Here is a 72,089-nt window from a genome sequence, read left to right on the forward strand (position 1 = left end):
ACATAGATTGAGACTTAAAATATAATGGAATTACTTCCACTCCTTTACAGAACCTGAGCAGTAATATGTATTTCTTAGATTCATACTTAGCTTCAAGAAATGAAGATCTAACTGCTCAAGATTACCTGTAGTGCTTGTACTGAAGTAAAGCACATTTTGCCTGAGCCACATGCAAAAGAACTGGATTTTTTTTTGTCATAAACTTCCCAAAATAAACTGAATAAATGTTAACAAAATCAGTATGTTAGGGACACAAATATTGACTGTAATGTTATGCTATTTTGGTCAGGAGAGATTTGCTGTTCATTTTCATGATGTTTCAGAGCAGTTTTCTTTATTTTCCAATATAGCTCTTATTTAGGCTTTAGGTTTTGCTTTTTTCTTCTTAAACACATCAAAATTGTTTGACTCAATCTCTCAATACCATTTTTTCCTCCAACATATTTTTCACTGGTAGAAAAGAGTAAAGTTCTGAGGAAAGCGGAAGAGGGCACATGAGTGAGCTAGATCCAGAGGTCACCTCCTGCTGAAGACCCTCTCTGTTCTTCCTCTTCCCTGCTTCAACAGAGAGTTGTAGTCCTCAATTAAGAGGCTTAAGACAGAAGAGGCTATCTGGCAACATGGTGAGGGAGCATTATGATACACAAAGCCATGCCCCACATATGAATTTTCCTATGGTGGTGTAGAGCTTTTGTATGTGGTGGGTGCAACAAAAAACTCTTGTTCTGCTGTCAACCCTAGAGCTGTGCCTCTCACTCACAGGTGTTTTCTGTCTCACTGGAAAATACACCTCACAGCAAATGAGCTACTGAGAAGAGCACTAATGGTTCTTGGAAGAGCAGGTGGGAAAGTGTCTGGGGTAGGCAGAAAAGAAAAAAAATTCCTGTGGACTTTTATTGCTGGCAAGGAGATAAAAAATTGGAGCTAAACGCTGGGGATGGGATGCTAAAACTTGCTTATGTGTTCATATCTCGACAAAGTAAGATTTTTCCACAAATTAGTGTTGTATGTGTGTGCACTGGTATAAATAGAAATATTCTACAATAACATTATTTGACAGGCTGATAGAATTATTTTACATATTTTTTAAAAATAAAGATTGTGGGGTTTCAGTGAGTTCTCCATATGTTATCAAAACATGCCAAATTCTTTTCCCTTCATTGTCTTCCTCTTCAAATTTTACAGAAGTAAAAATGCGTAAAATGAATCCTTGGAAATGCTTAAACATATAATTTTATCTGCTTTCCATTAGAAAGAAAGTCTTCCTTTTTAAGAAGAAAATGTGAAGTGTCTAAAGGTAAATTCTTACTCAAAGCCTAGCCCAAAACTTTTCAGATAAAGGTGCTTTTGCTTTTCTGTTTAGGAGGCTAGAATCATAAGTGGCAAGACTAGTGCTCTTACCATTGGTATTTCTTATAAAATTCTTGAGGATACAACAGTGAGGATTGTAGCTGCATAGTGGTGAAAAGATCGGGAACAATAAGTTAACGTTGCTTTGCAGGAAAAGTATTGAGTATTGAATTTACACTTTCCAATAGTACTGTTTGTGTAAAGACATACTAACCCTGAGAGATGTAATTAAAACCTTAACATTCCTTAGCCTTTTTTTGTTTGGAGAAAAACAATAGTCAAACCTCTTGTGTATTTTGCCGCAATGGTTTTTATTTCTAGCCAAATTAAAATTTGATTAAGCTTTGAAGTTTTTCTTATTGCATCTATTTCTTCATATTTTGTTTGTTTCCTTGCATGCGTGGGAATGTGCACAGTACATTTCTGGTAGTCTTTTTGTGGAACAGCAGTAATCTGAACAGACTAAATAGTAGTAAAGACTCGAAAGTTCATAAAAGCACAGTGCTGCAGTACCTCTCTAGCTCTACTATTCCGTTGTTTTATAGTTGCCCAGCATTTTTAATAGTGAGGCCCTAAGATGAGGGACTTCATACCAGTTCAGTTGTATTGCAGGAATTTGTTCATGTTGTCTCAGATTCTCAAATTCATTCTCAAATACTTTTTTATACCTTTAACTGTCTCGATCAGTATTATTAGTGCTCATAAAGGTCTGGAGCTGAAGTTATCTGAATTCTCTGTAATTAATTCCTTGCGCACTTAGCTGCTTCTCTTTCTGTCTCTGCTCTGTGTACTTGTTTTCTCTCATTTCTTTTCATTTTGTTAAACCCTTTTTCTGTTGTATTCTGTTTACTAATCACTAATATTCTCATCTTTCTTTTTTTCTCTTTATTTGTATCTGTACTTGGTTGCTTACCACCTTTTCTGTCATACTGCAGAACTAAGTGACCTCAGAAGAGTTGCATCGTTGCTGTTGTTTTACCTTACTGCTGGTTTCTCCTGCTGTAACTTGGTGTGCATGGTTATCTACATCAGAACCCTGCTAATATGATAACATGCTCTGACAGCTTTTCAGACTTTCAGTTGCTTTTAATGGAAAAGAAGATATGGCTGTGGTATTGCTTTCCTATGGTACCTGCTGGTATATGGATCCAGCAGTTGTGGCTGTAAGTGTAGTTTACAAGAAACGTGGTTTTGTCAGAAAATTAGTCCAATGCCAGTAGTTTAAAACAGGTCTGCACCAGTCCCATGTCTCTGGTTACCCCAGTAATTATTAGACCCAGCAGATAGACTGTTTGTAGCTTTATGTAATTCCTTCAGTGATGAAGAGTGGTTAGACTTTCCTCAGATTAGGGATATGCATGACACAATATGCAGTGGAAGGGTAACTTCTTATGTATTGTAAAATGAGCTTCTTCCTACTCCCTAATTCAAACAGTAGTTGCTGTTTGTGTAAGGTTTGTGTCAGCCTAAAGTACTAGGTTGTTTTTTTCCTTTTACTTTTTGCCTGGTTGTTAAGTAACTCTCAGTTAAAGAGCTTGACTCTTTCTAACACAAGCAACTTGTATTGATGGAAAAGATAATATTGCATTTCTGGAGAACTGTGTGAAATGAACTATGTTCCTGATGACAAGGGACTTTTAATAAATGTAGCGTGTTAAAAATAACTTGATGGCAGAACAGAGAGTCTGTGGAATATAATCCCATGGAAGCTCTTGATTTTTCAGTTAGATGTAACTGTTGGAACTGCATCTGGCAATGTAGCATAAGTGGTCCCATTCTAAAGGTGTTAAGCAAGAAAATTGAAACAGTGAGTACCTATAGTTGTGAGGCCTATCACTTGATGGAGTATCTAGAGGAAGAGCTATATGATTTGAACAATTTTGAACAAATTATGAATAGAATTACTAGACCGATCAGGCTAATATTGATCCTAGAGTTTTCAATGTTCACAATTATCAAGTCATTTTGGTGTTTATAAGGTTTATAGCTGTTGGAAAGAATCTGCTCCCTTTTAAGCTTCATTGTTTTGGTGTATATCCTCTTATTCCATCACAGTTGAGTCAAAAGTTTATCCAAACATATGTGTTACCAGCCAGTTATGTCACTTTTTAGGCACAGCTGCTATGTTAGCAGTCATGTCAATGAGACCAATGTCTTTTCTATATTCATTTTGAGATCTTGTGACCAGAATCTAATTTTCATAAGGTACATTTGCTTGCAACAAATGTCGTATTGACCTACAAAGTATTTTATTCTATGCTTCCTCTCAGCTTTATTTTCTTAAGCTAGCTGGATAAAAGTTATCCCAGTTGTAATTACACCATTATATATCACATCCTGTAACTTACATTCCCTCATGTATGCTTGAGAGAAACCAGAAGGTTAGACAGTGCACACACTGTGCAGTCTTTAAACTTGTAAGAGCTTTTGAACACTGGGATTTTTACTTATTCCATTCTCTAATAAGATTTCAAAATCCATATTTAGAAGCTTGATTTTTTCAGACAACTGGAGGGTAAAGATCCTTGACAAAATCCCATGGATGTTATGAATGTTCGCGGGACTTGAAGACTTCTGTTTTCTGTTTTGCCTCCTCCAAGTTCATTGTTGCTATTTTGCTGTTGCATTAATAGTTTAAGTATTGTCACCTGAGCTATGATCTAGGCTAAGTGACAGATATTGACTGAGTTTGTTCTCTTTTACTGATACTAACCAGTGGCATCTGTGGGAAATGTTATCAGCTGTGCAGGATAACTATGCTGTAATGCAGGGCTTACTTTCTCTCACATGTTCTATTTAGTTCTATGAGATGCCTCTCTCATAGCAAGACTGTCTTAGAAGTTTTGTGATCACAGCTCTGCCCTTGCTGCTTCCTCTGTTATATGGTGTGCCAACACTTCCATCAAAGTGACTGGCTGAAAGGGAGCATGCGGTGCGTGGAGAGCAGGAATACACTGTGATGATTTTCCCATTATTTTCTATCATAGAACCATGTACCTGAATGCAACAAATTAACCATGGGAACATTTATTGCATGCTGCACACGGGAAAAACATCTTAGGTAACAGTAATAGAGTCTTCCTAATGTTTCTGACGTGAGAAAAACCTCTGTTTAGAAGAAATGTGCTGAACCAATTGAAGCTTTGTGGCTTTGGTTTAGTAAACCTTCTATGATGGTCAGTTTAAAATGTAGCTAATCTATTTAGTAGAGAGAAAGGCAAAATAATTTAGTGAGAATTTAAAGCTTTCTCTGAAACGAAGCATGGTGAGTTGGAAGAAAATGGCACTATGTATCAGGATGGGTATGATGATATTGGTGTATGTGATTCAGCTTATGCTATGGTATACTGACAAGGCAAGAAGTAAAATGTGACTAACACCTGAGTACCTAAATTGTTGAAATATATTTCCTGTAGACACTTAAAGGAGAAAAATGGCACCTTTTGCATTCTGATAGTTTTAGGAAATTTGGTGTTACCACTTAAGCTCTTAAATGATAGTAATACTCACTGAAAATCTCATTCAAGACAGTAAGGTCATTGTATAGAGAGCAGATAAGAAAGCATCTCAAACAGAAGGGGTTCTAACTTAGCTTTTTAAACCTTTGTACTCGTACTTAGTGTGATGTGTTAAACATGACTGGTGTCATATTGCTTCCAAAAGTAAACAGTGTAATAATTAAAAACACATATTTCTATTCCCTGCTTGTTTTAGCTTTTCCTACAATGGTTGGTGTTTGCTTTAACTGTAGAACTGAAGTGTTAAAATGGTTTTGAATCTACCACCTGTCATTCTTATTTTCCCTTCCACATTGCATACATAATTATTTTTCTTGATACGAATAATGTGAATCTTATGGATTATATTTCTCCTTGTGTAAAATAAGACTGGTAACTCTCTGAGATTGTATTTCTTCTTTTGCAAAAGAAGGAAGCACTATATCCTTCTACAGAACAACAACAAAAGCACTATATTTTGCTACTGGCACAGATTTCCACAGTGTGTGTTAAAAAACTGATTTATCAAGTCTTTTAAGGTTCTTTAAACTAAAAGGTTGTTTGGAAGTATTTAGTAATTCAGTACATGGCACTTGATAGAATTCTGTCTGTCCTTTCATCTGCATAAACAGTTTTATGACCATGAAGGTAAGAAGAATGGGAATTTAGTCGTGCATTGGAAGTTCCTTTGTTATTGCTGGCTCCCAGACAGAGCAGCACGGAGTAAACATGACTGATTTCTCTCCTCATCCCTGGCATTTGATAATAGTGGCTCCAAACTGATTTTTGCAGCTAGCATGCAATACGATGACCCATTGGAATTGCTAAACTGGTATGCAGTGACCTATGCCATTCTGAATGGAGTTGCAGTATGGATTTACTTAGACTTACTATGTTGGAGAGGGCTATTACTGGCTGCTTGTTAATTTGCTTTGACCTTATCTGAAAATTCTAAAAGGTCAACATAAAACAACAAACTCTATTACAGTGAAACAAATCTATTTCATACTGCTACCTCATACACACACCTTTTTGTTAGTGTGAAACAGAAATTATTTGTCCTACCACAAAGACTAGCTAGCTTTGTGATTTTCAGCTTTTGTGTGGTATTTATAGAGCCAAAGCATTACACAAAAATGTAAGAGAAAATGAATCTAAGAATGAGCTGTGAAACTCATGACAAGAGTTGATGCCAATGAAGTTTTTAAGATATCTGCCTAACAGTTCAGTCCTGATCTCAGGGCTGTAATCTTCCAAAGAGGCTATAAAGGTTTCCTTCACAAGTTGAGGCATAGGTGTAGATTGTGTAAGAACTGATTGTCTCTCTACATGGATGGTACTTAAAGTATCCAAAGTATGCAAGCACTGTAATAAGTACCAGAAAATATCATTGGTGATCTGTTAGGTTATTTTATCCTAGATTTTTGTGAATGTATGATATTCAGAGGTAATTTTAATGTAGATTTTATCATCCTTGGGAATATGTTCCTCTAATGTACACCCTGCATGTGTTCACGGGTTTCAAAGAGTCACACAATCAGACAGAATTTAGCAAAAGAGAATAATCCATTATATGTATTAATCTGCTCAACAAATTTTGTATTTTTCCTATCTTGTAAGTTGAGATAATTTCCTGAGCTGTTATTGTCTAATTCACTGAACCTTGGATAACCTTCTCTCTTAATTAACTTTGAGAAAGTGTAAGCCTATAGATTAATTTTTATTTCTGTGTGTACTTTACTGTCTGCCAGAAGAAACATTTAATTTCCTGGTGACAGGAAATCCCCTTTAAGGAAAGAATCCCACTCTTTCTGCTGTTGTTATGCAGCTCAATTGCTTTCTCAGTCATATACATACAATGGATCTTTGTGAATTTGATTGAAATAAATACATAAAGGAATTGCTTACCAGCTTGTATTCTTAACACAAATCTAGTAATCTAGAATGAAATGCAAATAGTGTTGCTAGAATATTTTAAATACTGTTTCAAAGAGCCTCTTAGTTTATCTATTTTGGAAGTATAGAGATAAGTATTGCATGCAAGTTGAAATGTATCATAGCTTCCAACGAGCAAATTGCTGTTTGTCAGTGTCAAATGTCTCCTGACTTCTGGCAAACACTGTAATATTGGAGGCTGGCTCTGTGTCAACTTCTGCTGATGGAATCTGCAAAAGCTTCCTATAGATAGCAGTCAGTAAAACCTCAGTAATACAAGCCGTTGCCTAATAAAAAGTAAGATTAGTTCGTGATAGCTCCAACTAATTTAGTGATTTGAGCAAGCTCTAAGCTTTGACTTTTACTCTTAAGAATGGTTTATGTATCATGCTGCTTAGCTTCATTTGTTTTGGGCTCCTAGATTTTGTCTCACTGCTTGGACCCTACTTGTCCACTTTGTTGTCACTTGCATGACAACTGCAGAATTGTTTAGGCCAGTACTTCCTATAAAATCACAAATTTTTCCCTAGGTTTTAGTTGAATGTTAAGTATATGAGGTTGCACCTTATGCATTGATGTGTCTTTATTCTAGAGACAAATTCTATTTCTATCAAAGGCAGTGAAGGACTCCCATCACTCACAGAAGAAAAGTATTATTATTTTAGTTTTGGTTTGGTTTACCTATTGTAAATAATCTATATCTGCCTTATAAAAGAAATAATGGCTTTGGTTTGTCACCCTCTTTGCAAGAAGGAGTTCTATATAGTGGTAAAAGATCATATCTGGACTTGTTGTTAGTGTAGGCAGATGTTATTTTAACTAGAAATGATTAATTAAAAAAACCCACCCAACAACCAACATAAAGCTAGCCTGTCTCACCCTCTTATTAGGGTAACTGAAGTCCTCCTTGGAAACAAATGCTAACTCAATGAGTGTGACATCTTAATTCTCAGCCCTTTTACATAGAACTTTCTCTTTCCCTTTTTATCACTTTATACCTAACATAGGTGAGTAAAGACTACTTAGTTTTTAATCTTTGGCCCTGAATGTAGAGTTTCATATATTGGGTTTTTTGAGGGAGGTAGAAAGGAAATGAAAGAGTGTCTCATTTTCATGCGCAACAGACATACTGTGTTGACTTCTACAAATACCAGTGGGAGCTTCTCCTGGACTCAAGAAAAGTGTTGCGATGCTGTGGGGAGTAGGTATTAACAGAATGCAGAGGAAAAGGCATGTGAGTGGTTGCGAACACAGTGAAGTTAATCCTTTTGATTATTGATTACTGATTGTTAATCTTTTGCTAGTAAATTACTGGTAAAATCTGGAGGATGCCTGACTTCCAGCTATGTCTTAAAATAAAGATAGAGTATCTGGAAGCTGCTTGAAAAGACAAATCAATTCAGTACCATCTTGTAGTTTTGCTCTTCTGTTATGTTATGTTGTATTCTGATTACATTTTCAGTGTTTCACTGAAAAAATCAACTTTTATTGCCTACTTCTGAACAGTAAATATAAAATTTTAGCAAGAATGTAGAAATTATGATTATCATAATAATCTAGGAACTCCATTACTACACAGTAGCGTCTGAATGTCTGCTTCTAAGATGAGCTACAAATTAAGCTTTCCATCATACATCTCCAGCAGCCAGTAAAGAAAATACAATTGAGAAAATGGGCAGTTGAAAATTAAGATACACTAGATGAGTTAGATGGCAAAGTAAAATGCCTCTTGTAGAAAAAGGTACCTCTGAAATATAAAGCATTCTTGCGCACCACATCAGTAAATTCTGTTATACATAGCTGTGCTACATATTCCCTGTTTTTTCTCTGGAGCTTTGTTATTAGAGAAATAACAGTTAAGATGTTATTCGAGAGATCTGAAGCCCAGAACATAATCCTGAAGTTCAGGGTATGTAGGATAATGTCCCACTTGAGATAATAGCCTCAGTGTCACTATAGACTAATTTAGGAAAAATAATACGTAGTGTGAATGTAGGTTAATCCATTTGTCCACTTCTATCTAGTCTCCGTGTTAAAAGTAATCTCTGCTGTCACCAGTAAGGATTAAACATCTAAGAGCTATCGCAGTCAACCCCATCTCCCTTTTGAATGCAGGTGGGCAGCCCTTCTGAAGATACTTTATATTTTAATAGACCTTCTGAAGCTTTTCCTAGATTGGGCATAACAAGATATCGAATATAAGGCACAACTGTACTCAAAAATCCCTGTATAGCTGAACACCCCAGCAACAGGTGCTATAAAGGCTGGGAAGAATGGCCTAGCATAGTGACACATGCCAGAATAAGCTCATGGCCAGCAGTATGTGAACAGGGTCCAAATATGTAAGGAAAAGCTGAAGAGGACAGAAGGTAGAAGGTAGCATATAGCATGGAAAAGATTTGCCTTCGCTACGCTAGAAGCATAATGGCTGAGCAGATCAGCAATCAATTCTAACTCTTTCTGTTAGCTTACCCAGGATATCAGTTTTCCACTTTGAAAATGGAGTTTGTATACTCTGACCTTGCTGGGATGTTGTAAAGATAAATTCAATGAATTTCAGAAAGCCACTCTGATGCTACTGTGTTGGTTGAACCTATTGTTGGATATAAAAAGCAGCACTGTTCTAGACTGACAGCTAGAAAATAGATTAGTACAGGCAATTTTCATGGGAAAAGCATGGGAATTTCATTTTGTTTATTGAATGCAATCAGCTAAAAAAATACAAAAGCAAAACAAAAATCACTAACAAAATGCTCCTGAAACTGTTTACTGTTTGTGTGATAAAATAGAAAAATACTTTGTAAAGTTTGGCATTTGATTTGAATGAGAATGAATGCAGGTTGAAAAACTGAGGGAAGATGGAGGCTTTTCTTTTCCCAAGCCAGTTTGCCTGCAACTAATGACATTCATTAAATTAACCTTGTGTTGAACCTGGATGGATTCTAGACAAACATTTCTTGTATGTATTGCATGTAGAACTTGGAATCAGAAGAAAGTAAACATTATATGTTAACCATTATTAAGATATATTTCATCTTAAGATATTGTGGTTCAGTCAAGGACAAGGCATGTAACCAATTCCCCTTTTTCAATGTTAATATCCTTTTGACTTCACACAATAAAATTTAGGCTTATAATGAAAACAGATTATTTATTTTACATGAAAGGGATGTATGATTTCAAAATAGAATACATTTTAAAATAAAATTGCTCATCACAGTGTTCAGATGTCCATCTCTAAAAATGATTACTGTACCTTTTGAAAATTGTAATGATACAAATGACCCATAAAGGGAATGGAAATTAAAGAAATTTGTTTATGTTGTAATATCCAGAAGGTTAATTACTGCTTCTAAGGCATCAGAAACAATACTGTGAATTTTAATGAAATTTAAGTGAAAAATCATATCCGAGAACTACATGCTTCAGCTGTCACTTGCTCCCTTTGCTCTGTATTGGAATAAGAAATGCCAGACAGACTCCTGGTATTACACCATTATTCCTGAGGTATCTGACTAATGTACCCCAAAGAGAAAAAAGGTGGAATACATTGAAAGGTAGTAATGCTGCTAACTCTGTGGAAAATAGCAAATGTTGTAAGGTCTCATAGAAGCACTTAGCATCAAGGGAAGTAAAAAATGAAGAGTGTGTAAAAGGAAAAAAAATTGAACACTTGCTGCCATTTTCTTCATGGTGTTTTCATATTCAAAATATTTTAGATTTTTTAAATGTCATATCAGTTTTTTTAGAGTCTATATTCTGTAAAAGTTTTGATTTTGAAGGATAGCTTGCTGTAGGAATTATCTGTGGATGAGCCATGCTGCTGAATGAATCCTTTCCATACCTCCCAACTCCCTTGTTGGAGCAAACGAGTCACCATCATGTGACATTTTGTGGAAGAATTGGAGGTGATGAACAGGGTGGCAGTTTGATTATAGTTCTTGCAGCAGCCACTGGCATTCTAATTACCTGGACATGCTGAGGTGTGATCGTTTTGCTAAGTTTCTCCTGTAACTGCCCCATTGAACAAGTAGGAGTTAAATAGTAGAAATCTATCTTAATTTCTGCTTCAAGCCTGCCTGGAGTATGTCTCCTGAGAATCTGTGCTGTTCTTCCTGTGCTATTTCATTCACATATGTTCTTCTTTAAGGTAGAATATGGCATCTACTAGCAAAGACAAAAATGTGTACAAGTAAGCCACCGTTATCATAGTATGATAAAAATGCAAACAGACTTCTGTCTTGGATGGAAATAGATGGAAAGAAAATAAATGCATGAGATATTTGCAATTTATGAAGTAGCTAGTTAGATTTCTGTTTGGTACTTGTAGTAACTTTGACCCTACAATAGTCATGTTTCTGGGAGAAAATACTAATAGGCTATAAATTAAGAGGTGATATAGTCATAAATAATTTAATTTTAAAGTGTTCTCATTTCTTGTGCCATAATAACATTATAGCAAACTCATGGAGTCATTGTGGGTGCAAAACAGCAACAATCTCTGTTTAGCTTCTTTTCCTGTATTACATTAGGGTTTTGAATGACATGAAAACAACTAAAATCTGTGTTTCATTGCCTGTTCTCTTGAATTTAAAGCAGTACTGCCAGAGGTATTCTAAAGGTTGTTACGTGTATCATCTTGCACTTTCAGAGTTAGGTAGATGTTAACAAAAGCCGCTACAATTATAACTTTAATGAACTTACTGAAGTAGCTTGAAATCCTTGAAAATGTTTCTTGTGATAAACTAATGTTGCAGTGCAGTGAATTGAGACAACGTACTGAACTCAGTGTTGCAGTTGTTAAACAGTGATTAATTTGTGTATTAAGCAGCAAATAGTCAGTTCTTTTTGTCTGCAGTTAAAACAGGTAAACCACCATATCCAGATACCCATATATCAAGGGTTAGTTTGCATAACAAGACACAGATGGAAATATTCACACCTCTTACTTAGTCATATAATTTAATCATGTAAATTAAGCTGCTAATCTGTGCAGGCTTCTAATATAGTCAATAGATAGAAAGAAAGGAATTGTAAATGTGCCACCAGAGGATCCAACTCCAAAATCTCTGGCTTACAATAACTTTACCTGTACCAATAAATCTCTGCTAGGTCTTAACTGCTATTCTATGGACAGATTTGTCTAGCTTTATTTGCAGGCAAGCCTGTTGAAATCAAGGAAACTGCAGAATCTGTGTACAATTATTTCCTCAGTTTCTATTTCTTTGCTAGGCCACATGGGAAGGCATAGGTTTTGCCTAGTCCTTTGATTTCATAACAGTGATCTGGGCTTTTAGATGTATTCTAAAATTCAGAACTGTATTTTGCTTCTGTCAAAATAGGAGCTGGCACACTTACAGAAGAACTTGTAGGGCTGGTGCAAGAGGGCCATAGCAGAATTTGTGCTTTGATGAATATTTTGACTTATTCTTGAGGTTATGTGGGATTTGTCCTTTTTTTTTTTTTTTTTTTTTTTCTGGAGACGTTATCATTGATGCAATGACTAGGTTCACTAAGATTTCAGCTTTTGTCTTTCATAGGCCTAAATGCAATATGTCTAAACATCTTTCCTCAAAATAACATGTCTTTCTGTTTGTGTGGGGTTTTTTGTTGTTATTTATTCTGTTTACAAGGAAAGCCATAGCAGTGTGTGATGGGAAGCAGACAAATGAAAATTCTATGCTTTTATTGTGGCTGAGAGCAGATCTCCCCTGTATTTAAATGCAATACTGTATTCAAGTCTGATGCAATCCATAATTATACTTTTATAAGCAAATGTTTTACTATGATAGCACTGCAGTTTGGTACTAGTAGACTATATTATCAAATCTAGTCTCTGATTATAGACCTTTCTTCTGCTATGGAAAAAGATAAGAAAAATGTTTCTGAACCATTGTATCAGAAAGAACCTTTTCTTCCTTCATGGCTTGCTTCATACCTTTCATTTCCTTCAAAGGCTTGTTGGTGCTTACAGATTAACATAGCTTTTGTTTTTGTTTTTGTACTGGTTGATGAAAGCCTAATCAGATCATAGTTGGAAATGATTGATGTGAGGAGTGGGTTCAGTCTTTAGATTACAGGAAAATAGAGCAGACTTGAAAAAATAATATAACGAATAAAGCTAGTGAGTATGGCAGTGCTGTCTATTTTTTCTATCACATCCCTGTAGCTGAAATCTTATAGAATGGCATTGGCAGCACTGACATCAATTGCAATTGTTTCTCCAGTTAATGGAGAAATGCATTTCTCTGTGCAAAAGTTTAATGGTAATTACTTTCACAGCAAAAGTGTTTCTTTTATCACCCTAGCTAATATTGCTATTGTAATTCAGGTGTATTAGAGCTCCAACAAAGATGAGTAGTTGGTAGTCTTATTCATTGTCCGCAACTGGAATGGTTGCTCTTGTGTCTGGCCAGGGAAAAAGGGCTGTTATCATTTCAGTGGGTTGTATCAGGGCTGTTGTTGTAGCAGTACGTAATAAATTAAAAGGTAGAGCACTTTTGTCTTGTCCTTTCAGCAGAGAAAGGACACTTTCTCATCTTTTCAGCTAATATTTTATAGAAGGCATATCCATGCTGTATTCTTAATTCCCTATTGCCCATCCTCTCAGACTTTATGCTATATCAGCAACCAGGAAACCATTTTATCAAGTGGGCCATTTTCTGTGAGCTGCAAAATACTGGGCAGTGTCCTGCTATAACCCATGCCGTGTTCTAGTTCCTGGGTATAGTATTTTACTATAGTATATTATAGTGAAAATTGTTTTTAAAAAAAAGATAGGTTGTTCACCTGACTTGTGATTGACTCTGTTATCCTTTACAGCATTTTAAATTGCATAGAAGAGACTTAGTAGTGTTGAAAAAGAAGAACAGGCAGCTATGAATGTGATAAACCCAAGAACTGATGTGCAGAACTGGTGTTCTGTATTACCAGTTGGCTGTAAAACTTTTAGTTAAGCTTTTATCTCCACAATCTTGAGATCCTAGAAACACAGCATTTGGAGTTACCTCTTAAGAACCACCAGACTTGGACTTAGCATCTTTTTTCTCCTTTTCATCAAATGCACAAAGACTAGAAAGGAAGTGTTTTTCCAAGAAAAAGTAATAGGAAGGAGAAAGCTGGTTTAGTGGTTTTTTTTACTTGGGAGACTTGTTCTTCAGAAAACCCCAAAGCATTGTGGGATATGGAGTATGGTTGCAAGAAATGCACTGGGTGGTTTACGGGACAGGACTTGCTTTGTGGAATGATTTTGGGGAGGGGGGAGACGAAGGCATCTCAGCTTTATTTTAGTTATTTACATACATCACTGCTTCTAACCTGTGTAAAGTTACCAGTCCACAATAACTTCATCGGTATTCCCAGAAAAAATTATCTTTGAATCACTCAGTAACTAATGTTTGCCCATCTCTGTGTGCATTTGTGGATTCACACCTATCTGAAAATTAGTAGTGTGTTGTGCTAGGCAGGAACATGTTGTGTGAACATTGTGGATTTGAATGTACATTGGGTTTGATGCTTTTTACCTGGATTTCTGGTGCAAAAAGACTGCTCATGTTTTAATTGCCATCTGTGTTGGAATTGCAGCATTTCACTTGCTTAGAAAAATACAGATTAGAAGGCTTTAAATCTGAAACTGGAGAGATTTTTAAAATATTACTTGATAAGAATACAGGTTGATGATGATTATCAGAATATACAAGCACAGTGTCCTTTGTAGGCATATTTGTAATGACATAAACACAAGAATAAAGTATGAACTTGTAAAAATGTCCTCATCGATTACAATGAAAGGGTTTATTAAACATATTTATTTCAACAGTAAGAAGAAAAGCCTATTAAAGCACGTGAAGTGTCTTGACTTTATTAGAAACATATGGATTTTAATAAACTAAAAGACACCTTAAGTAAATTTTCTCCAACTAAATTTAGAATTTGGAAGGATATTAAAGGATATTCATTCTTGGAAATCCAATATTTATTAAAAATACTCTAAACAGAATTACTGCACATAAAATCAAAGTATTTGCCTAGTGTTTGGACTGTGAACAAGATTCTCACTCATGAAGTTGTATTTCATGCTGGTTTATGAAAAGAACATTAATATTTTAATTTCTAGAATTCTCAAATCATGTCATGTGGCTTCTGTATCTTAAATCAAAACTATGCAACATAGCCTGAATTCTTAAAATAAACCTTTCCATCATCTGTAAAAAGTCATTTGTTTTCTGAGGTAACTAAGCAAGTAATTTTGATCTGTACTATAGATTTTGGCTTTGGAAAAGTATATGCTATCTATGGAACATTCCCAAATAGATAAAGGGAGTACATTAGGCATACAGCTCTGCATCTGTTTTGCTTTTATTTTGATGAGACTTCTATGGTTTATTTGGAACGCTTTTGAAAGAAGGTTTAGAGTTTTCAGATGTGGAAGTGCAAAACCACAGAGAAACAGGCCAGGTGAGAATATGCTCACCAAGGCGATTACTGAATGCTAAAAGGGGTGAATTGTCTAAAACCCTGCCTGTTCACAAATGTGTTATTTACAATAAAGTTTACATCTTCAATTAATTTAAAAATACTTTTATTTTTTGGTTGGGTGTTTTCATCACTTGGAACCCACACCAATAGCTGTAACGATTTTGGTGACAAGTTTCAAAGATGTTCAGTATTTATTGGAATACTAAATATGTTCCCTATAATGGCTTTCCTTTTGTATGGATAATTCATTTTGAATAGCATAGTACAGTCTGCTTTCTTCCTATTATTATGCCAAGTTGAAAGAGTTCACGGTACAAATAAAATTGGAACTTTTGAGATCAAATTTATCTTAAAATATGTTCTTCAATAATATTTTTCATTTTAGAAGATGATAGATAATGTGCAGAGAGGAGCACAGTCTGTTAGGCAGAAATCTAATGTTCTGTATGGAGAGCTGTAATCTGCTGAAATTCCTGAGAATCAAACATACTGTCTATAGTATTTCACTCACTGTAGGGAGCGTGGGGAAAAGGGAAAAAAAAAAAAAAGAAAAAAAAAAAGAAATGCATTTGAAAACATTTTATTACAAATCTTTGTGCTTTCAAAATTTTGTTTGTCAAGGTTCATAGAATATTTTGAATATAGTTGAAGCCAGGCTTCTATTAGTCTATGATAAGCATATATCCTCCATGTTCTCAGTTTTAAAGGTATTATAAATGTCATTCTGAGTAGATAACTTTGAATATTTAATGTTGGAAGCAAACTTTGCCTGAGAAAATTCTGTGGGATAATTTGTACATAATAATACTAGGTCAATTTATGTTTTTCCTTCATGGTTATCTTTCAGGGAGAAAATAGTCGGAAGGCAGAATCCTCATCTACTTCTCCAAGAAAATAAATCAAAACTGTGAAAAAAAATCATAATCACCCTTGCAAGTGGAAACTCAGTTTCCGTCCCCCTACCTGGATTTCTCCCAAATAGGGCAGAGTGTCTTGGAGACAGGAAAGGTAATTAACATTTCTGAGAAGAGACTGTGCTCCAGTGAAAAATGCTTTGCTTTGGTAAGGTTCTTGACTAGGCTGTATCCTTTTTTGTCCCTCACCACCCTTATTTGTTACCCCGAGGGAACATTTCCTCCTCTCTGCAAATAGTAGATTTAATGCCTTGGAAAGATTTCTGTATTCCTGACCAGACATTTAAAAGCAGAGCTTGTTAGAAGCTTTCCAGCTCGTTAAACAAATTGAATTAACTTATTTAGTCCTGAGGCCTGGGGATGGCAAAATTCAATTCCGTAGAGGTGACAGCCTGGTCAATCTTCAGCCTTCCCTTCTGTGTGCTTCCCCTTTTTTTCCTTCTTTATGCCCAGCCCTTTTGGAGGGATGCCTGGACAGCTGCATGGTCTTTCCCCCGAGCTTTTCACACAGCGTCTGCTTTTATGGTGATTTTTGCTGTCCCATTTGAGGCCTTAGCCAACTGCTGCCTTTTAAAACTGATACATAGGATCAGCCCTGTTTAGAACAAAACTATCCTGCTCAAAAAGAATTACAAAAAGATACAATGTGTGATGGGAGAATTTTTCTCAAGAAGGTGAAAACCCAGCTTCAGTGTAAATCTGTCCGATAGCGTGTGGTAACTAGTTCTATTGAGAAGGAACACGTAGTATTGTTTGGTATTGTGAATTAACTACTGGCATGGAACAAACAAAAGGAATTACTTTTTATTGCTGTATATCTGCATGCATGCACAATTTAAAAATCTGTTTTAATTAAGGTTTTAAAATAAATGTAGATAACTGTGGCCTAGACAAAAGCTGACCCAGCCAAAAGCATTCTGTAGCTTGTCACAAGATAGTGACATCATTCACAACACACAAATGCATCCCTGCCAAACTTTTTCTAAATACAACAGCTGCAAGTTTTCTTTTAGATGAGAAACTTATTGAAACAGTGTCTTAAGGAAATTTATAGCTAGGCAAGCTTCTATAACAAATGCTTTGTTAAATGTTTAAAATAGAGAATGAAAAAACCTGCTCCATTAAACTATTTGTTAGTTAAAATGTATAACAAGTAACTGAAATGGTTTTAGCTAAAGTATTATTCAAATTATTTTATTTAACTTCAGTTCCAATGGAAGTTGGATGTTGGTGGAAATTCAAATCTTATTGCTAAAGTGGGGACTGACATTTCCTTTTAGGAGCATAGTAATTAAGATGTTCAAGATTTAGTATTTTACAATAAGGAATATTATTCTATTGTTTCTCTAGATTTTCACCTGGATGACCATTCCTTTTGAATTTTGAAATGCTAATCTCCCCGGCCATTTAGATTTATTTCTTGACTCAGTATATATATTTAAGTAAAACATCCATAGATAAATGGATTTTGCAGAAATTTCATCCACGAAATCATGATTTCATCAAAGCTCTGAATAAATATGTGTATCCAAGTTATATTTGCTTCAGGTCATGGTTTTTGTTCAAAGAAGCCTTGACGTATTTCATGGCTGTTTAGCTAGTTTAATTTTCTTTGAGAAACACTGGGATTTGAAAGGTGGTTTTTAGGTGTGTTGTATTAGCAGCATAGTAAATTGATTTGAATTCACCAACTGTTTTATTGTCTGTGACAGCACGCCCTTCTTTCTTTCTCAGCATCTAGAACTGTCACTTTGGTCATCTTAGAGGGTCTATCTGCTTTGTCTCTGTTTCTGGGTTTCAAATTATGAATTTGGTGACATTTTCTCCAAACCTTGATTATGTTGTCCTCTTTCAGCCTTTCCCTTTCCCCTTGAAGAATCCCAGCCTATTTATCTGTCCTTGAAAGGCAGCTTTTCCATCTATTTCCATCCACTTGATATTTTCAGGAGCCCTTCATAGGTCTTTTCAGAGGTGTCCATCTTTGAAGTGACAAGACCTTCAATTGGCACTCAGGATGAGGATGCAGCAAGATTATATACAGTCCCAAATGAAGGACTTTGCCTTGTTTTTCATAGCCTTCCTGAATGATGTCTGATGATCTGTTGGCTTTTCTGGCTGCCACTGCCTGTTTGAGTCATTGATTTTAGAGAACAGCCAGTGACGTTTCCAGTGTCCTTTTCTTAAGCTATAACTGCCAGTCCCAATTCCAGTGTCATGTTGGCATGGTTCCTGCCTCCACACTGCCCCTCAACACTGTGTGGTGCGTTGGCTTACACTTATCTGTGTGGACGTTCTTCTGTCATGTTTTTCCCTGTTCAGGGAGTTCAGTGACTTGAGTTACTTGCTAGGGCATCTGACCACCCCAAAGAGCACGATATCATCATTGCAGACTGTGAGATTTATTCTTTCTCCCTTCTCCAGGTCATGGATCAAGATGAATGAAACTGCCTCTTAAAGCAAAAAGTTTGGCCACTGAGTAAAACAACCGACTTGATTGTCACTGTTTGCAGAGGTTGCTATCATACTGACTCTAAGGGATGTTGGCCAAACCATAGATTGCTCTGAACACAAGGATCTGTTTACTCTTGTCCTATTGCTATTTTATGCGAAGCAATATTCTACCCAATGAGGCTCAAACCCATATTTTTTCTGTTTCCTCCTACTTTCTAGCGTTTCTATGTAGGCAGCACTCAAATTTATGTTAGTTGATTTTAAAGTTATCTGATTTATCAACTTGTCACTTAAGAATCAAAATTTTAAAAATGTGAATCTGTTAGGACAAAGTAGTATTCACCAGTTTTTAAAACCATTCTGTTACTGTAAAGTAACTTTTGGTAACAGCCCTAGACTCTGTAAATACTCTTGAAAGCTGGAGAGGGGCTTTTACAGTGGCATGTAGTGATAGGACAAGGGGTCATGGCCTTTAACTGAGAGAAAGTAGATTTATGTTAGGTATTGGGAAGAAATCCTTCACTGTGAGGGTGGAGAGGCCCTAGCACAGGGTGCCCAGAGAATCTGTGGCTGCTCCAGGATCCCTGGCAGAGTTCAAGGCCAGGTTGGATGGGGCATTGGGCAAGCTGGGCTAGTGGAGGGTGTCCCTGCCCATGGCAGGGTGTAGGAACTAGAACTCCATGGCAGGGGGTTGGACTTTAAGGTCCCTTCCAACCCAAACTGTTCTGTGATTCCATGAAAAGCTTTCTTTTGTATTTACAGCTGAACACTTTTAGTACTGGGTTGCAAGATGGAAAGAATTGTTGCAAGAAAGTTGGACTTCTACTTTGACACAGCCACAAACCAAACAGGTATCAGAATTATTTTTATTTTGTGTTATTTGTGAATTTTGTCAAAATGTATTTATCTGCAGAAGGATTCCAAGTTGTTATAGTGTGTAAATGGGCACTCATTTCCAAACTGTTTATTATACACAGTAGTGACTTGAATTTTCTTGTCTGCTATTTTGACTTTGCAATTGTCTAGCTTGCTGGTGTTTCATCTTTGTCTGAGTATTTGCACATGTTCAGTATATGCTACATTGAAGGGGAGCAGCTTACAGGGACAGAAGGCTTTCGCTGTCCTTTTAATATTGCAGAACTTATACAGGGGGTTAACTTGTTGAGGCAACTTGGGTCTCGTTTTCTATCTCATGCTTTCAGATATTTCTAAGTTCTCAGGACACTTTTTGCCAAATTGCAAATAAATATAGCATGACTATTTGTTCAGATTTTCTTAAATATTTGACTGAATTACTCTGCTTGTTAATCTGGTAGCTTTCTCACTTGTTATGAATTTTCCAAGTTCAAGGACTTGTTAGATGTTAATGGCATAGCTCCAGTATAATCAGTAGTGTTATAATGATGCATACCAGCTGGGGAAGGGCTCTCATGAATTAAACTACTTGTCCTGAGACACTCAAAGTAACCTACAAAAGAACTCTTAAAGCCAATGTTTTGTTTTTAATTAATTCTGAGGGAGGGTTAAATATTTGAAGAAAAAAAATAGTCAGGAAAAATTTATTTAGAATAATAAAAACCAGAATGGTTTTGAAAAAAATGTCCAAAATAAACACATGATCTAGGTCTTGTCCTTGTTTTTTTGTGTCTGATGCTAGTTCTGAAAATTGTACTGTAAATTCCACGTTACAGCATCTGTGCTCTGTATCTAGGATGACATAACCACAAAAAGAAAAATATGCTCATGAATGTGATTTTTTTCTTTTTTTTAAATTCCTATGGAATTTTAAGCTTTGCTGTGCAGTATAATTGAGATTAAGTTGTCAGTAATTTGCCATAATTTATAATAAAATCATGTAAGAATTGTGAGTTATATACACACACAAATCTCATGTGATGTTCTAGATTCCTTTGGTTGCTGTTTAGAAAGCAGACTGATCCTAATGATGAGTATAACCTATAGGAAAATACAGGATGCAGAATTGTGTGGGGCTTTTTCCATTTTTGGTCATCCTTGTGCAATGACTAACATATAGCCAAATATGCTGCTAATAAAACACACTTAAAAGCATATTTCAGATCCCAGTGTTTCTCAAAGACCAAATGTTTAAATTATTCTCTATAGTCCAGATAAAATAACAATAGTTACATCCCTCAAACAAAACTGAGTCCTTGCTGTCACTGAAAAGGTGCTAAGAGTAGATGACTTGGGCGCAAGACTGAATCCTTTACGAGAATTGTCTCCCTATGGAAAGATATTAAAGAAAGCAGCAAGCAGCCCTTGCCATTCTGAAAATAAAACCTGAGACAGTTGAGAGGTACATTCAGTACTCTCTGCAAAAGATGTTCTGTTCTCTGGCAATTTTAGTTAGAATTTTGTGTAGAATAACCAGATGTTTTTTCTAGATATTGGCATTAAATTAAAATAAAAACAAACAAAAAAAGAAAACGGTTTTGGCTTCCAACTTCTCAATAAATCTAGCAAGGGAACAAAAGCCAAGTATTGTGTTCAATTGTTTGTTTCTGCACAAAGGCTATTCTCTTCCTTAACTTGATTTTGTTATGTACTTACTTTGAAGGGATTGAATTTTTTTGATTAACGTTGATGCTGTGTTGCTGAGTGAAATTGTAAGCTTGTCCAGATGAGCAATGTTGAGAAAGATGTGCTGTTTCTTTGTGCTAATACTGAAGAGATTTTGAATAAAAGAGTACAAGTCTGGAAGTTAGCAGAACGCTTGTTTCCTACTTGTTCTAGTCACTGTACTCTTAAAACATACAGGCTCTGTGCCTCAATCAATATATTACGAAAATTATGTGCAGATACATTGTTTATGAAAGTGTTATGTGATTTCTGAACAGTGGGTGTTAGTCCTGTTAGGATATTAAGTATGAAAAAATGGTAAATGAAAATAAATTCGAATGACAGGACCATTATTTAAGTTGGAGGGACCGATAGAAGTAAGGCTCTAAAAACTTATCTTTATGTGAAAGTCCTGCAGAAAGAACCAAAATTCAATGACTCAAATATAACTGAACTTCACTTAAAAATAAAGGTTCTCTTCCTACTGGAAGCGAGTAGTGAAGGAATAATTACTCCATGCGAGACTTCACCTTGTCATGTCTTTTCTCAAATACAGACCTCTTCAGCTGTATACTTTCTGTGTTATTTTTCCTGGTTTTACCTTACCTGATGCTGTCTCATGGTTTGGTTTGTTTTGTACACTGCCTTCATATTCCTTACAGCTTTGCCTTTGGAGGGGTTTTTTTTTTGTGTTTTCCTTAAATGCCATTTAAATGCACAAAGATTCTATAAAAGCTTTTATTTAACTGCTGTAGTAATCTCCTAGAGGGAAAGCAAAGAAAGCTGTTTAAAAAAAAAAACAAAAGAAAACACCCCCAAAACCCCCCATACTACCAAGAAACAAAATCACACACTGCTCCCCAACCCCAAGTGAACAGAAAACTAGCTTTTCAATCTTCAGGAACCACCGGAGAACAGCATACAAAGTGGTTTTAAATATATAAGAGCTTTCCTCCAAGTGGACAGCTACTATTTTTTTTTTAAGGTAATCACCTCAGTTGGACAGGTTAGCATGTGGCTAGTTGTATCTTCTTTAAGGAAAAATCCATGGGGGGATCTGCTGACTGAGCAATTGTGGCTGACTTTTTTGAGAAGACTGGTATTTGACTTGTGTTTTGGACTATGCTGACATGGAGTGTGTTCTAGTCCAAACCATTTCCTGTTTCCAGAAAAACACAGCCTGTATACAGGCAGGGCTGTGACTGGCTCTCCCATCACCTCTCCACATCAGAAATAATGAAGTTTTGTTCAAATGGATTCCATGGTAGGAAATGTGAGTGTTAATACCAGTGGTGCGATCTGTGGAGCTTGACAGCTGTCATTACTAGGAAATAGATGCAAAAGTTTTATTGAAAACTTAATCTAGGTTGAATTTCCTTTACCCTTCTCTTAGCCGGAACATGTGACATAATAGCTTATGTGAAGAAAGTACTAGGATGAAGTCCAAGTTTGGCTGAAACTAAAACAAGTCAGTGATTAGCTGTACTTAGATTCCCATATGGTTCTAGGCTTGCTTATTTGCCCTGTTTATGAGCTAATTTGATAGACAGAAATTATTGAGTCACGGACAGAAAGACAGCGTGCAAAATCACAAACTCAGATGGTACTTATAAAGATGTGAGCAGCAGACAATGAAAACACCCATTACAAGGAAATGATAAGTTCAAAGACAACAGAAACAGTGCTTGCTCTCTTGAGACTTATTTTCCCGTCCAAAAAAAAAAAAAAAAAAAGTGCAGCATTCCATGGAATTTCAGCTTTATGTTAATTGGGTACTTCTGGAAATTATTTTCTTAACCAAAATTCACAAGTCAGATCCCTTGGTAGTGATCATATTCTTTAAGTTGAAAATATTTTTACGGATGTATTTTTTTGCAGTCAGTGTTGAGGGAATTATATTGCTCAGTGGTTGACAAATACTGAAATTAGGCAACATTTTGCCCATTTATACTAGCCAAATGTTAAGTATCTATAACATACCCCACCCTCTTGCCAGCCAGTGAATAGTATTTAGTTCTACATAACAGTAAAGGAGAATTCTAGCACAAACAGCATAAGCTTGATGGTTCTTATCTGAAACTCAGTAATAAGAGCAGTGCTTGCAGTAAGCTCCAGATAGTAATGGATATTTTTTTTTTCTGTGTATTTATCACTTCTGGAATCAGTGGGTTTGGGTTTGGATTTCTTCATATTTTCTGTTTGATGATTTCATACGAGCCCTTTGTGTTTCATGCTGGAGTTTTGAAGTGTACTGCTTCATGTAGTTCAGCTGCGTGAAAAAATACAGCAGCCTGGTTAGACAATGTCAGCAAATTCTGACATTAAAAATGAAATTCCAGTATCAAGCCCTATTTGTCTTAGTTCAGGAAGCTTGCTGAAGATGATTGAGGCAACATTTGGTTTTAATTTAAATTTTTGTAGAAGATTACTGTCTCTTGTAATTGAAAATATTACATATTTCGAAAAACTAGTATAGTACAGGTAGGTTTCTCTTTCACGTTTAGTACTTCAGCATAGTAATGCTGATTGTACATTAAACTTGATTAATTTGGGGAATTTCTAAAATCATGAAGAACAAACTGGATCACTTTGGTTACTTCCACAGAGGGATGTATTTTTTCATATGTTTCTGTTGAATTAAGATGGACTAAAGGAAAAAAATGATTAAATCCTTTATCTGTCATGTTGCATATGTTGTAATTGTTTTATTCTTAGCATGTGCCATTATGAGTACAAGTTATTCAGGAAAATGTTTTCTTCGCAGTCCAGGGGCTCTAACCTGGTATGCAAAAACTCTTGAAGTTTCTGTTGTACTTTCTTCCATTCAGAAGACAAAGTGGTCTTGAAATCATAGCTGAAAGAAGTAATTATGCTACAGGATTAGATCAAAGAGCTTGTGCCATGGATGAAGTAAAATTGTCTGGATTGTAGAGAATCAAGATAAGTGACTAAAATCCATACAGATGACATTTTCTTTTTTAGTAAGTGCCTCAAGTATTATTCACATGCTAATAATTATTTTGCATTCTGTATCATTCTCATTTTTCTATATGTGGATGTAGAAAACCAAAACATTGATAATTTATGTGAAGAAGCAAATACAACTTGTTTTGCAGGAGTGTTTCCATTTTCTCAACTGTCAAATTCAGGTAAGTCCTTCTGTGGATGGTAAATCCTCTTTTCATTCAGTTAGTCTGTGGCACTTTATGTTTATTTGATGTCTATTTTGAAACTTTGCTACAGATAGAGATTATATGGAAGGCAGAAGTAGGATTAGCATTAAGTATGTGCTTGGGTGTGTGGAACATTTTCAAGTGGAGAAGAGCTGAAAATGATACCAGTACTCAAGGGCTTGTGGGACAGGGAGGATGGTGGAATTGTTGACAGTTACAGAAAAACAGGAGGGAAGGAGTTGGGAGGAGAAAAGAGGAGCGGGTTTTGACATCCTGATTTTCATTTGGCAAGAGGACATGTGGAGAAGAGTCTGTAGAAGCAGTTTGAATTACCGTGTGAACAAAAGAGTGAGGAGGAAAGCAGTCTGGGAATCATTGACATAGAGATTGTAATTCAAATCCTTGAGAATAGCTAAATTTTCCCAATGACATCCTAGTTAGGCTCTGTGCTTACTACAGAGCCTATTCCATTTTAAAAGTAAACATCTTTTTGTTTAGATATTAATTTTGTGAAAACTGAAATCTTGAAACATGGTTATCTATTTGTCAAAGTTAAACATACTTGTTTCTAGTAAAATTACAAATAATTGCAGAAATCCATACTTTTAAAAATATCTTCTTGTTTGACTGAAGTGTGTCTTCAGAATTACAGTGGTAAAAAGTCAAGGTTACTTCATTATGTAACTGACCACACAATGGGTAACATGATAAATATTTGTTTCTAGCAAGGAAGCATCAAAGGAATTATATTGTATAAGAGTGATTTTTAGGCACGGTCTTTTCCTAAAGGAAAAAAAAAAGACAAAAAAGAAAAGAAAGCAATAATTCCCCAGGTATATGTTACTTTTTCAATATGAGGAATTTTTGTTACCATGATTGTCTGAGAAATGATTCTGAGATTCACACGCCTGGAAGTTACTGCTCACGCCCAGTGATAAAAGCCATGCAGAATACTGACATAACTGGGTGTACTGTAGTTCATCTCCTGCTGATGTGTCAGCTGTTCAGAACACTGCAGTTAATAATAATAGATGAAGAAAAATATCATAGAATCATAGAATCATCATTGAATCATAGGGGTTGGAAGGGACCTCGAGAGATCATCGGGTCCAACCCCCCTGCCAAAGCAGCTCCCTAGCTCATATTGCACAGATAGGCGTCCAGACGGGTCTTGAATATCTCCAGAGAAGGAGACTCAACCACCTCCCAGGGCTCTGTCACCCTCACTGTGAAAAAGCATGTCGGTGTGGAACTTCCTGTGCTCCAACTTGTAGCCATTGCCCCTTCTCCTGTCTCCACAGACTACTGAAAATGGGCTGGCCAATTCCCCCTGCATCCCATATTTAAGATATTTATAAACATTAATAAGGTCCCCCCTTAGTCTTCTTTTCTCCAGGATGACCGGTCTCAGCTCACTCAGCCTTTCCTCATAGGGGAGATGCTCCAGGCCCTTAATCATCTTTGTAGCCCTTCTCTGGACTCTCTCCAGGAGATCCCTGTCTTTTACACTAGGAAGCCCAGAACTGGACACAATACTCCAGGTGGGGCCTGACTAGGGCAGAGTAGAGGGGGAGGATCACCTCCTTTGATCTGCTGGCCACACTCTTCTGGATGCACCCCAGGATCCCATTGGCTCTCTGCTGGCTCATGGCCAACCTGTCATCAACCAGGACCCCCAGGTCCTTCTCCACAGGGCTCTTCTCCAGCAGATCATCCCCCAGTCTGTACTGATACAAGCGGTTATTCCTTCCCAGGTGCAAGACTCTACACTTGCTTTTGTTGAATCTCATCTGGTTTCTCCCTTCCCAGCTGTCCAGCCTGTCCAGGTCTCACTGGATGGCACCGCAGTGTTCCTGCGTGTCAGCCACTCCTCCCAGCTTTGTACCATCGGCATACTTGCTGAGGGTGGATGCTATTCCCTCATCAAGGTCATAAATGAAGATATTAAACAGGACTGGACCCAACACCGAGTCCTGGGGAACATTGCTAGTCACAGGTCTCCAGTCAGATTCTGCTCCACTGATCACCACTCTCTGAGCTCGTTCCGACAGCCAATTCTCAACCCACCTCACAGTCCACTCATCTATCCCATGCTCTCTCAGCTTTGCTATCAGGATGTCATAGGAGACAGTATCAAAAGCCTTGCTGAAGTCAAGGTAGATGATATCCACTGCTCTCCCTCCATCTACCCAGCGGGTGATGAGATCATAGAAGGATATGAGATTAGTCGAGCACGATCTCCCCTTGGTGAATCCATGCTGACTACTCCTCATGACCTTCTTCTCTTCCAATTGCTTGGAGATGGCATCCAGAACAAGCTGTTCCATCACCTTTCCAGGGACAGAAGTGAGGCTGACTGGCCTATAGTTTCTGGGATCCTCCTTCTTGCCCTTTTTAAAGACCGGAGTGACATTGGCTATCCTCCAGCCTTCAGGCACTTCTGTTCTCCAAGACCTGTTGAAGATGATAGAGAGCGGCTCAGCAATCACTTCCGCCAGCTCCCTCAGGACACGTGGATGCATCCCATCTGGGCCCATGGATTTGTGTGCATTAATCCCTTTGAGACACTCCTGGACCACCCCCACCTCAACCAGAGGGAAGCTCTTCATTTCCCAAACTCTATTACTTTCTTCCAGTGTCTGTGAGTCCCGAGGGATCTTTGAAGTGAAGACCGAAGCAAAGAAGGCATTCAGTATCTCCACCTTCTCAGCATCCCCCTTTTCCTGGACACCTACCTCATTCAGCAAGGGACCCACATTATCCCAGGTCATCCTCTTACTATTCACATACCTAAAAAAACCCTTTTTATTATCCTTTATGTCCCTTGCCAGTTTCAATTCCAAGTGGGCTTTAGCCTTCCTAGTCGCATCCCTACAGGCCCTGACAACATTCCTATATTCTTCCCAGGTGCTCAGACCCTTTTTCCACAATTCATAGACCTTCTGCTTCTCTTTGAGTTTAGCCATTACCTTCCTGCTCATCCACACAGGTCTTTTGCCTCTCTTTCACGATTTCTTGCTCAAAGGGATGCACCAGTCCTGGGCTTGGAAGAAGTGCTGTTTAAATGCTACCCAGCTCTCATAGGCTCCCTTACCTTCCAACAGTGTAGCCCACGGGATAGCTCCTATTAGGTTGTGGAAGAGATCAAAGTTTGCTCTTCTTAAATTCAGGGTAGCTATCCTACTTTTTGGCTTGCTTCTTCCACTCAGGATCTTGAACTCTACCATATCATGGTCACTGCCCCCGACTTTCACTTCCCCATTGAGTCCTTCCTTGTTGGTAAAAACAAGGTCAAGTACCCACCCTCCCCTTGTAGGTTCCCGCACCCTATGTAGCAGGAAATTGTCTTCTACACACTGCAGAAATTGTCTAGACTGCATACGACTGGCCGTATTGCTTGCCCAGCAAATACCTGGGTAATTGAATTCCCCCATAAGGACTAGCACCTGGGATCTCAAGGCTACTTCTAGCTGCTTGTAGAATGCACTATCAACTCACTCCTCCTGATCAGGGGGCCTGTAGTACACACCCACAACAGTGTCACTCACACTTGCCTGCCCCTTGATTCTTACCCACAAACACTCAACTGATGGATCATCCTTTCCCAGGTGGAGTTCAATACATTCTAGCTGCTCTCTCACATAAAGAGCAACTCCTCCACCTCACCGCCCTAGCCCATCTTTCCTAAAAAGCACACAGCCATCCATGACAGCGTGCCAGTCATCCAGGCTGTCCCACCACGTCTCTGTTATTGCAATGAGATCATGGCCCTGCGACTGCATAAAGAGTTCTCACTCTTCCTGTTTATTACCCAAGCTACGTGCATTCGTATATAGCCACGTTAGGGGGGCAGCAGGTGCAGGCATCCTCAGCAGGTCACAGGGAGATTTCCAACAGCAAAAGAGCAATGGTGGGTCCACTGAGGAGTCCTCAGGGCCATCCACAGAATTTTCCCTACTATCATGTGAAACAACATCCCCAAGTCTGTCCCTGTGCCGTCAACTTCTGCCATCAACTCTCATCATGTCTCACGAAGCACTTGCCTGGCCCCAGCAGCCTTCGTGGTATCCCCTTCCCTCTTGTTAACTAGTTTAAAGCTCACTCAATGAGCCCTGCCATCTCCTGGGCAAGGATGCATTTTCCCCTTGGGGACAGGTGAGCCCCGTCAACAGCCATCATGCCAGGAGCTGAGTACACCATCCCTTGGTCAAAAAACCCAAAGTTCCTATGGCGACACCAGCCTTTCAGCCACTCGTTCAACTCCTGGGTCCTACTAACCTGCTCTGAACCCATCATCCTACTAGTAGGGATAGAGAAATATATTATTTGAGCTCCCCCTCCCTCAACAAAGTGCCCTAGGTCCCAGAATTCCCTAGTGATAGCTCGCAGGCTACACTTCATGATTGCATCACTGCCTGCTTGAACTATCAGTAATGGGTAGCAGTCAGAGGATCTCACCCGCCCTGGGAGCCTTCTGGTGGTGTCTCTGACCCAGGCTCCAGGAGGCAGCACACCTCCCTGCGTGTAGGGTCAGGTCTACATATAGGGCCCTCTGTCCCCCTGAGGAGGGAATCACCCACCACAACTACCCTTCTCTCCTGCCCAGAGGCGTGCGGTCGATCGCCTCACTCTAGGCACCTGCTTCCTCTGAGACAGAGGGGCTGCACTCCTCACCTCCTTCTCCAATTCCAGGGCCCCAAACCTATTGCGTAGGGAAACCTGGGGGAGCAGGGTAGGCAGGTAGGGGGAGTGCCAAGGACGGCGAGCCGGGACTGTCTTCCAGCCCTCCTCAGGGTTCAGGTCTCTCCCTTCTGGCTGACCAGGACAGGGCAGGGGGACCATCATCAGTTGCAGGGTGTCTTCCTGGCATACTTCCCTCTGGGACGCCAGGGAGTTACTCCACCAGTCAATCTCCCGCTCACAGTCCCTGATAGCCCTCAGTCTTTCCACCTCTTCTTTTAGTTCAACCACCATACCAAGCAGATCATCCACCTGCTCGCACCTCACACAGGTGAGGTATTTACCTCTTTTCCCTGGCAGCAGCAGCCTCAGGCATTCCCTGCAGCCAGAGACCTGAACCGCGGTATCCCTAGGCAGGCCCTCCTGTCGGGGTTGCCACATTTTTGTAGGGGGAACCTCTCCGCCTGGTGGAGACCACGGGTTAAGTGTCTGGGCACACAGCAGACAGGAGCACCCCGGCTCACCCTGTGTACTCCGTGACCGGAAGCCGGTTCGCTCACTTTACCCTCTGAGCTACGAGGGAGGTCTCGCCCTGCCTGCGCAAACTGCCGCGCCTTCTGACGCGCCACGCCCTGTTTGCCAGTCCTGTTTGCCGCGCTCTGGGTCGCTGGCGCTCCCAGGGGCCCCTCTTGTATCGAGAGGGATTATTCCTGTCACCCTTCGCTCCGCCTCCGATGACTCACCCAGCTCTGCAGACCGGGCTACGAGCGATGGCTGCGGATGGGTGCCTCGCTCACTGACTCTTCTTTTGCCCTCACAGGTCTATCCCCGGGGCTTGTCGCTTTCAGGAAGGGTCCCTCGGCGCAGTGTCCCACGCCAGAGCCCTTCTCCTCAGCCATTCAAGAGACTTAGTTTCTTCAGACATTCAGGCTTGTGATAAGAGTCAGGTTATTGGCTTCTGGTTAGAACTTAACTTGCCTCTTTTTCACAGAATTAAAAAAAAAAAGTCATAGAGCTTCTGTTTCTTGTCTAAATTACTGATGCAGGGTGTCACCGCCCCCCTTCTGTCTAGTGCCAATGGCTTTTTTAGTTGTTTTATCATCTATAATTTGTATATTTTGTTATTTGTGCTTTCTTTAGGACAGTTACACAACCGGTGTTTATAGCATATCACACCTGGAACATGGTAAATTTTCAGCTAATACAGGCCTTGCTTTGGAAACTTAAATGATTTTCTTAGTCTGTAAGTGCTGAAGTATGGCATACCGTTGTAGGTTTCTTTTTCTTTTTGCATGATGCTACTTCACTGTGCTGAAGAATGGTCTGATTAGGAAAATTAATGCTCTATTTTTAATTAACTGTATTTAAAAATGCAGTGGTAAGAAATTGGTTGTAGAACTGATTAAGAGTGTTCTGTTCTGACTTAATATCCCAGTTCACACTGAAATCAGTGCGACTTCATGGAGAAATGTCATAATGTGGGATTTCAGAGAAGAATAAGACAATCATGTGATTGCCATCCTTTGACATGAAGATGAGTGAATGTACAGAGATCTCTGCTACTATTAAAAATCTGTAGCTCATTTAAGAGTTTTTAACTTGAAGGTCTTCCTTATTCTGAGAAGCGAGCTGAAGCTGCAATGTTTATTTTCACATTTTGAAAGAGAAATATCCCCAAAACTCTGGTGTTCAAATTCAGACCTGCATCCCAGCCTCCCCAGCTGCTGAAGGTCAACTTTTGTCTTTTGTTGGTTCAATTCTTGTGCCTCCTTTCTGAGTATGGCAGAGGAATTGAAAGGAACACTGGCTCAGAAGTCGAGGCTTATAAATAGAATCTACACTGTCTATTTATATACCTTCATAAAAGGTAGTTGACAGTGGCTTCGTTAAACAGCTGCTTGCAGACCCCATAAAATGGATTACTTTTCTCCTTCAGTGTAAAGATTAAACGGAATAACTGATCTTTGAAGTGAGATTTTTCTCAGTGAGAAACATGTTATACCCAGTACTTTGGAAAAAGCATATGAAAACAAACTGGAGCATTATAGTGGTTTTATTGAGTGGCAGAGGATGTGGTTACAATGTAAAAAGCACACAAGAGAGAAAACAACTTTTTTCTTTGTTACTTTTACTGAATAATTGGGAAGGTCTTATAGTACTCAACAAATCCTTAAGTAGAAATCCTGGTGATTATGAAACTTCTTGGATGTTAGTGTGTACACAGTAACCTTAAGTTGTTGTTTCACAGATTTTTATGCTGATAACTGACATGTAGAACCCTGTAATTACCACCCAGGAGATAGATGTCTGTATCTGGTGAAGTTTTTTTCCAAACTGCCCTCTTTAGTAGCATTTCAGTGACTCCTTTTGGATAGAGTATTTTTATGTACTGTTCCTAGTGTTTGTAGAGTATAGTGCTGTATTTCAAGAATTTATAGGTAGTAATGATTGTGTAAAGACTTAATGATGAAGCAAAACCCAAAAATGTTCTAATGCTACCCAGCTCTTCTCCAAGGTAGCTCTGACCATCCTTTACTATTTAGACTGCTTATACACCACTCTGTCTGGTTTTGCATTGTCCAATATCTAAGCGTATAAGAGGCAACAACCATCACCTTCTCTGTAAATTGCAGCTCATTATTCTTGTCTGTTTGGCAGTTGTTGTTTCTGGCAGCAAAATAATCCCACTTCTCTCTCTTAAACCTGAGGGAGTGGGATAACAGGCTGGACAGATCCATCTACAACAGTAATACTCTCGTCTCTCATTCCTAGTTCGTTTTTAGTTTGGATCTGTTTTGAATTTCCAACTGAGATAAGTTAAATCTGTAACTGAATATCTCCAAACACTTTGTTTTGATTGCCTTTTTTTTTTTTTCTACAGCCTTTGGTCTTCATACTTTTTCTTCCATTTTCTCCTAATAATTTTCTTCAAATTTGTTTGAGCACAGCATATTTTAAGTTTTCTGTTGTTTATAATTTATTAGATACTAGTGGATAAGAATCTTGGAAAACAAAATTCATGTGGAATTTCCATTCAGTTTTTTTATACGTAAGAAGCTAATACAATATAGTACGACAGAAATAAAACAGTTCTACTGTGTTATGAAGTAACTGATGCTAATATGATTATTTTTTGTAATTGAATCCTTAGTTACTTAGCACTGCACAAAATAGCTCCTTTATTTCTTCCTGAGGTTTTGTTCCTGCTGGGATAAACTTGTTCCTTTTCTGGCTCTAGCATTAGTCATTAGATTAGAACAGGATCTGTGTTAGGCAGGAGAAAAAGGAAAAATCTGCAATTGAATTAGTCCCAGAGCTCTCCTCATGAGAGCAAAAAGGCAAAATTGCACTTCATTGCTCATGGCATAAAAAGGAGACAAATTTTGTCTGCAGATGTGTTTTCAGTATTTAGGGCCACACCTGGTGCAAGACTTAGACTGTGTAGGGCTATGAAGCTCTAGCGAAGAGAGGAGAAAAAAACAGTTAACTGGAGGAAAGAAAGAGCCTGCTTTTGGGGAAATGATTTGTAGCTGTAGCGTGTTTCACAGTGCCCCAGCATTGCTATTGGGCTTGAAGAGAAATCTGTTACCCATATAGAAAAGCATGGCTGATGCCTTTTGTCTCTGCAGGAACATGAATGTTAGGACTTCCACAGTACAGTCTTTTTGTGTATGTTTATTGTGATGTGAGAAATTAAGTCAGATAAAAAAATAGCTGTATTATTCATATAATTGTAGTATTAACTATGGGAGAGAAACACTTTTCTTAGATGTAACCATAAACTTGCAAGAATGTCTTCATGTTACGGTCATTTTTAAGTTCCTTGTTGTTCATACATTAATAATGAACCCCAAAATTGTGAATCCTATTTTAAAGGCAGTTTATGGTTGGTTGCTGTTCAAAGAATTCCTCGGGAACTCGCTGTTCTCCAGAAGCTGTGCATTTAGGCTAAGGAGAGCAAAAATCAGAACTGTTGACCTTTGTTCCCAGTTCTTTCTGCTAACTTAATGTGTGGCCTTGTTTGAGGCTTAACCTCTGCATCTGAGCCTCAAATTCTTTAGAATGAGCATAAAAATTAGATTTCCTCTGGGCTATTCTGGGTGTGGGAGTGCATCCCAGTTCACAAGTACTCCTAAAATGCAAAGTGACTTTATCAATAAAGTTTGCCAATGCCTTTTTGATTAAAAAAATAAACTGAGGCCATTAACAGATGACCTATGTTTAGTTATTAATTGCCTGAATAATCTAAAACTCATAAAAGTCAGATAATCACTTTGGTGCAAAGTATGACTGGGCTATATAAAAGCTTTGGAGAATTGTGGCTGCGAACTCCCTGAAGTTAGGGCAATGAGGATGGTGAAGGGTCTGGGGGGGAAGCCTTACGAGGAGAGGTTGAAGTCCCTTGGTTGGTACAGCCTGGAAAGAGAACGCTGCAGGGAGGCCTCATTTTGGTCTATGGTTTCCTGATGAGGGGAAGCAAAGGGGCAGGCACAGATATCCTCTCTGGCAACCAGTGATAGAACCTGTGGGAACAGAATGAAGCTGAGACAGGGGAGGCTTAGGTTGGATGTTAGGAAGAGGTTCTTTACTGAGAGAGTGGTTGGGCACTGGAACAGGCTCTTCAGGGAAGTGCTCAGAGCACCAAGTTTGAGTTCAAAAAGCATCTGGATGATGCTTTGACTTGGCTGTCCCTGTGTGGAGTCAGGAGTTGGACTTGATCTTTATGGGTTCCTTCCAACTCAGGACAAGCTATGATTCTATGATTATCGATGACATGGAAGTTTACTGCTCTGTCTTGATTATCTGTTGCTATTTTAAGAGGAACATTTCTGTATATAAGGAAATGACTTGCTTTATTCTCCTTCATTTAGGGTGATCATATCAGGTTAAAAGTGATAGCACTGAAGGGCTATATCTATCTCATCCCCCTCATGCCCTTCAAGGGACACTTGTGAGCTTAAATGCAGAGGCATCTGTATGGAATAATGCTGTGCAACATTGAAGTTCTCACATAGTGTGTGCAAAGCAGTGTTGTGTCACTAGCTTTTATCACAAAGCCAAATCAGTGTAGTAGTGAACCTGGAACAACCAAAGAGGAACAGGTAGATTTATTGCTCCTGGTTCTTTATTAGTTCATCTGACATCAAATCAGGGTGTGCTTAATTCACATTCAGGATATATGTGTCCAAAATAGTCTCTGATTGCTTATTGTGGGCGTAGTAGGTTACCTCTGCACAGTAATGTCAGAGCTGTAGTTTGGAAAGGAAAAATATTAAGATTAGGAGCATAAAATCTTATTTTGGATCTGTGTAAGTTTAAAAAGAAAAAAAAAGAATCATATGTATTTAAAGCAAATATTTGAAGTAAATCACATACAACTAAACTTCTAGGATAAATTCAGAACTGGTATGTCTGGCTGAATGTGTTTAAAGGAGGAAATCTAGTTTTGATCCAGAGATTTTGTTTCTCTGAGCAGGCATTTAAAACAGGAAGATGTGTAGAAATTGATGCAAAATGTCTGTGCTGCAGCCTGGCAAGTGGCAATACCATGTGTAATCTATTATAAAATGAATGGCACGTTGAGAAATGATTTAAGCTGGCTAATTTACAGAGCTGTAATTCTGCAGCAACGTCCGGGAGAATACCAACTGAAAAACCAAGTTATAACACCGTAGACCTGTGTGCATGTGTATACATAGCTGTCATATTACAATAGCAAGAATGACTGAGGTTCAAGCCATTTCCTGGGACTTAGAGATCAGCTGGGATTCAGAGTCTGAAGCTCAGCCAGGTGCCATCCGCTCTCACCAGCCAGTCATTAATCCTCAGGAAATGCCTTGTACTTCAATATCTACTCCTTGACTGAAAGTTCTCTTGCTAAGATGTCAACTGTGTCTTAAGATCTTGTTCATTATTGTTTTTCCATAGGAAGTGATGGCTTGCAATAAAAGACAGTATTTCTCCCGATGTCTTTAATGCTTAAAGAGCTTCCAGTTATATATGATTTGTGAAGTTGAGGACCTGCATTAATACCAAAGAGGGTGGCCACACACTCGGGGTTTCAGTAGTATCTTTTCAAGATCAGGCAGTGAGTTCATTAAGACTTCTGATGATTTTTATGATGGATACATTATCTCATTTGAGAGTCTCTTTTTCCCCCTGTTTTTATATCATTTCAATGCAAGAGCTGTTAGCTTTTACACTGAATGCATTTGGAGGAACAAGCTTTCTGGGTGCCTTTTTTAATGTTCAGATACCAAACTTTTCTGTGGAATACTGGAAGTGGTTTAATAGGGAAAGGCACAGGAAACATGTATTTGCCCATCCCTTTTAGGAAGTGACAATCTAATTCTCTGTCATGTCAGTCAGCTTAAATCCACTTGATGTGGCCAGTTTCCTCCAATTCATGGTTGTGTAAGTAGAACACTGATAGGCGTTTCTTTTCTAAGTTCCAAAGTCCCCTTCTAGGAAAAAAAAGTAATTCTATAATTCCACCATTTCCTGCGATTGTTCTACCTTAAGCTGAAGAAGATATGTGTATAGCTGGGAAAAGGCAGGGTCCTGGAACTCCTAATTGCCTTTACCTGATTTGTTGTCAGAGGAAGGGCGGATATGATAAGCTGTGACATCTTCATTGATACTGGAATTTTACAGTAGCGTATTAAACTGGACAGTCAACTGAGCAACAAGAATTTGAATATATGTCTTCATTCATAGAAGTGTAGAAACCAGAATCTTACTGTCATTCTCTTGCAAACCCATCCTGTAACTTGCTACTTTGACAGCTGCATGGTAAGATTTAAATTTACTGTTGCTGTCAGCTTGTAAAGATGGATATCTGATTTCCAGCCATTCCTTATCCCAGGTCTGCTTAGCGGCTTGAAAACTCTGCTGAACTGTTAGGCAGTTGGTAGCCTGTGTGCATGTCCAGAAGATACTCTGAGAGAAGTATTTGCTATCCTACTGTACAGGATAAAACACCACCCGAATCCTTTGAGCTGCATGCCATTGACAGTTGCAAAAAAATGAACAATTCTGTTAACTCTGCAGCATGTACCTCCAGGTAATTAAACTGTTAGTATGAAGTACGGTTTGGAATAGAATGTGCATGTTTGTAGGGATTGAAGTTACTTGCTAGTGTAAATTTAATGCAAAGAGATAAACCTAGTTTCTATATCACAGTGAAAATTTTGCCCAGAGTTCACAGACTATAGTTTTTGCAAAAAATACCCAAAATATCCAGTCAGGAGCAGGTCAGAAACAAAGCAGGATCTACCCTCCTATCTATCCCTGTGCAGACAGGGAAAAACCGGGCCTTACTTAGAGTTCAAGAGGTGAGAGGCCTTTCCAAACCAGACTGCACTGGTTTGGGTAAATTTTCAGAAGTGCTGCTTTTTTCCAAAGTTAAAATTGATGTTGAGTCTACATAAAGAAATAGCAGAGAACTCTTAATGAAAGGCTGATAATTCTTACTAAGTTCTTAGCAGTGAGTTAGTACAAACATTTTCATGTGGTTGAGTGCCAGTGCCCTTGGAAATGGTTGAAACTAAAACCATGAAATCACCCATTTGCCTCTCAGCAAGTGATCTTGAAGGAAGGCAGAGAGTAGCACATAGGCTTAAGACTGGCATTCCAGCTTGCATTGTGTTTCCCTGGCTAGACAAGCCCTTAGATGAGATTGTGTTGATGTCCTAGAATCAAGGTGCAGATCTTGGTACATTTTGTAAGCTGTCAAGTCCATGAAATTGTTGTTGCTTTTCTATGTAATGTCTTTGAAATACAGTCGAATCACTGCTAATGCACAGTGGCAGTATTCCAGGTTTCCACTTTCAGATCCCAGTTGAAATTAGGGAGGGTAGTGAAATGTTACTTGTGGCCAAAGTTGCCAGTTGAAAACTAAGTGAAATAATACTAGCTATTTCCAAGGATTTTGGTATGCTAGCTGTTTACACTAATCATTATTATATCCTAGCCAGTTTGTTTGTTTAGGGAGGTTGTGTTCTTTTTTCATTTTCCTTTTATAAAGTTTAGAGGTAAGACAATTTTTTGGAGGTGTTTGGCATTTTCCTTGGCTTTTTTTTTTTTCAAAAAAGCCTGGCTACTAATTTTTGGATATTTGTTTTATGCCTCAAAACTGTGGCATATATGTGGAAAAGGAATTTGTTACTTTGAGAACTCTGAAGGTAAAATGCTCTCTGTTCTTATCTGCATGAACCGGTAGGGAGCAGTATCTTTCTTGGCATTAATTTTATACTCCCAGTATTTGCTGGCTACACCATAGCCCACTTGTTCTTTGTTAGACTGTGAACACTTGAAAGCAGACATCCTCATAAAAAAATTGCCATTATGAGAAGCAGATTCCATATTGGTGCATCAGTAGAACAGATGAAGATTCAAAATAGAGGTTTTTTTTAAAAAAAGTTGACATGGCATTACTTTTTATTACTAAGTTTACTCCCTAGCTTGCTACCTGAAGTGCTGATTTTATTATTTCAGCTAACAAGTGTGTACTTAGGTAAAATCCAGCACACAGATAATCTAGTGGGATCCCTTGATTAAAATAGTCACTCATAAGTTTAAATGCCTTCATGAATGACACATAAATGAGAAGTGTCCACTGTTTGTTTCTGTAAAATCTGAGGCATTTATAGTTTTAATTCCAGTACAAATTGGACAGTGGAGATAAATTAACTTGGAAGTGGAATTTTCAAATCAAATATATTAATATTTTGACTTAAATTTGGGATTTTTTTGTTCTTTTTCTCCGACTGGGTTCATTCCTTCATCAATATTAACAGAATGAAAATTTGGAAATTATGCCTTCTCTCCCCAAGATATTATTAACTTATTACTTTAATAAGTAGGAATACTATAAAAGAGCTAAAATTATTAACCTAAAAATCCTCACTCTGCTTACTTTTTGTCTCTGACACCACTTCTTTATATGTGTTATCTGTTTCAATGCCAGGTAATTTTAGCAATGTTGACAATTTTGACATGTATCCCATTGTAGCATATTAGTGAGAGAATATTTATTTGTGGTTGAAAACAAAAAAACAGATGGGGAAAATGCAGTATTTGAAGAACAATTCACCTTTGTATGGAAAATAACTTTTTTCTGGATTAAAGCATTTGGTTTTGAAGCATGTGAAGTTATGTTTACTAATTTAGGGTTCAAATTTAGATTGCACATACTAATTTGTATTTGTGTACAAGGCTTCACTGAAGAGCATGTAATGGATTCCCCTCTCTTCTCTACAGCTGCGCTACTTAATTTAGTACTCCTGCATCCACTTGTTTCTCTCTTCCTATGTATTCTGTTTGCTTCTTTCATTTCCTTGTACACACTTTTCTTTGCTGACTAGTCTCCTATATTTGCCTTGACTTTCACATCCCTTTGCTTGTTTGTTTTCTCTCTCTATTTGTGTGCCTGCTTTTCCTTTGTCAGTATATATATTTCTGTGGTTTTTCCCCGCCTCTCCAATCAGTGCCACACCTCCTTTTGCCTTATTTTCATGACAAATTTTAAGTCATTTATTTGATTTCTGTGAACAAGTCACAGTAGGGAGCAAAGGCAATTCTCTCACCTTCATAAGATAAGTATCCCAAAGGTGGAAGAATTTTGCTTGGCTTCTTTCTGTTCAAGGCAGTGGCAGACAGAAGTAGAAAAAGAGATGCTAATTGCAAATTGTGAGAATATGTAGGAAAGGAGATATTCTAATGCTATTTCCATTTTGCTTTTGTGCTTCCACTTCTACCTTTTCCTGTCTTATTACAAGTAATACTGCTATACTGGGTGAGATGACTTGACTGCCAAGTAGCAGACAGGGAGGAGCCCAGCAGGCATTAGCCCTGTTTCTTGCACATTAAGTCCTGAAAAAATATTCTCCTCAATATCCACTTGATCAACTGCAGTGTGGAACAGTTGGTACATGAATCAACCCACCTCCTTGATTCCAGAATAAGCACTGAAGGAAGACCTTGGTGAACCCTTCCAGATTTATTTAAGCTTGTTCCCAGTGAGGTGGGGGAGAAGCTTTGAAGCTGCAGCTTCTTCACTTGGATACCTTTTCTGAGAGAACTGTTGGGTATCAGCTCTGTAAAAGCAGGATGACTGTAATGTCCAGACACTATAGCAGGATTCATAAAAGGTTTCCCTCAGTTTGGAGTTTCTTGGATGTGTGTGTGTAGCTTTATTTAATAGAGTCTTAAGAAAACAATACCTTCAATCTCCTAAAACTACTGTGAGTCTGCTCTTAAGCCAAGTTTTTGATTACCTTCCTGTCTTTTGATTGTTGACTCTGCATTGTAATAGAAAAACAGAACCTCTAATTAGGAATCAATAGTGCTAGTTAGATCATGACCTTGCTACTGAAATACTGTTTCATCTACTGTTTCAAAAGCAAGGATTCTTTAGAAAGGCAGCACCTTTTCAATGTTAAGTGGTCTGCAGATGTCAATATAGAACAAACTTTTGATATGAAGGATTTCCAAATTTTGCAAATTTGTGTTTTTATTAAAGTAAAACCCTCTGATTTGCAAGAATATAGTTTTTTCTACAGATTAAACAGAGTTAAATCTTGAAATACTTGGGTATGATGTTTTCTTTTTGTATTTTTTTGCTGCAGTTTGCTGCTTTCAAATTGCTTGCAGTAAGGGGACATGTAGTATATTAATTAGCAATGTAGAGCTTACAAGGAGTTTGGATAATGAGGATAGAGTAGCTCAAAAGGAGTATGTGTGGAGGAAATAATTTCATTAAGAGGTTCTTACCAGTGTAAGATGTGGCAGAAGGAGAAGCTTGCAAATAATGTTGATGGCAGGTGAGCTGAGCAAAGTTTTGGGATAGAAAATACTAGAGCTTTTGGACAAGTGATTATGTGTAGGACAAATGGGGATGGTTTTCACTTGACAGAGCAGAAGTGAGCATTACTGAAACCTCAGAGGAAGGCTATTGTGAAGTGCTAGTAGAAGAATAAAGGAAGAAAAAACTTGGAAAGGGGTTACCAGGCTGAAAAGGGATCTAAAGTCAAAACAAAAGCACGCGCATTGTACTGAACAGTTTATAGGTTTCCAGCCTGAAAATTTCAATTTTGTGAATATATAGTCAGACCATATCACTCTGGAATCATTCTGTTATGCTGGATAAAATTAGTCCTCAACATCCTCTCTTGATTCTCTGAAGAAATAGGATAAATTAGTTTCATAGGCTCTGATAAGTTCATGTGACTGCCTCTGCTTAGCTCAGTCCTGATTTTACCCACAGACTGCACCAAAATGTTTCAATTTTCTAGTGCTCCTGCAGAGAAAAAAATAACAGAAATGTCTTGCAATAGAAGGAAGGTGTTATAAGATTCCTATTTGCAAACACACATGCACTAGTATTAGTAGTATTAGTATTATTACTTTGCAAGATAATTTAAACAGAAATAAGGGCCAGATATATCACCCCCAACCCCCCCAAAGAAGAACTTGATTTCTAAACAAAAAAAACCACATTCTGAAAGATGTGTTCCCTGATCATTGGGATGTCTGAAATTGCATTTAAATGCAATGAAAAATAGTATTTCCAAATGTAAAGGAAATTTAAGCTTATTTGTATCATTTGGACAGTTGCCCGGATTTCTAGAACATAATACCATCTTCTTAAACCAAGAGGACAAAAATTAAAGTAATTATAAAATTCAAGTGTGGTTTTATGGTGTGATAATTACAAAATGTGTATGATACTCCTAGTTTACTTCCCTGAAAAGGATAACAAAAATCCCTGTAGGCCAGAAAATTTTTCATAGTCAGCAAAGAGGAATAAGTGACTTTGTTCACTTATAATGATGGTGAGGAGTTAGTACTTTCTGACGGTTCCCTACCATTGAGAGTAATCATAACCTTTGCTATAGTGTTATATTTGTTTTCTGTAGTAAAGAACTGTTTTCAAAAGGCCTGAAAAACTTAGTCCAAGGAACCTATTACCTGCTAAATATCTGATATATAGTATTTTGCAGATGGATACTTACTTGAATGAAATATCAGGAAATTTCTATATCTTGACTAGTTGAGTATTTGCTCGTGCAAGCAAAATAAGCCCTAAGCTAATATCATAGCAAAACTTTTTAGCTTTTTAGAAGCAGAAAAGGTCTTTGACCTCTCAGCCAAGTGACTGTACAGGCCATCATTTTAGCCCACAGAGCTGGTTGTGCCCAAACGAGGGGCCTGCTGTACCTCTGCGCTTGTGTACAGGCACAAATCGCTTTAGAACTCAAAAACTCCTTGAGTGAAAGCAAAAGGACTTTTTTTTGAGAATGCAGATGTTGAGCTTTTTAACCTTGGTTAGTGAATAGTTAAAATCATGACTAGTTTATGTTTCATAATGTAGAATATATTTTGGTTTATATCTGAAATTGTTCTGTGGCACAATGGTGGTGAATTTTTCAGCTGCTGACTTGTGGTTGTACACCTCTGGATAAGAAAGTGGTCAAATCATTATTCAGTGCTGACCCTGGGTCCTGTTCTGTATTCAGAATCTAGAGATTCACAGATTCATGGAATTGTAGGGATTGGAAGGGACCTCCAGAGATCATTGAATCCAACTCCCTGGCAAAGCAGGTTCCGTAGAACAGATCTCACAGGTAGGTGTTCAGATGGGTCTTGAATGTCTTCAGAGAAGGAGACTCCACAAACCCCCTGAGCAGCCTGTTCCAGTGCTCTGTCACCCAAATGCCACATGCACGGCCTGTAGGATTGAAGCCTTTCTTTCCCATGTGATAGCAGTGCACAGATGTCTTTGGAAAGGGACATTGTGGAATGCAGTGATTCTTTGGCAAGTATAAATGATATGTTCTTTAGTATCACTTGCTCCTAAAGGGCATTTATTGATTGCCTACACATTGAAACCTATTCTGCTGCTCCTAACTGGGAAGAGAGTGCATAATTTGAAATCTCAGTGTTAAGGTTGAAAAGAGGAGTGTTCGGACATGGCATCTCTAGGAATGAGGAAAGATCAGTTTTTATGAATGGAATATGGTTTAATTTGACAGATGTAAGACAGACTAGAAGACCTTTTGCAATGTCATTAAATCTGTTGGAACTGTTAGTGAAAGACGTATTTTCTCTTTGACAGTTACATTACTGCAGTGTAATAGTAGATCAGAGTAGTTCAGACCCAAAAGTGATGTGACAGCCCAGCACTTTCATTTGCTATTGATGGTGAAAGCAATACTACATTTCTAATTTAGCCAAGCCATTATATTCCTGTGAAGCATGTTTCTCTATTTTTGGGAGAAAGGAGTGGTGAAGGAGGGCATTTTTTTGAGTTTTGCATGATTTTCAAGGGCAGGCTTGACATCCAGCAGGGCTTCTTAAAGGACTGGTAGGCTCCAATGGACATTTTCACACCCATTCCCTAAAGTAGGTAGCAGTTGCACTGGTAAAGCTTTACGGTAATTTTGCAGCATAACTGCAAACTGTTGCTGACCTCTCCAGCAGATGAGAAACCATCTATTTCATGGGAAATCCCACAGTGACTAATGATAAAATTTTAAACCTCCTATTAGATTTCCCACCCCACCCCATGGACACACTGTAGAATTTAATGCCCAACAATAACACACCTTCAAGATAGGGAAAATATATACAGAGATACTTACCACAGAAATAAAAAACAGCTTAAGAGAAATTCCTCCAGAATGCTATCAAATGCAAATTGGATTCATCTATATGGGTCTGTATTTTTTCCTTATGCTTACAGTAGCTTTTAAGATAAAGAACCCCTAATTGCAGGGATCTTAGAGGACACTTCCTGGGATTGAATCAAATGAAATATTCGTGACTATAGTGCTTGCAGAATATTATTTCAGCTAGTTTTAAGAATGAAAATTAATTTTGGTTATGCCCCTACATGCTGCTTAAAGGTAACAATTAGACATTAAGAAAAAATTCTTCACTAAAAGGATTGTCTGGCATTGGAACAGTCTGCCCAGGGAGGTGGTTGAGTCACTGAGCCTGGGTATATTTAAAAGATGAGTAGATGAGGTGCTTAGGAATATGGTTTAGTAGAGGATAGGTGTGGTTGGACTTGATGATCTCAGAGGTTCTTTCCAACCTAGTGATTCTCTGAATATATTCTGCAGAAGTCATCTTTGCCCTCTCACTCACTGATCCAAAACTGACTGACTTGGAGTAGTAGTTCACTGTGTATTATTGAGGTCTGGAAGGCCTGCACAGTAAACTTAGGCTTAAGGTCTTGTTTTTGCAAATAAGAGCCTTTGAATTTTTGGTGATTTAAAACTTCTGAGCTGTATTTTCTGTTAGTAAAAACGTTTCAGGGGATGGACCCACTTCTGTCATCAGATAAATTGGTCCTTCATATTTATTAGGGGAAGGTCTTCCATCTCTAGTGGAATTCTGCTCCTACAGAATTTGGTGTTTCCCATCCTTTAGGTTGCTGCCTGGGTTTTTGCATCTTCAAAACATGTGATAGAAATTTTTAAGTGGGTTTCACAAATTGATTTAAGGATTTAGTTTTATGATAGCTGCTCTTTTTTAGCTTATAAAGGGAGACCAACAAATCTTATTCCTAGAAAAAACCTGCATGCTTAGATCCCTCTTTCCTCATTACTCTACATCTGTTTCTCCCTTCAGGTAGCTATTGAGAGTAGTATTATCTAAGCAAAATTACATGTTGGTACAGTCAAATAAATGTATGAATTACCCATGAATAAATTTAGGTTCAAATTCAAGTTAGATTTCTAACCATCATGTAAATACTGGAGATAAAATCTCCCAACTTGCTTTTAAGATGGACCATGAAAAACATGCGAACAGGAATATTTTCATGATTGTGGACATGAGACAAGACTCAGAACCTGATGAATCTCTCTATAATTCCCCTTCCTGTCTAAATTCAGATCTTTAACTTTTCATGCTACATATCAGTAATGTTAGATTAACTATTGCAGATGGATAGATTGCATCGATTTAAATCAATGGCATATTTTCATGTGCAGTCAATCACTAGAAATGATCTTTTCCCCCCTTTGTTTTCAGTCTGCATTTCTGCTCTTGTCTTTTTTATTATTTGAATTGGATAGAAACTAAATCTCGAAGTGATGTGAGTCTAACAGTTTGAAAATAGTTTCTGGAAAACCTAATTAAAGAATTGGAGAAATGTTGTTGAGTAACATTGCAAGTTCAGAGCCTGGTTAAATGAAATTTTAAGAATCTCATTCACCGATAGTTAAGTTTTTATGATTATTAGAGACAAGGTCAAGAATCAAGTGTGATAATTATCAAAGAGTAGCATGAAAAATGGTGTTGAAGCATTAACTAAAAGAATACTAATTAGACTACCTAAATCTTCCCTAGGTAAATATCTACTCGTATTTCTTGAACCTTTAAGTTGTTTATAATACATTAAAGATCATACTAAAGGAACACTTTATGTAAGAAGGCAAAGTCTTCCTCAGATTAGATAATCCTTTCATATTGATATTCCGGAAAATGTTGCTAACAGAGTATTTCTTTACATTGGGTATAACTTATTTGAGTAACTACCAGATGCATGGGTAAGTTAAGGAGAAACTGGAATGTTTGACAAAGTAAACAGAAATACAGACCGGGCTAATCCAAAGCCCAAGATGTCAATAAAAACATTTCTACTGATTTAAATAAGCTGTAGGTCAGGCCAGTGTTGCTGAAGTCATCTGAGTAATGGACTGCCCCAACTCACAGTACAAAAGGGGCTCTTTATATGTATGTCCAAACAGCGTGTTTGGAAGGCTTCCAGCAGAGCTTGGCTCTGATTTGACAGTAATTTGTTTCAGCTTGTTAAGCCACTACTATATAATTTAAATAAATGGTATTTTAATGGATGCTGATAAAAAGAGATGGACTTTATGACATGTAGTTCAATTTGTGAGCCTGACTGCTTAAATACCTCAGTTTTGCCAGCACATAAATAACTTCTCATTAACAAAAATAAACTCACAAAGATAGCTTGTAAACATTTAAAAAGTCTAGGAGTGTATGTTGTGGAAAAAAGAAATCAGTTTAGAGTTTGAACTCTTTGTTGAGGTAATTTCACATGATGATTCTCATAGAAACCACTTGGGAACATTTATTAGCGAGACTTTTGAATGTTGTGTTTCAGTTGCAATTTAGGTGTCCATGAAAGTAAAGGAATTGAACTTGGTTTGTCTCTTGAAATGGGGAAACTCAAATGATATGCAGCATTGCAGGTGTGGCAGAGCTAAATCATGACATGCATTGATGTGCTGACTGTACTTTTAGTGGCACATCCTGGGACATAGTCTGCCTTCATTGCTGCAAGGAGACAACTTCCAACTCCTGTTCAGTTTACTGTCCACCAGTACTTCCAAAGCCAAGCTCTAGCTAGTTCCATCTTGGCCTACACTGCTTGTCTTTATTCCATCCCGTGTAAGTCACGCAAGGCTTTGAATTTTTTGTTAATCCAGTCTTCTAGCCTGCTAAGGTCTCTCTTCCTAAGGTGGATTCCAACCATTTGTAAAGATATTGAATGTTGTTGGACCCCAGTAATGACCCCTAAAGAACTCTACTTGTGACCACCTGCAACTCTGAGCCATTAAGTGCTACCTATGTATATTAGCCTTCCCTGATTGACATCTCCAACAGTTTTTCACATGTGTTTCTTTTGGTTATGTAGTCTGGAGGTGGCAATCTTCCAAGCATAAAAAAAATCACCTTTTTTGTAGAGACTTACAGCATTTATAAAATCATAGATGGCTGTGACGTGTAAGATAAATGTGCACAGGTATATATACCACCCATCTGGCAACAGTTTCCAGGACTGTAATTTACATAAGATTCATACATTTCAGAACATTTTGAATACTCTAGAGAGCTGTAGTAAAAATGTAAATTGTGCTTTGAAGTTATGTCTATCAGTGTATTTTATTCACACTAATTTTTTTGTGTAAGTAATTTCTAAGTATTATATTTTGATATTTATTGTCTTGGGAAAGCCGTCATTAGCAATAAAATGAGTACAAATAATATTGCAGTCATAGATGTAGAGGCAAATGGTCATTAAAATGCCAAAAAAAGATGCTAATTAATTTACATGCTTCATGGCACAATGTACTTGGTAGACTGTTTCATGTTAGCTTGTTTCAGCATAGAATTGACTAACTTGTTCAGTCTTGAATTACATGTTGTGTTGAATAGTTACGTTATTTCTTAATGTTCCTATTGAATATTTCAGGAGACTTAGGAAAACAGAAGGATATTGTGGTAGTCTTATATTCAAGATGGGCCTGTATTAAAGTTTTTTGTCTAAATTTGAGAAAAAAGTGGGATTAAGAGGGCTTGAAATCGAAGTCTAGATGTTAGATTTATGGCTTCAGTCATTTTGGTCAAGCAGGAAAAACATTCTCTGGCACAGAGAAGTTTTCAGTTACAAGTTGCAAATAAACTTGGAAGGTAAAAAAGAAAGAAAATAGTATCTCTCCCAAGTAGGATACCTACAGCACTTCCCTTTTTTGGGATAAAGGATACAATAAGATTATTAAAGTCTTAGCCATGAGAGTTATATTGCATTGGACATGTCTATATCCTCTTCAATTAAATGTTCATTCTTCCCTAGTGAAGTTACTAGGAAATCATTGTTAGGCTTTGTTAGGCTTTGGGATTACTCCTTGCATGGCAACTGAGCACTGATGATTTCTGGGATAAGTTTCAAATGACAAAAGCATGTCACTTGGTCTTTGATCATGGTTTCAAGCACTGATGGAAAATATGTAGTTGTCCACTGTTAGAATTTTCTAAGTCTAAACCTGTTAAAAGCAAGAATTAAATTGCACAAGGGTAAAACTGCTAGTGCAGTAACTGAGCATCGTTTTGTAAAACTGGACAAACATCCTGCCTGTATCTTATGAAGAGTTTTTTTCACTTTTCTCTTCAGCTGATTTATTACAATCAGTCCTGTTGGAGGGTGCCTGAACTTATTTCCTCTTTCCTTTTCAGTTTCCTCATTTTAGCTCAGATGGTGCTTTACTTTAAAACACATAATATGGTAAAAGGTCTGTTATTTGACCTGGGACTAGGGTCAAGCAACCAATCTTAGCTAGTCTAAAATTAAATGTAAACAATGCTAAAATATACTGAATAATTCTTAACTTAAACTCGGGAGCTGCCAAGCAGAACAGTACCTTATTATTGCACTATAAAACACAATTAAAAATATGACCATTAATGATTTAAGGTGTTCGTACGATGAATATACCAAACCTTTTATTTTACAGTACTGTTATTGCAGCTGTACCTTACTTGCCGAAGGCTTGAGGAGACATTTCCTATTTTGTTAGATTTATAGCCTTACAACCTCACAAATAGTAGGAATTTTCCACTGGTGACTGCACAATGTATTTCCATACATTGAAAATACAAAATTATTTTTAAAATTGATGTGTTTCACAAATTTCTAATCTATAGTCAAGTATTTCCTATTTCTACAGAGCTTTTTCTTCCCCTCTTAGCTGTGATGAGTGTGTTTACAGTTATATATCCAATAGTAGTTGCAGTACACCACCAGGATAATTTATATTATGGAATTCATTATCTAGGAAATCTGAAGGTACAAAAAACAAAACTATGGTTTTAAGAGACACAAGCTATAAAAACTTTAATATCAAGATTAAACTGTTTATCTGTGGGTTTGTTCTTTTGTTGGTGTTTTGTCATCCCTCATTTCAATTCTGTAGCTGCAGCAGCTTCAGCAGTTCCCTGCTGATTTGCTGTGAAAGAAGAAAGGCTAGGAAATGTTGCATGGAGGTCCTGTGGGCTCTTTAAGACACCAAACCCACAATTGTCATGAATTAATCCAGCTTCCTTGGTGAAGCCATGTACTTGGGGAAGCTGTCTCAGTACTATGTTCAATTCTGTTCCAGAGTGCTTCTAAGTATCTCTGATACTAGACAGGTTAAAGATGGTTTAAGATGGCCAATGTTATTTAGTTACTGTAATTAATTTGGGGGAAACAGAGAAGATAAACAGTCAGTGAAAGCAAATGAAGCATACTAAAAAAGTGAAACTATGTGAGGAGATCTGGAGCTTCTCTGCTAAACTGTCAGGCCTTTTAAGCATGCTGCCTTACAGCAAGGAAAAGTTGAAGCTATTTTGCCAATATTTTGTATTGGCTATGGAGTCCAGACAAGTCTCATTTTCTATCACAAACCCAGAAAGACATGAAATGCTGCTTCCGCAGTTTAGTGTCACTCTCTTAGTTGACCTATTTAATACGACATTGTTCTGAGAAGCTCATGAGTAAGAATAAGCCAAAACCAGAGCTGTTGTTGGCTGGGAAGTTGCATGTGCCAGAAGTGGTACTTAAAACAATCTTCATGTGACTGTGATTCACAGAAATTTCTAGTGTTTTTAAAAGCTGTTGAAGGTCACAAACTACTCACCTTCACGTATTAGCTCTGTTGCATGAAGGGAGTTACTTGCTAATGATCAGCATGTTCTCATTGTTTGCAACATGTTTGAAAGGGAATTCTGTGGATTCAGTATAATGGCATGAGCTCAGTTTCACAGCCTAACATGGGCGAAGCTTTCATAACCTTCACTCACTTATTGCATAAACTGGGAAGGGGAGTGTCACTTTTAGCTGGGCCAAAGAATCAAGACCCTGTCCCATTTTTCATTAAAAAAAAAGTAAAAGAAAAAAATAGTCATCTTTGTTGTTTTTAACTGTTTCATTAGAAGCTTCCTTAGCAGTTCAGAAGGTCGTTGCACATGTGTCTGTCCCTGTGCATGTGTTCTCCAAGTATTTCTCTTTCATTTGCTGTGGTTTATATTAAAATAAAGTTCATAGTAAAGTGATGAAAGCTTGGACAGCAGTTTTAAAAGTGTCTCTTGAGTTCCAGGAACTCAGCTATTGTGAATTATTATTCTGAAAAGAGACAAGTTTCTGTCATTTAAAAAGACAAGGGAATTTCTATGCAAGGTATTAGGTTTTTAAAAGCCTAAAAAAAAATATTTAAAATGCATGAGATTTAAGCATTGAGATTGAAAATGGATTATTCTGGTTAGCTTTTACATCCAAAATTAGGATGCTGAATATTTCTTTTTTTTTTTTAGATTAAAAATACACTGCAGTTGCAGTCTTTTTAGTGGAAAAATAAATACATTTAGAAAAAAAGCAAACCATTTCAATTTTGTTGGGTTACTTTTAGAATGCTAGCTGAAATTTTAATGAAATAAGGAGTTTTCCAAGCCACAAATTTTCATTGTGTAATACCTGAAAGATATAATGGTACCAGAAGATTTTTATGAAGAGTTCAAGAAAACATTAACTAACTTGAGGTGACAGTCAGTTACTTTGATTTTTAAGTTTCTGATAAGCACAAGAATATTAGAAGAACCTTGTTTTGAATTGAAGATAATAAAAACTGATTTTTCGTTTGGCTGGAACTTATGGTACTGCACCTGCAAAAATGACTATGAATCCATTTTTTTTCTTGCAGAGAAAGGGTGGCTGGGCAATCCAGCATCTGTTAGTTAAATATGTGTAACTTGTGCCCGAAGGCAAGTATAAAATCAGAAGCCCTGTTTAACATGACCTGCTCTATTCAAGAAACCTTGTCTGTATTGCTCAGTCTTGCGACACTGCCTACAGTCTTTTGTGAATTGAGATTTTTGGATCAAATTTAACTAGTAAGAAAAAAGTCTCAGCATGTGAGATGCATGATGCAAAGCCTCTGAGAAAACTATGAACACAGTCGAAGTAATCCAAGAAGTCTTTTCAGACAGCACACAACCTTTCACTTACCAAGGTTTAATTTATTACTTTAACTATGAAATTAGCTAACATCTCAGATGGTTGATAGAAATGGAAATGAATAGGCTTAATTATCAAGTAGATTGGTTGATCTATTCCTTAAGATTACATAGAAATCCCTTGTCTTTTAAGTATCCAGGAAACAGAATAGTAATTTCATTGTGCAGAAGAGAAACAATGCAAAGAGATTGCACTGCAGAAAAACAAATGTTGGTCTATGCTGACAGAAATAGAGGAAGCTTTCCCGGGACATGAAAACACGGTACAGTTGGAGGTGATGATAGGATCTGACTGTTTGTTTCTGTTTGGGAGATCTTAACTTTAAAATTATTGCATGCTACTTTAGGTGGCAGATTGTTTTACCTCCCACTGATAAAAGATTTTTTTTCCTGGACACAATAAATAAAATGCCAGTAATTTAGAAATTCAGTAGAATCAACAAGAATTTGAAGTGTGAAAACATAGTCAAGTGTTGTAAATGTCTATTTAATTTCTCTTTTTAAGGAGTAAGGATTGTTACTAATTTATCCAGGTTTAAAAACTAAGTCTAGGGAATGAACTATGTAATCTTTAATGATGTAAAATGTACCAAAGTTTTGCTAAATGCAAAATGCATATTTGTAGTTTCTTACTAAAAATTAGTCAGACAAAACACCCACAGAATTTGCAGTCAGTATCACTAGATATTTGAAATATCAAAAGATGTTTATTTTGCTGCTATTCAGCTTCTTGTTTTGGTCCATGTCATAAAAATAGATTGTTATTTCATCTGTTGTATATCGTAAAATTAGAACCTTGGTGTTTTGATCAGCTGACGTAATTTCATGAGTGTCTAGAAATATAAAACTACTTAGGGAAGTGGAGAGAATATTTTACTTTAAACTTGTCCTTAATGTTACTTACTGTGGAACATTTGGACTTTACCTATCTCTGCCTCTATCCCCGTATTTAATAAATCTCATCTTTCTTTCAGTAGTCAATACCACACTCTCTTGCTTTCTGCACTGAGGGTTTCCCCTAGGCATGTGGCAATCTTGGAGGTTTCTCTGAAGGGCTGTCTCCAGATAAAGGTTTAAACTTGCAATCTGGCTTGTCCATGAAATGAATGGCAGCCTGTATCTTTTGTGATTATCACTTTTGATGAATTTTAAAGTAAAAATACAGGTGTAGTCTCAACTCTAACAGGAAAACTTGGTAAAAGTATTTAAATATCTTTAATAAGATAAAAAGAGAGTGCCTCTTCACTGGGTCTTTGCTTTAGATCAGGGGTGAAGTTGTGAAGTGACTCTCCCCGTTGTTTACCCTTACTATGTAATGGCTCACATTGCAGAGCAGCCAATGTCAAACAAACAAAATCAAAATGGAAAGTGTGCTCCAGAATCACAGTGGAAAAAATTGCTATGGTGTTTACATTTGTGTAACTATTTGAGGCCAATGTGTGAGCCCAAGGAGGGGCTGAGAACTTTTCAAATTGCCTGCTCATTCTGGTTTACTTTGAAACTTGCTGAATAGATGGCCCTGGAAGTCTGCCAAAGTTACAGCCCAAATTGCAGCAAATGGCTCAGAATATTTTGCTAGAGAGGTACATTTGTTACTGAAAAAACAAGAGTGAATTCAAAGAAAACTGCACAGAGAGACTGTGCTCTGATTTTGTGGAAAATCTGGCAGCTTTTCAAGGTAATTCATGGGCTGAAAAGATGGTGTGAATATTGAGTAATAAATCTCCTATCTTTTATTGTTTATTTGCAGGGAAATAGTCTTTGTAAATAGGATTTTATTAGAGGCAGTATGAAACACTTCCAGCAATTTCTCCTCCTAGTATTAGTACTGTTTCTCATCTGCCTGTAGAACTATGACTCAAAGAAGCATATGTGGCCCCAATCTGAATTACTTTTCCTTGTAGATCCATGCACATACTGTGGGACCAGTTGATACCCTTATTGGGGATATTTTGTGCTAAGAATGCACTGTTAGCCTCTGACTCTTGCACCTTCAAACAATCCCTTCCTAAGTGCTCAGCTAAAAAAGAGAAAATTTTAATTAAAATAGAGAAATGCTTAATTAAAATCAGAACCAAATAATTTGACTTGGAAAGAAGGCCGTAATTGCAGAATGATTTAAAAAGAATTGGAAAACATCCATCTGGTCTTTTGCTTTTCCCCTTTTCATTTTTATTCTAGTGTGCCAAACCAGCAGCTTAGAAACCATAAGGCGTCTTTTTGACTCTGTTGGCAAATAATAGGTCACAGAAACCAAGTGTTGGGCCATGCTTCCTTGCTTCTATTTTATCTCACGTGGTGGTCTTCCAGGACAATTGTCTTGGTCACTCCAGTCTTCTGGCCGGATGTGAGTGCACAGCATTACAGTGCTTGTGGAGGAGAACTGCAGCCATCTGTGACCCCTACACTAAGTCAGCCCCGAGATGTACTTTTGTATAGAACCCACTGAACAAAGCTTGGTAAATAAGTTTGCTGGTAACCATTTCTCTGTGTATCTTCTGATATCTGTGCATCCAGTTTCCACTGGTAAATGTGTGTCTTGTTAGAAATATCCTTTGTGAGATAAAAGCCTTCAAGGTCTTACTCTTTGCTGCTGCTAAAGAGTTAGTGATTTCACTGTTATGATAGGGAGCATATGTTGCCTTTTCGTTACTCTCAACAGAATTAAGAAATTACAATGAAAGTGATTTGTTTTCAGCAAGTTGCTTTATTTTCCTGTTTTGCATTAATTCAAAGAACTGACTACTGTAATTGCTTTTGAAACATCACTTTGGATTTAGAACAATCAACATGGCAGAGGATTTCTTGAATACACCAATTTCATTAACAAAATTTATTGGTTTTTTTGTTGGCTGTGCAATCTGCACTTAATTGCTTATTTTGTGTTGGGATCATTCATTAGAAAGAATAATGTCATATTTCTGTGGTGCCAATTTTATATCCTGTAAAACCTGTCAAGCAATAGAACTTAGTTCAAAGATTAGATTTCTTCTGTATTATTATATTATAAAACTCTTACATAACTTGATACAAAATTAAATTAGTTAAATACTATTACTGTTTCTTCTTTCCTGAAAGAGCATTGTTGACTAGCTCTTTCAGTTGGAAATGTCTGTCTTGGAGAAAGTTAATTTCATTAGAATGGTTCTGATGCATCTTTTGGCTGATAAGTGATGATATCACTTCGAACCGTGGGGGGAAATCCTTAATATCAATGAAAAACTGAATGATTGTTCTGTTTCATACCAGATTTACAAGGAGAAATTTCTAAATAGCTTACAAATCCTATGCATTTGCTGCAGAACACTTTGCAAATAGTTCTAAAAAACTTTGAATCCTAGTCTGCTTAAACTTTTATTGCCATTACTTCTTGTTTGCTTTATTGTAGTAGCGTCTATGTTTGTGAACAGGTAGTGCTTATTCACTTGGAGAGTCAGGGTAATCATGTAATAAAGGGATAGCTTTTATCCTGAGGGATTTCTTCCTAGGCCTTATTTGTAGTACTGCAGGAGCAGTATGTGCCAAAACTACCTAGCACAGTCTTCAACCTACTAGAAAACTGAATAGGCATTATTTGTGGTTTTCTTTCTATTCCATTTCTGTTTTGTCCTTGAATGTTTGTTTAAATAACAATATGTTTTGGTCTCTGCACAGTCAGGGGGCTCTGATACCAAGAAATGTTAGGTGTAGTGATCTCAGGATCACGAGGCAGGATCCACATATGAATTGAATGCTGTCTTTTAAAGCTTCCAACATTATCCATTGGATTGGTTTCTCTCATAATTTGCCAAACAGAGAAGCTGGGTATAATTACATGGAGTTTTTAGGCATAGGAGACCTAAGCTAATTACATCGACCATGGAAAGCATGAAGAATGAAAAACAGAAAGAAAATTATAATGTAAGAGATGAATCCCTGGCAGAAACTACTGGCATTTGAGGATCATTTATTTTCTGATAGAAATGTTAGCTGCTCTTGTAAGTCCTTTTGCATATTTCAAGTGTTTAATGAAGTTGCACAGAAGATTTTAAATAACTTCTGTTTGATTCAACCAACTCTTTGTTCTCTTTTCAACTCTTTTTCTATTTTTTGTTTCCTCTTTTGTTTATCATATGCTCACCCATATAAGCAAATTGTATCAAAGAGACTTTTTTTGTGCTATACTTGCAAAAATTCTGGGAGCAGCCCCAGCTCTGAGTGCACTTCCTACCATTGTCATAAATCACTAGCTCCGTGTTTTGCCTTACTTGGGAAATTCTTTTGTAAATCAATGGCTGCACTAAAAGCTGTTGTTTATGAAAGTATGGTGAGAGCTGTGCTCTGAGATTATTTCAGGGTTTTTTTAGTTTTTCTGGGAGTCAAGCAACATACTTTTCTCCTTTCTTTTCATCCAGTTTGTGTGATATTTGAGCTTCAAAGGAAATTGTAAATACTGTAAGCTGTACAATTATTGATGTTTCAGTAATGAGTTTGGAGCAGCTTAATGTGTTCATTTTGTGATAAAAGACTAATTGATTTTTTTTTTCAAATTTTTGCCACTGCTTCTGTCTATTTTGCAGTGCTGACTGTTGTGCTGCAAAGTAGCACTTACTAAGTTATAGAGATGCCATATTTTATAACCAAATCTCCCATTTCATTGTTAGGGGGCTCTTTTTTTTTAATTTGCCCATTGTAGCTAAATCCTGGGTAGTCAGCATTCTTGGCAGGGATGGTTAGCATTGTACAAATGAAGGGGGTTGTAGGAATTGAGTATACTGGAAACAACTAATCATAGCTGATTGTGTTTTCTGGACAAAAATTCCTCAAGATCCATCTAATTATCTTGCTTTATTTCTTTTGAATAATCTTCACTGCTGTTTTAGTGAAATATGAATGCTAACAGTATTATTGAAATTATTTAAATGAAAGAATATTATTTTAAAGTAGGGTTTTGTCAGTTATTAATAGATCTAATTGACATTGGAAATCTTCACTGGTACATTTTTATATGTGACAAATTCTGTTCTCAGTTGTATGTTTGCAATTTGCAGCACATATTTAATGAATACAAAAAAAATGCGGTGTTAAGGAGTTTAGCTGTGGTGCATATTGCTATTTTTTTTTAGCCAAACTCAGTTTAAAGGTAATCTTATAACATCCTCGGCACTTTTTTCCCTGATAATTTTATTGCCCCCTTCTGAGATGGAGGTCATAATCCCCTCAGTTCTGCAAATGAACATTGGCATGACAATGCTCTGAAACTAATACAGAAGACTTTTCCAGAATAGAGGTAGTTGAGATCAGCCTTGAAATTCATTACTTTCATCATTACCACTGCTTCACATTATGTTGAAAATGGGTACCTTTTTCATGCCATTGCTGTGAACTCTAATGCTTAATGTGCATCTAGGAAAAAGCTTCCTATCCAAATCCTCCACTGAACTGAAATCATCAGATTGTGCCATGCCATTTTACTGCGTCAGAGCACAGCTAGTAATAAATGTCAGCACATAGAATGTCAAATACAGAGCTTTGCTGGCAGAATAAGCCTTAGGCTTAGTGATGAAATCTGTGCCTTTTCATTCAGGCTCTGTGAGGCTGCTTACAGGATAAGAAAGGGCAGAAATTTTCTGTTCATAGAAACATACATATATTTGGAAAATAATTTTTCTGAAACATTTATTCTGAAATTGGAAGCGTTTGCTTCCCAAGTTTCCATTGTCCCATCATACAAAATCTGTCAGTAAGGCAAGTGCTTTTCAGCCAGCCTTTGGATTAATCAAAGGGAAAGTACACTCCTGTAAACTCATCTGAGTTGCATTTGTTCAGCCAGACCTGCAGCACCACTTTGCCTCACACTTCATTTTATCAGAAAGCTCTGTCAAAAAATACAGTCATTCTTTTCTGCATCAAATGAAAACAGAAGTCTTATAACGTGGATGAAAGAGGCAATGCTGCTTAAATATTTCTGATTGTCTTAAAGGGAATCTTTACAATAGACAGTAGGGGGAAACTGGATCCTTTTTTCTGCCTTTTTTCTAGAGCATTCCCTCACATACTTGTGAGTTGTTAATACTCAAGTGCTTCATTTTCCTGTCCTATAGGCTGAACATGAACAGTGATGCTGAGTCCTTTTTGGTAGTACTACTGGTTATTAGCAGAACTTTTTTAGCTTTAAATTTGAGAAGAGGAACACCACATTTCACTGAGAGAATGGCATGGGTTTGATGAATCTGGTTTAGGATGTTTTAACTGTGGTTGTTAAGACATCTTGTTTCATACCCTTTCTCACTGTGGGTTTGGAAATACATGTATCTGTTACTTGTCACACAGGAGTCACTGCCTCATTTTGTATTGTCTCATAGCTGTTGATGTGCTGACCTAAGTATTCCAGGCTGTAGTGAGAGACTAAGTGTTACATATTTGTCTGTGATCAGTTATAATGCACGTTTCTGTAGTGATAGAAATTGTTCTGTTCTGATGAGGCTTCTAGATATCTTGGTAGTCAGCTTACTCTGAAGCAGCTTTGTGATGCAACATTGTGTTACTGGTATTAGCAGAAGGAAAACACACATTTTACTGCTATGGAGTTGTTGAATGAATGAAGGTGTACTTAAGCACAGGATAACACCCAAGAGTACAGCTACCTACTGAGAACCTGTAGTTCTGTAGATTCGGTTGGGAATTTAGCAGGGCTTTTAGAATTTCTTTTTTCTGGTGAAATCAAACATATACTGAAGAACAGTTTTCTCAAGACATTGAACTGCTGGCACTGTTTGGATCTAGCAAGTGGAGAAAGCACAGTAAAATAGCACTGAGTGGCATTTCCCCACCCTTCTGCCTTCTGTAAAAGTCAGAAAAACTAGTCTGTTTCACTCAGGTAGAACTGGTTTCTATCGATAGAGAAAATTATTAGGAGTAGAAAAGGATAAGATATGGATATATTTCTTTGTGCCCCAAAACTTAGCCTTTTAGGAATTTGGCTTGAGTATTTATTCTTAGTCCTCTTGGCTTAGTTCTTTTCTCTATGGAGCTAAACATGCAGTGGATAAATCCTTCAGAGATGTAAACGAAGGCCTAAAGTTTTGATCACCTTAGCATCTAATTTAAGTTACAATCTTCAAAATAAAGTATTTCTTCTCTTTCAGAGTACAGCTCTAGAATACCCTGACAATAAGCTTCAACAGCTAATAATAAAGAAAACTGCCCAAGGCATTATCTTTCTGAAACTGATTTCTGACCAGAAGTTTCATTATTAATGCTCTGTTTAGAGCATTTTCTGTTACATCAGTTTGACTTGGGTTTGAACTCAGTTCCAGAGGTGAATATTCATACTGCAAAGTGAGTGCTCCACCCAATGCAGTGATTATTCAGGTTCAAGAGATTTCTTTTCCAAATTTTCCACCCAATGTGTGGCGACAGAACACTTGGGATGACACAACTACTTTCTGTATTTGTGGGAACTGTTGCTATGAGCAGATCCTAATCCCATATGTAATATTTTGTTTGCAGAAAACAAATAAGAAAACCCTCACAGAACTCCACACATGCTACCCAAATAACAAAGAATTATTTGTGACTTTTTAAGTCATTTGAGTTTGTCCAAAGAACTTGATTGCTTGATAACCTCAGAGCTACTTGATCTTGCTGTTTGATAGCCTGTGCAAATGGTCTTGTCTCAGACTGAGTCCTAACACCAAAGAAATCTGGAGAAGCGAACTAGTGTAATTCCTGCTTTAACTGAAGGATTGAGTAGCCATAGGAATAGAAAGTTCCTTTTTGCCTTCAGTACTTTCTACTCAGACCGTGGTTGTGAAGCTGTGCTGTTGTCATAGCTTTGAACTTCTCTGAGCAAAGGGCTGACTGTATGAAGATTAAATCAAAATTTATAGCAAGTGGAGGTCAGTTTAGCTGAGTAAAGGTAAAACTTGAAGCTGTAGAGTATGCTTCCTTGGAGACAAGCAAAACCAAGCTGAACAAAGCCTTGGATAACCTGTTCTAGTTGATTCTGCTTTTACAGGAGGACTGGACTGATCAGTCTTCAGAGCTCCTTTCCAACCTCAGCCCTTCAGTGCATCTGTGAATTTTTTGTTGCATAATTAAATTTTTTTCCCCTATATGGGAACATGTGAAATGAGGCATGTGATCTTTGCAGTGTGGTCGGTGTTGTAGATGAAGGGTGTGTGATGAAGATAGAGAAGTAAAAAGAATGTAGGTTGTTAATAAAACATGATTACATTTTATTGTCCAACTTATGTACCTTTTGTTGGTTTTCAAAGTCTAAGATATTTAAGGTGACAAGTCAGTGTTATCCTCTGAGTGGCCTTCTGTGTACACAGAGAACAGACTGTTTAATGCAAACACCTGTTTAACATACTCAGCCTTTAAAATACTGCCTTAAAGTTTCAGCAGAACCAGAGTTACCATTGTACAAAATAACTACAGTTATTAGAAGGGCTTGTAGAAATTACCTTGGAAACTGCAATAATGGATACATCTGTCAGTAATGTTATGGAAAGCAAAAGTGCACTAGTAGTGGGCGTTATTTATTAATTTTCATAATTGGTGTCATTTTGTTCAGTAGTTAATGCAAAAGAAAGGAGGAATGGAGCTAAAAAGGTTGATGCATGTAATTTATGGACAGAACCCAAGCATTTAAGTTGTCTGAGTAATGTTTTAATGTGAGCTCTTGATGCTAGTCCATGGATATGTTTCTTGAGGAGCTCTGTAACTGCAAGTTTGACAGTTACCTTATGAGTTGTATAAATGTCTCAGTGGAAACTGCATGAACTTTATAACCATAGTTGAAAGAGGGAAATGGCAGATGCTGTCATTTGTCACTAATTACAATTATATTAATATTCCTTTAGAATGTAAATTAATTGTTTGGGCCACTGGTATAATTTTTACTCTTGAGCAATTCTTCTTTCTTCAGGATTCTCAGGGATATTTTAAATTATCTCTTTAGGTAAGGTTCAGCTTAACAGTGTGTGTCAACGAAGTGGGCGTTATAAGGAAGGCTTGCACTGTGTCAGGTATATATAAAAAGGAAAATGGTACTCACTGTTTTGCTGTTTCAAGAATTTGAAAAAGTTACCTTTTTAGACCATTTCTCATACTGAGTTCCATTTTTTTAAAGTACATTGTACTTTCAAATAATTGGAATAGTTTGGATTTTCTTTTTAAACCACTGCTTGTCTGATTTGACTTTCAACTGTATTTTACTTACTGTTCCTGGTCCCATTTCTAAAGGTGCCATTGAAATAAAAAATAGGCATTTCGTGTTTTTTTTTCTTTTTCTTGAAGTTAAAAGCCCCCATCACAAACTTTCCTATCTTTGGTATGAGATTGAGGGCAAAATGGAAGGTTATAACAACACTTAGTAGGAAAGAAAAATGCCATTTTCAGATGTGATTTAAATTTGGTTTTGACACGTGGAGTTACAGGATTAATATATATTGAAACCATTTTACTTCTAGATCTTGTGTGTGTTTCCAGGTTGGGCTTTGTGTGAGTGACTTGCACAACTGACAGGTGAGAATTTGCACCAATTTTTAGATAAAGAGGATGCTTCTGGGCTACGCCTGAGTTGCTATACCCATGGTATAGGGCTAGTACAGGATTAGAAATTATTAAATGTATCTTCTCATTAGAATGAGAAGAGTTTAGGGAGTTGAAATACAGAATCTAGGACAAAGTAATTTTATCTCTACTCTCTTTCAGCAGGTTCTGAATTTTCTGTTATATTTCTATCAGAATAACTCATTAACTCTGAGACCTGGAGATACATTTAAGTAAAGTTACTACAGAATTTCCAGCCTGTTGCAACAGAGTAAGCTCAGACCTTTGCCCAAGAAGATGATCTGCCAGGGAATGCCCAAGGCTTTGCCTAGGGAAATGGTAGCTATTGCCAGCAATAGTAGAGTGGTAGGAGGCAAAAAGTTAGAATGTGGGGAAAAGGGAAACAATTCATGCAGTAGCTTTTAACAATAACATCTTTTTACACATCAGTGTCCCCCAGCAGACTCTGGAATGCCGAGTGCATCCCATTGCTATGCTTATACAAAAATTAGGATAATGAGGTAAATGGGGACACTTCGAGGGAAAGGGTTATAGTGAAATTTATAGCCAGATGGGATGTGTTTGATACCACTTCTTGAAACCTGACAAGAATTGTGAAATAAAAATTAAGAGTTGGTTTCTTCTTATCCTTTAACTGCAAAGAAAATGGAATGGCTGCCCATTTGAGGTTTCACATTGTTACCCTTCAGTGTTGCTTAAAATTAGCAACATTATTTGCTGGTTTCTAGATAATTTAGTTTTCAAATGCACTTATCCTATCTCTTTCCCATTTCCTAGTATATTAGGGAAAGTGGGCAGTCAAGAAAGGAATGAATTATATAGTGTATCCAATGCCTGTAGAACAAAAGCTCAGAGTAAATACAGAATACCTACATTTCAGAATGAATCAATCAGTTGAAAGTGGTCAGTTGGACCAAGATGTGGTGGGGGAGAGAGAACATTTTTTTTTTTCAGATTTCTCTGCATCTTTTAATTACACAGACCTAGCGTAGTCTAGTATCACCATTAAGAATAGCTGAGTGGTTCAAGATCTACATTTTGTTAATAGTGAGTTGGGTTTTTTTTGTGGTGGTTTTTTGGGGGGTTTTGTGGGTGAAGTCATTGCTAATTATGCTGGTGCTTATGTCTTACCAGTTCTTTCCAGAACCAGTCTTTGAATAATTTCTGGTCTTCATCTGCAGTAAAATCTTCAAATGCAGGTGCTCCTGTGATCCGGGTATTTATAAATATGGCTCACAGGGCTGGATTCTTGCATTTATGTTGCGATTCATGATGGTCATTCACCATGGTGTAATGGAATACCTTTTCTTGCTCTGTTGACTGTTAGAGAGCATATATGTTTTAGGCAGTCTTACTTAGGTGTGTGTGATTGTTTAATGTTGTGGTGTGATTTCTGCAATCTGTATGACAGCTTGAGTCTCAGAAAGAGGGCCAGGCAGTTTTATAAATAATCTCAACCTTTCCGCTTTCTACTTTCATATAAGTTGTCCAATAGAAAGTGAATGTCCCTGGAGAAATGTCCAAAATATTACATTCTATTCTCCCAGCATCCTATTTTTGATAGTATCAGAAATGTTTTGTTAATGTACGTGAATATGCTTCCTGCAGCCAGCCAGCCTCCATTAATGGAGTATTTTTATTTCCTATCTCATTTCCTTTGTAAGAGACCATAAGGCCAAGAGGTACAGAATCTCAGGTCGTGCTCATCTGATAATACAAAATGGCTTGCTGGCCAACAAGAATGTCTGAAGGAGAAACTTCAAAAGGTGCTTTGTTGTATAGAGTAGTAATGATACGTGCTTAGGACACAGTAGTTTTCTTCTTGGGTTATTTTAAGTTGCTTAAACAATTACCTGTTAGCGTGCAAACCTGGCCTCTGTTACTAAGACCCACACCTCAATCTTTACAGGTATCTGAAGCTGAACACCCAAAATCAGAGGCAGAAAGCTGTAGGATGTTTTCTGTCAGTGTGTCAGAATGATTAGGCTCATGTTAATAAAAGTAGACTCTTGGTTACTGAGCTGGGTTTTGAACTGCTTGCAAGCCAGAGACCTGAGAGAATCCCATAGTCATTCTTGCTACTGGAACTACTCAGAATTGGCTTTGAGTTTTTGGATGATTAGCTGTTCATTACTACAGTGACCTTTGCTTATGGGAGAACAGGGCTGGGCAATGGAGCTTACCTTTGAATTCTAAAAAATATTTTAAAATCAGATCAAAAGTTAATGAGTCTTTAAGTCACATATGGGTAAGATTTACAATGCAGAAAATTTGGCGTTTTGCTTATGTTTCTGAACCTTCAATTATTTATCCTGAATATGTTATTTACATACAAAGCTGAGAAATTCCTATAGCTGGGCTGAAGAATAAGGAACTTGTGTCTTATTCTTCAGCCCAGCTATAGGCAGAAGAGGCAAAATGAAAAATATTCCTTGAACAGCACCAGAATTCTTTCAGAATCTACAGGCAGTAGTTTTTGCTCTGCATACTGTGTTGCATGGAAATATTTATATTTTTCTTTAATGATAAATACTCTTAAACTGTAATTATGTGTTCACCCCTTCAGCATGGGAAAACCATACTATAGGAACGAATGGTGATTTCATTGTCTGCTTAACATCTACCACAGAAGAAAAATTGATTACATATGCTGTCATTTCTGTCGCAATGATAATCGGTCCATCCATTTATTGCACTGTCATGTTATCTGTCTTCTACAGGTTAATGCTTTCTTTGTTATACACTTTTTACAAAAATGATTCTTAGTATCCTAGGTATAATCCAGATGGAATATGTATAAATGAGTACTTTAAGTGTGGAGTATTTTTTAGTGTGGAATGCATCAATTTTGAGGATTTAAGAAATATGTTGCTTGAAAATTGTGAGCTTATAATCAGACTACAAAGGTACATGATCCCTCCTCCCCAGCAACCAGCAAAATCTCATAAGTAAATCTGCATATTTATGTCTGATTATATCATAGGAAGTTCAAGGTCATGTCAAGCTCAGTGCTAAAAATAGAAATGTAAGAGGAAACATTTCCCGCATTTCTGTTTTTTTTCCAACATCCAGCTTTTTTTCTTTCCATTTCAAGCATGCTGTAATGCATGTCAGGCTCATATTAAGGTCGTAAGTGATGATCAAAATATCATCGTAGTATGCATTCTCAAATACGAAGGTTGGTTTGGTTTAGGTTTAGTCATCTCTAGAAGTTCTAGTTCTACAATGAGGAACAAAACCCTTATCAATTTAAGAACTCAGCACAATATAGAAGCATAGAATTGTCCATTGTCCCTGTTTTACTGGCTGGCTGGATGGGCCCAAAGGGTGGTGGTGAATGGAACCAAATCCAGCTGGAGGCCGGTCACAAGTGGCGTCCCCCAGGGCTCAGTCCTGGGTCCAGTCTTGTTCAACATCTTTATCAATGACCTCAGTGAAGGGATTGAATGCTCCCTCAGTAAGTTTGCAGATGACACTAAACTAGGAGGAAGTGTTGATCTGCCTGAGGGTAGGGAGGCTCTTCAGAGGGATCTGAACAGGCTGGACCGATAGGCTGAGAGCAACGGAATGAAGTTTAACGTGGTCAAGTGTAGAGTGCTGCACATGGGACATAACAACCCCATGCAACACTACAGGCTTGGGGGAGACTGGCTGGAGAGCTGTCAGGAAGAGAAGGACCTGTGGGTGTTGGTTGACACCAGGCTGAATATAAGCCAGCAGTGTGCCCGGGCGTCCAAGAAGGCCAATGGCATCTTGGGTTGTATCAAAAACAGTGTGGCCAGTAGGTCTAGGGAGGTAATTGTACCCCTGTACTTGGCATTGGTGAGGCCACACCTTTAGTACTGTGTGCAGTTCTGGGCTCCCCACCATAAAAAGGACATTGAGGTCCTGGAGCAAGTGCAGAGATTCTGTGGGTTGGGTTTCAGAGACCTGCTCTTTTTGAATTGTAGAGTGGTTGAGGCTGCAAGCGACCTTTTGAGATTCTGTCACTACTGTTGGTGCTGCTAAGAAAGCACCAACTAGAGCAGGTTTTTCAAGGGCATCTCCATTTGTCTGTCTCTGGGGCTGGAGACTCCACAACCTCTGTGTGACCTGTTCCAGTGTTCAACCACCTTTACAGAGGAACTAAACCTAAATAAAATACTGCAAGTTGATCTACCAGCTATTTATCTGTTGACAAAGTAAGCAAATTCTGTATCCATCAGCATGTATTTGTGCCAAAGTTGTGTTAACTTTGAGGTTGTAGACTATGGTGCAGACCAAACTGTGCTTATGGCAAGTAAATGCAACCAACTAGATCAGCTTAAATGGTTTTACAAGTAACCATAATTCCTCTTGTGCCTGATTTATATCAATGGTAAAAGAGTCCAGTATTTAAATACTGTTTGAAAAGTTTTCTAGTATTTTTTTAATTTTTCTTCTCTCTCCAACTTTGCCTTGCTTTATTAGTTACATAAAATTGAATTTAATATCCAAAACGCACCCAGCTTTGCTGTTTATCTGAATTTATGTCATTTCCAAGTATCTTTCATAGATGTACTGTAAACATAATGAGAATAGGCTTGCACTGCCTTCCCAAAGATTTAATATTGTTGGCTTTTTCTGGTAGAACGTTATTTTGAGCATTGCATTATTCATTGAAATTATAGTGATTCATTTTATAAATTGTATGTTGTAACAGAATTTTCAGGGCTTGAAAGAAATAAAGAGCAAGTCTTTCCGATGAGTGCCAAAGCCTTTGGATAAGCCAATTCTCTATAACTGGGAAAGCATCACCTATTCCTTAATACCTTAAAAGGAGGTAAAGATTATCATAATTTTTAGAAAACCTCTTAAATGTCTGTTCTGTGCTCCTTCCCCCAGTCAGTTCTTTTGGAATGCTTTGAGATCTCTCTAACATGCAACAAAAAGTTGTGGCACTAACTTGTGTGGCCTCACACAGAATGAAGGTTCTGAAACGCCTCAGAGGGGACCTGGCCTGGCATTTCCTTGTGTGGCTCTGTTGTTTGGGAAAAGACTGAGCAATTTCAGTGTTGCTGAAGGGAGAGGTGTGGGGCAGAGTGTGGAATTTCTTATGTGCATCCTAGCTTGAGTTATACAACCTTGTGGAAAAATTGGTAGCAGTGATGAAAACCCATTTCACCTCCCTTGGAGACCCAGCAAGTGGTAGATAGAAATCTGGCAGAGCAACTGTGGTGTGATGTGATAAAGGTCACAGTGATCTTTGTCTCTCCCTATTCTCAGCCCCCCTGTTTCCTTCAGTAGTACAACTGCAAGCGTTGATTTATGTCAGTTAGTTCTAGGATGCAACTCACCCTTAGTGGTCAGTTTTGTGGTAACAAACTTAGAAGATGGACTTAGGAACATATCATTACTCCAAAGTCAGTGCAATCTGTAGGCACTAAAAGTCTTTTTTTTTTTTTATAGTTGGTTCTTAAGTCTGTCTGCAAATATAACAGAGAATTGGTTTGATTTTACAATTTAAAGGATGTGCAACTTCAGTGTTTGTGTTGCACAGGCACTTACACTGGGACATTAAAAAAAAACAAGCAACTTCGTGATTTAATTTAAGTGCACTTTTAACAGCATGTGCTTTTGGTCAGCACATTCTGGTTTAGATAAACATTGTGTTGGCAAATGGTGAGTGACAAGGAGTGGCCAGTTAGCAGTTAGCATGTAATCACTGAATGAGTCATGAAACCAATATTATAATAATTATGCCACTATGAGATCAGGTCTGCAAAGCCCCACATTTGCAATATACAAGCTAGTGACTGAGAAGGTTTGTTGTTTGGTAGTTGGGTTTTTTGTTGAGGTTTTTTCAATATAAGTGAATTGCAAAAAGGTACCTGTAAAATAAGTCAGTCACGCTGAAATGGGTGGTGATAAAATGCAAGTGTCTCTTAGTTGCAGAAGGTAGATATCCTGACTGTTGGTTTTGTGTATGATTTATGCAAAATACCTGTTGTATTTTGTGATTACAAACATGGTGATAAGGGTGGAAGGCCAAGCTAGTATTTTCTAGTTGTGTGCACCATCCTGTCAGTGCAAAAAATCTGGAAGTCTTCCTACATAAGCAATCTGGACCTCTCTTACTGTGAGGAAAACCCCTTAATGCTAATGGCCCACAAGACCCATTGCATGTCTGCAAATGATGCCAATCTGCAATTTCTGATTGTATGTGATGAACATGTAAGGACTGGTGGATGTGAAGAAGGAACAGTCCAGACCCTGAGGACTGGAAGGCCTGTAGGATCTTTCAATTATGATGGTTCAAGAATGTCCTATTTGACCCTTATCAGTGTACTTTTATAATCACAGATCACTGTGTGTAATGCCCTAAGAAAGGGCTTGATAGAAGAATTGCCTCTATTTCCAGCTTGATCAATAGCATAAAATAATGGATATTTGAAAAGAGAAGTCTGCTCATCTAATCTGAAAATGTATGATTAGTTCGGGGTTTTATTTATTTATTTTACTACTTATATTCAGGAGAGATTTTGATATGTGTTTTGATCTTTCTTTAAACAAGTCTTTTTGGAATGTGTCTGTTGCTGTTCAGAATCCAGTTCAGATTTAATTTGTGGGAATTAAAAAGATGAAAAAAGGAGGAAAAAATCGTAGCTGCCTTACTGATATTATTATTGTTGTTGTTGTTGTTGTTATTATTATCATCCATCCTAAATAATCCAGTGTTGCAGAGGGTGGATTTAAAGCTGTGGCCCCCTAATATTTCAGTTTAATTTGCTACACTGATAAACCTCATAATTTCTGAAACACGCCTTGTACTAGTCATTGTAAATGCACTAATCAAAATGTGTAAAAAGCTGTTGCAACTCTTTCTAAACTTTGAAAATCCATTTTCACATCATTTAAATCTGGGATGGCATGTGTGTTCCTAATTGTCATCTCTGTCTATAAGTCAAGTAACTACTGCTCAGCAGGTATGTTTGTGAAATCAAAATTGGGGATTCTGGTTTGAACCTTCCCTGGATTTTGGTTTTTTCTTTATGTTTGGTGGATGCAAGTAGTATCTGTTTATAAAGAAGTGATTAGTTCTAGGAACTACTTACTCCCCTCATTAAATCACATTTGTCAAAACAAAGTCATTTACATAATAACTAATTGTGATATTACATATTGTGGGCTGTTATTTTGATTGAGAAATAAGCCCCTGGAGCAGATGCAGTCTTGCTGAGAAAAAAGTCTCCTTTTAGATTCATAAGTAAGGCACATGTGGAAAAAATGATGTAGAAAAGACTCACAGAACTGTTGTTATTTAATAAATTCTTTTACTAAGTTTGTTTTGAAAGACATGAAGAGCAAATAGAGCAGCTGCATCTTTGCTTGTTTAATCAAGGATTACATTGCATTTTGGCTGGCAGGTCAACCCCCTATTATTTTTTCTTTATCTTAGTTCAGCAAAACCCAAAAATATGAGAGCAAGCAACAAATTGCTATTAGAAAAGTGACTTATATACTTGGAGCAGTGTATGCATCATATTATTTGGAGTTTGTGGCAGTGTTTCATGATGGATGATTAATTGTGTAGGCAAAGGATTGTCAAAGGAAGCAGTAACTCAAGTGACAGCAGTTTCTTTTCCAAAAAGCGCATATAATTTCATACCCTTGGGAATGCTGGCATAGTTATGCATTGATTGCAAGCATTAAAACTCTGCTTATGCTAATGAGCACAATTTTTGAAGATTATAATGCCAAGACCTGCCATTATTTCTGTCATTTGGAAAAAATACGTGTATTCATATAGTCGCAATAAGAGTTAAATGAAGAAAAATTAATCAAGGAAGGAATTCAGGAGCAGTCTGTACCACCACACCAATTTCTACTAGACAAGAATTTGATTCACATTTTAAAAATAAAAGTTTAAAAAAATATTTGGAGCAAAACGTAATTTAAGGAATAGTTGATTGGTAGGTATGAATTAATCTGATTAAAAATAACTTAAAGATAAAATGAAACTGTGAAAACATTCCTGGAATAAAGTATCACTCTACAGCTTCTGGGGAAGCAGGAACTGGTGAAGGAAACATGAACTGGGAAACAGGGTGAAAATGCTTCTATAGCATTGGTCATTCAGTTAGTAATCCAGGCGATTTTGTCCTTTTGGTCTGGGTTAGTTTTTGCAGCTGTAAAAGCAGATGTAATTGTTTTGCTTCCGTCTTTAGTCCAGTCATTCCTTCTCAGGCCTGGAGAATGTGCCTGGCTTGCGGTCCACACATTTTCTGATGACAGTTAACCCCAGTCTTTGATCCAATGAGAGGCAGAAAGCAAGTTTGTTTCCTGGGTTGTGACAACTTTTTGTTCTGCTGCCTGTCCCTCTTCTTGCCCAAGCAGAGTGGAGAGGCTGGCTTTCCATCATGTTGGCTGATGTATGTCATGTGTTTGAAGTTTGGAAATTAAAGCTAACTTTCTTTACTGCCTGGCTTTCACTTTGTTTCATAGAAAGAAGCTATTGTATTTTGTGATGTTTCCATCGTAGTTTCAAATAATTAGATCAGAATAAGAACAGTAGAGACTTTAATGCCTGGCTCAAAACCTTGTGTATATAGATACATCATTACAGCCTGAAATTTCCTCTTCCAATTTTGAGACTTTTGTTTCTAAGTGATATGATGGTTTCTCCTTTCCCCTAATATGAAAAAGAAAAAAAATGGTACTGCTCTCAAACTATTTTGAGGTGTTCAAATTGTGAAACAGTCCAAAGAACATAAAGACAATAGTTTTTTGGCCAGATAAAGAAAAAGAAAGAGAAGTAAGAGGAGAAACAAATAGAAATACATAAACAGGCTTTTCCCATGGTAAGTCCCAGATCAATCTTCTCTGTGAAAGAAGAGTCTACTTGACTGAAAAAAAAAAAGACATGCTAGCCTTATCAGACACAAACACAGCCTTATAAAATGGGAATATTGCCTTAATACTGAACTTCGGGTCAACCTTTAAAAACAAGTCTCAAAATTCAGAGACTTGGGAAACCTGAGAAGGCATTGAAATCTGTTAATAAAATTATTTAGGTAGCTCTGTTTCCAATTTTTTTAGTTATCATATTGTGAACGTTTCAAGGGTTTTGGTTTTTGTTGTTTTAGCATCTTTGAAGTAATTGCAGTGTGTAGAAAACTGTTTCGTTTTGTTTTTAAAACAGATGTTTTCCCCTTGACTATAAAGTGATGATAATTGTTCACATGGAACAGAGCAAACTGCAGAACACATCTGAGAATGTTTTTATCCGGAGTACAACAGGACACACTTACTGGGATGTGAACATTATCTGGAATTTAGTGGAACATTCGGTTCACCATTCTCATTTAATTTAGAATGTTCAAATACTTTGTTCAATTACTTCTGCTTTTACATGGTGAAGGGGTAAATACAAATCAATTAGTCTTTTTAAAATCAATGATCATAAACATGGTTTTGGCCTGCATTCAAATGAATGAGCTACTTTGCTTTAAAGCCTTTTTAAACTGTCTAGTCCTGTGAAGCTGGAGCCTGCAATTTTCTGTACACCAACTTTAACAATGACTAATGAATTCTAGCTGTGGTGAAGTAGCTTGTCTTGTGTAAGCAAGATATCTTAATATAAACAGCTCACTTTTCTCATTAAAGTAATTATTGAATCAAAGCCAAAGCAATTGCTTCAAAAATATTCCTATTCTGCTCTGGAGAGCTGTTCAGAATAAATGCAGCAAAGCACTGGAACATATTTCTGAATGAATTATCAAAAAAAAATTAGAGCCTGTGTGGAGAATCCTTATAAGAATAGGGTGAGTTGGTCAGACATGCATTTCTTTACAAGCTCTGTTCTTCCTTTGGTGGTCACCTTTATTTTTGTCAGGCAGAGATCCTGAAGGTGTGTGCATCTAGAAAACCTTCCTTCTGCCTACTCCATTTGATGATTCTTGCTCTTTAGACAGGATGCGGTGAAAATGGCAATATTTCAGGTAAAATCACCTTATGAGTTGAACTCAAACAACTTTGGCAAGGGAACATTAGAATGAGGGATGGATATCAGTTAGATATTGATGCTCTTCAATCCAGCCATGTAATTTCCACAGGATCTTAACAAATATATCCCTTTAAAATGACAAGCAGAGAAGATTAAGGGCACAGATAATGGAACATTGTTCTTCAGACCTCTCCTTCTTAGTCTTGCAACTCAAGTTTCTGTGCAATTTCATTTAATCCTTTTTAATTTCTGTAATCATGAAAAGCTGTGCTTCTTTACAAGAAAATGTATTTGACAGCAGAAACCCACCTCACACAAAGCACACAGCTACTTCAACAACTAACATGCAACAACAAAGCATGCAATTAGTTCATAATTTTTCAGATTTTTAAGCAGTATTAAAAAAGTTAATATTAAAATTGGCCTTATACAGGATAAAACTAGTGAGGAGGATTCAGTCCTTCAGATACCCAAATGTGTCCTGATTTCTCCATTTCCTAGTGTCTTCAATCCAAGACTTGCTGGGGATTTTTTGGCAGAATTAATTTTTCTAATTACAAAAATAAAACTATGTTATTGTGAACCATGCAAGTAGTCTATAGATCTGTTTGTCTCGAGTGCTAGTCCATAAACTACATCAAATAAACAGCTGACTCTTCTAGACTTTTGTTGCCATGCAGCCTTGTGGAGGCTGGATAGCAGGTCTTCCTTAACCTTCTTAGCTGCTCTAAGGTGCTAAAACTCTTACGTTACTTAAATCTAAAATCTCTTTGCATTGTGTAGCATCTTAGAATTCTAAAGAAACATTACCCCTTTGAAACTCTGATTCAGTCAGATTTCTCTCAGAGACCATCTACAGTGGTCATGTTATTGTTGCAAAAAGTGAGGAATCAGAAAAGTGTGTTCAAAGTTTCATTGAGATGTTTAAGAAGGAATGATGCATGAAGGTCAGCAACAGGACTGGGTACTTACAAGGTAACTGCACAGCCTTGCCGAGGTAGAGATGTGTAGCAATCTGTTTTGTGAGACATCTTGAACTAAAACGTATACTGTTGTGTTGACAGTGCTAAGTAACTTGTGAAAAGCAGTATCTGTTGTCCTAGTCCAAACAGGCCATCATTATCCATGAACAAATATGAAGCTGATAATTAGTGACTGCTAAGCTTCCTTTCAGTTAGTCTTTTGGCCTGAATCCTAAAGACACTACATGACCAGTGCAGAAGTGGAGTCTTGGGGATTGTTTTAAGTGCTGAAGACTCCCTCCCTTAACTTACTTCCTCCTTTATCAGAGACACAGCTGATTAGATAGGAAAGCGTGCTGGCTGGCGCCTTCCCATCCTGCTTGTTTTTGTACCTCACTGCTGTGGAGTGCTGGGTCATGTTTCTATTCATTTTTCATGACCTTTCCTCATTACACCCTTTTTAATTGCAACTTGTTTCGGTGACCTTGGAGTCATACAGGCCAATCCAAAAGATCAGACACTGTGTTTTTAAGTTACCTTCTGAAAAGCTTGGAAACGCGAAGACATTTTTCAGCACAAAAAGTTGTGTAACTTCTACTTTTAATATCATATAATATTTGGCTCAGTGCTGTAGGTTATTTTTGCAGCCTGCTAGCAAATGAATATTTAATGTTTCTTGTTTTAAAATGCTTTATACATGGTATACATGTGGCTTTTTTATAAAAAAACAGATACCCAACCAATATTTCATAAGTATCCGTCTTTCTTTCACAGGTTTTCAGTCTCAGTGGTTTATTGCTTGTTTCTATACTGACTTGTGTGTTCCTACCTCTCTACAAATTATGCAGTTGTTGTGGCTTTGAATTCACCTGTATATTGCAGTCACAAACAAATTAGATTATGTATTGAGCTTATGCTATAGGCAATGAAATGAATTAAATACATACCTTGAGATGTGCTTTACCTCGTTTACATACCCTTGAGCAGATATTTTGATTGCTGGATTTGTTAAAGTTTTACTTGCGAGTTTCCTATGCAAACTTTCAGATGAAACTCAAGTAGTTTATTGTGATCCTTTATTGATGAGGAAACAGATTATTGCTCATTAAAACTACTTCCTTCCCATCTAAAACCATCTTCCAGTCAGGTTCAGAGCCAGAAAAGGAAGATGTGGAAATTGTACACTATGTTTTGAGCAAATACAAAGTGTGCCTACCTGTGTAAGAGTACAAGAACATATTGTTATAGATTTGTTCTCCCTGTGTTCTAAGTGGGCCGGATGTGAGGCACTTCTGGCCAGGAGTTGTGTAACCTAATTTGTGTGGCACCCAGCCTGAGTTAACATACCTTGCCTCTCACTATGCAGTTAATCCTGCAGCATGTGTCTTCCGGATCAGAGCTTTCTCAGACCTGGTGAGCTGGGTGGAGCGGATACACAATTGTCCATACGCAGTCCTGTCAACAGGCACTTAATGCTCCCTGTAAGGGATTGAAAGCTGAGGTATGAGCATCCTGTGTGCAGACAGTACAAGCCGTATAAGAACATCATCTTCACATTATGATTTTTATTGTTGGAACCTAGCATGATGTATATAACCTTTAGGGGTCTGATGCTTGGATGCATTGGGTTCTTACAACTCTACTTAAAGGTGGACACAAAGAAAAAATAGAAGATGGAAAATCTGGATTCCTGCAGATGCCTACATTTGGATATAAGTTGCCTTACCATAGGT

The sequence above is a fragment of the Gallinula chloropus genome, assembly GCF_964237585.1.
Source record: "Gallinula chloropus genome assembly, chromosome: 5".
Classification (NCBI taxonomy): domain Eukaryota; kingdom Metazoa; phylum Chordata; class Aves; order Gruiformes; family Rallidae; genus Gallinula; species Gallinula chloropus.